This window comes from Equus quagga, chromosome 1, assembly GCF_021613505.1.
Source record: "Equus quagga isolate Etosha38 chromosome 1, UCLA_HA_Equagga_1.0, whole genome shotgun sequence".
Classification (NCBI taxonomy): domain Eukaryota; kingdom Metazoa; phylum Chordata; class Mammalia; order Perissodactyla; family Equidae; genus Equus; species Equus quagga.
In genome coordinates this window covers 136,205,034-136,269,143 of record NC_060267.1, presented here as the reverse complement: position 1 = coordinate 136,269,143, position 64,110 = coordinate 136,205,034, and the positions used below count along the sequence as shown (strand labels likewise).

At 51.4% G+C, this 64,110-nt stretch overlaps 4 protein-coding genes across 13 annotated transcripts in view; all 4 read right to left on the bottom strand.

The window, feature by feature from the left end:
* Positions 1–7,160: 7,160 nt before the first annotated feature.
* TRAIP (TRAF interacting protein) lies at positions 7,161–34,618 on the bottom strand. The gene is made up of 15 exons (XM_046676606.1): positions 33,044–34,618; positions 27,522–27,579; positions 26,910–26,993; positions 24,816–24,855; positions 24,082–24,209; positions 22,492–22,586; positions 21,889–22,002; positions 20,775–20,862; positions 20,097–20,186; positions 19,577–19,665; positions 10,547–10,702; positions 8,642–8,690; positions 8,217–8,366; positions 8,058–8,108; positions 7,161–7,855 (listed from the first exon to the last, which is right to left on the bottom strand). The coding sequence occupies exons 1-15, from the start codon at positions 33,139–33,141 to the stop codon at positions 7,736–7,738; spliced, it is 1,410 nt and encodes a 469-aa protein (XP_046532562.1). The 5' UTR covers positions 33,142–34,618; the 3' UTR covers positions 7,161–7,735.
* A 116-nt stretch (positions 34,619–34,734) lies between these two features.
* On the bottom strand, positions 34,735–46,931 carry CAMKV (CaM kinase like vesicle associated). 2 transcript variants are annotated; one of them, XM_046675179.1, is made up of 12 exons: positions 46,866–46,931; positions 39,054–39,162; positions 38,826–38,957; positions 38,578–38,652; positions 38,224–38,362; positions 37,960–38,080; positions 37,733–37,808; positions 37,499–37,635; positions 37,259–37,337; positions 36,940–37,027; positions 36,534–36,645; positions 34,735–36,431 (listed from the first exon to the last, which is right to left on the bottom strand). In XM_046675179.1, exons 2-12 carry the CDS (start codon positions 39,146–39,148, stop codon positions 36,064–36,066), a joined length of 1,422 nt encoding a protein of 473 aa, XP_046531135.1. In that variant the 5' UTR covers positions 39,149–39,162; positions 46,866–46,931; the 3' UTR covers positions 34,735–36,063. The 2 variants fall into 2 exon arrangements, with proteins under 2 accessions (XP_046531135.1, XP_046531125.1); XM_046675169.1 differs by having other exon boundaries at positions 34,735–36,645.
* A 3,464-nt stretch (positions 46,932–50,395) lies between these two features.
* On the bottom strand, positions 50,396–54,097 carry LOC124226544 (uncharacterized). The gene has a single exon (XM_046639921.1). The coding sequence runs from the start codon at positions 54,095–54,097 to the stop codon at positions 50,396–50,398; it is 3,702 nt and encodes a 1,233-aa protein (XP_046495877.1).
* An 8,705-nt stretch (positions 54,098–62,802) lies between these two features.
* MST1R (macrophage stimulating 1 receptor) overlaps positions 62,803–64,110 on the bottom strand; it is a 12,894-nt gene continuing 11,586 nt past the window's right edge. For 7 of the 9 annotated variants that reach the window (XM_046678023.1, XM_046678028.1, XM_046678033.1 and 4 more), the window contains one exon: positions 62,803–63,377. In XM_046678023.1, the coding sequence (XP_046533979.1) occupies positions 63,122–63,377 (256 nt within the window). In that variant the 3' untranslated portion in view covers positions 62,803–63,121. Of the gene's footprint in view, positions 63,378–63,422; positions 63,680–64,110 lie in introns of those variants that run through there. The other 2 variants (XR_006890951.1, XM_046678052.1) reach the window with 2 other exon arrangements.

Sequence of the window (64,110 nt, the reverse complement as noted above, 5' to 3'; positions counted from 1 at the left end):
CACAGTCCTGGTCTGTGCACACTTCTCAACCCCCTGGAGCATACCCCGATGCAGCACTGCAGAGGCCCCCACCTCTCCACCAATGACCCCCACAGTTCACCTGGTCCTCACACAGGCCCTGCCCCACAGAGGCAGACACCCTCACCTGCCAGTAGTGGATCAAGGCACCCAGTCAATGCAGGCTGAAAAGTAGCCTGAGGGCTTGCTATTAGGTGGGGCCAGTCCCTAGGGCAGGTTGCCTGCCCTGGGTGAACTGGATTAAATCTGTGCTCTAGTGGGCATGGCAGACCCCTGGGCTAACAGGCAAAGGGATGAACCTCAATGGCACCCACAGGTCTGTGTCAGTACGCCTGGACCAGTTCAGAACAATGGCCCCCACCAATGTCTCAGTCTCCGGAGAGGTCCCTCCTCTCACCAAGATGCCCCGAGAACCCACCAGGTGAGTCTCATTTCACCAAAGAACTGTCAGCCTTCTCTTTGGTGATTTTAGGTTGCTGCAATGAGTGAGTTTGTGTGTGGGCCCTTTAAGACCCGGGTCTTTTTGGCTTTCGGCCAATAGCTTTTCTCGGGGTATCCTCGCTGCAGTTAATAGCCAGCAAAGCCAGAGAGTAAGACCCCTGTCTCAGTTGGGCTGAGTCTGAAGGATACTTATAGTAGTATCGGCCCCCACTCTGGTCCTCACTCCTCCAGGGAGGGCTGCGTACCTTAGGGTGGCTCCCATCTGGCCAGCTGAGTAGCTCCACTGCTCCCAAAGGTGGCTTTTTTCCTCTCTAGCAGGAATTTCTGCCTCTTCCTCCTTAGTCAGGACTGTCCCTTGTTGTGGGGGTTCTTTTTATCCAGTTTTCAGTTTTCTCTCCCGGGTAATTTTTCCAAAAATAGTTGTAACCTGGTTGTGTTTGTGGGAGGAGATGAGTTCAGAGTCTGCTTACGCCGACATCTTGATGAGATCTCCCCCTTACTATTTATAGGTCTATTCAGGCTTTGTATTTCTTCTTGAGTCAGTCTTGTTTCTGTGTTTCTACAAATTTGTTGATTTCAATTAGGTTCTCCAATTTGTTGGTGTACAATTGTTCATAATATTCTCTTATAATCCTTTTTATTTCTGTAAAACTGGTAGAAATGTTCCCACTTTCATTTCTGATTTTGATAATTTGAGTCTTCTCTCTTTTTCTCTTAGTCAATTTATCTAAAAGTTTGTCAATTTTGTTGATCTTTTCCAAAAAATGGGCTTCTGCTTTTATTGATTTCCTCTATTTTTTTTTAGGATTCTGACACCAATTCTGATGTGCATATTTATTCTATACCACCAAGCAATTCTCCAACACCAGCAGGGTGTCCTGCAATTCAACTCAATTCTGAAACTATCTACCTGGAGATAGCATCAGATCCCACAGGTTAAGGGCTCAGTCCTACAAGACTGCCCTCTTCCCCAACTTCAGCTGCCAATCACAAGTCCAGGTTGTCACCTGTGCTTTTGACTGATCAGCTGTAGATTAGAGGTTCCCACAACCTTCTCTTTGGGTTTGATTCATTTGCTAGAGCGGCTCACAGAACTCAGGGAAACATTTTACTTACAAGATCACCAGTTTATTATAAAAGGATAGTACCTCAGGAACAGCCAGATGGAAGAGATGTGTAGGGCAAGGTATGTGGGAAGGGGCAGGGAGCTTCTGTGCCCTCTCTGGGCACACCATTCTCCCTGAATCTCCATAGGTTCACCAACCTGGAAGCTCTCTGAACCCCATCCTTTTGGGTTATTATGGAGGATTCATTACATGGGCATGATTGATTAAATCATTGGCCACTGGTAATTGAACTCAATCTTCAGCCCTTCTCTCCTCCCAGGAGGTGGGAGGGGTGGGACTGAAAGTTCCAAACTTCTAGTCACATGATTGGCTCCTACCGGCAACCAGCCCCCATCTTTAGGTACTTTTCAAGTCACCTCATTAACGTAATAAAAGACTATTATTACTCTCATCATGGAAATTCCAAGGGTTTTAGGAGCTCTGTGCCAGGAGAAATACCAAATATGTATTTCTTTTTTTTTTTTTAATATTTTATTTTTCCTTTTTCTCCCCAAAGTCCCTGGGTACATAGTTGTATATTTTTAGTTGTGGGTCCTTCTAGTTGTGGCATGTGGGATGCTGCCTCAGCATGGCTTGATGTCTGCACCCAGGATCCGAAACGGCAAAACCCTGGGCTGCCGAAGTGAAGTGCGCGAACTTAACCACTTGGCCATGGGGCTGGCCCTGTATTTCTTTCTTTTTTTTGAGGAAGATTAGCCCTGAGCTAACATCTGCTTCCAATCCTCCTCTTTTTTTTTGCTGAGGAAGACTAGCCCTGAGCTAACATCCATGCCCATCTTCCTCCACTGTATATGTGGGATGCCTACCACAGCACGGCTTGCCAAGTGGTGCCATGCCTGCAGCCAGGATCTGAACAAACCCCAGGCTGCCAAAGCAGAATGTGTGGACTCAACCACTGCACCACCGGGCTAGCCCCTGGCCCTATATTTCCTATTATAACTCACAATACCACATTTTTCTTTTTTTTTTTTTTTGAGGAAGATTAACCCTGAGCTAGCATCTGCCGCCAATCCTCCTCTTTCTTTGCTGAGGAAGACTGGCCCTGAGCTAACATCTGTGCCCATCTTCCTCTATTTTGTATGTGGGATGCCTGCCACAGCATAGCTTGACAAACTGTGTGTAGGTCTGCATCCAGGATCTGAACCAGCAAAGCCTGGGTTGCTGAAGCAGAACATGTGAACTTAACTGCTGCACCACCAGGCTGGCCTCTCTATTCTCTATTTGATTTATATCTATTCCAATCTTTATTGTATCTTTTCTTCTGCTAGCTTTGGGTTTAGTTTGCTCTTCTTTTTCTAATTCTTTAAGATGTACAGTGGGGTTATTGATTTTAGATCTTTCTTCTTTTTTAATGTAGGTGTTTATAACTATAAATTTCCCTCTCAGTACAGCTTTTGCTGCTTCCCATAAGTTTTGATATGTTGTGTTTTCATTTTCAATCATCTCAAGGTATTTTCTAATTTCCCTAGTGATTTCTTCTTTGACCCACTGATTGTTTAAGAGAGTGTTGTCTGAGAGTCATGTCAACAAAGATGGCAGAGTAGAGAGGTCCAGGAATCTGCCCATCTACTGAAATAACAATTGAGCTAACTGAAACTGTCTGAAGCAACTTTTTTGGAAATTTAGAGTCTGGCAGAACATGTTCAGCATCCAGGGGAGAACCTGATGAAGAAGCTGGTAAATTTAGGTGAATTTCTACTTTTCTCATAACCACTACCACTCATAGTCCCATGTCAGGGAGTGGAGGACACAGAGTTTCCACATACTCCCTCACACCTCACACACATAGTTCCTCTATTGAAGGACATCTTGGTTGCTCCTAATTTTTTGGCAATTATGAACAAAGCTGCTATAAACATTATGTGCAGAGTTTTGTGTGGACATAAGTTTTTAACTCATTTGGGTAAATACCTAGGAGTACAATTGCTTGGTTATGATAAACCTATGTTTAGCTTTGTAAGAAATGGCCAAAGTGTACCATTTTGCATTCCCACCAGCAATGAGACTTCCTGTTGCTCCCCATCCCTGTCAGCATTTGGTGGTGTCAGTGTTTTGGATTTTAACCATTCTAATAGGTGTGTAGTACTCATCTCATTTTTGTTTTAATTTGCAGTTCTCTGATGACATTCAACATTGTGATGCTGAAAGTCCTTTCATACACTTATTTGCCATCTGTAGATCTTTGCTGAGGTGTGTGTTCAAACATTTTCCCCATTTTTTTAATTGGATTGTTTCTTATTAAGTTTTAAGAGGTTTTTTGGGTATATTTTGGATACCACTCCTTTATCAGATATGTTTTTGCAAAGATTTTCTCCCAATCTATGGCTTGTCTTTTCATTCTCTTAACAGTATCTTTCACAGAGCAGAAGTTTTAAATTTTAATGAAGTCCAAATTACAAATTTTTATCTTTCATGGATCATGCTTTTAGTGTTGTGTCTAAAAAGTCATCACTGAATATAAGGTCATCTAGATTTTCTCCTATGTTATCTTCTAGGAGTTTTATAGTTTTGTGTTTCACATTTGGCTTTATCATCCATTTTGAGTTACTTTTTGTGAAGGTATAAGAACTGTGTCTAGATTTTTTTGTATGTGGATGCCCAATTGTTCCAGCACCATCTGCTGAAAAGACTTTCTTTCCCCATTGAATTGCCTTTGCTCTTTTATCGAAGATCAGTTGACTATACTTGAGTGAGCCTATTTCTGGGCACTTTGTTCTGTGCCACTGATCTATTAGTTTATTCTTTTGCCAATACCACACTGTTTCAATTTGTGTAGCTTTATAGTAAGCCTTAGGTGGGTAGTTCCAGTCCTCTGACTTCGTTCTTCTCCTTCAATATTGTGCTGGCTGTTGGTCTTTTGCTTTTCCACATAAATTTTTGAATCAGTTTGTTGATCTCAACAAAATAAAACTTGCTGGGATTTTTATTGGAATTTTGTTGAATCTGTAGATCAAGTTGGGAAGAACTAACATTTTGACAATATTGTGTCTTCTTATCCATGCACCTGTAATATCTCTCCATTTATTTAGATGTTCTTTTTCTTTCATCAGAGTTTTGTAGTTTTCCTTACATAGATCTTGTACATATTTTGTTAGACTTATACATAATTTATTTCTGGTGCTAATGTAAATGGTATTGTTTTTAATTTCAACTGTTCGTTGCTGATATATGAGAAAGCAATTGATTTTTGTGACTCTAGTGAATCTTTCATTTGTTACTGTGCTTTTCAGTTCCAAAATTGTGATAGTTTCTGTCAAATGCTTTTTTTTTTTTTAATTTTTATTACTATTCAGAGCCCAAATGATTACTGGCCCTGAGCTAACATCCGTGCCCATCTTCCTCCACTCTATATGTGGGATGCCTACCACAGCATGCTTGCCAAGTGGTGCCATGTCCACACCAGGGATCCAAACTGGTGAACCCTGGGCTGCCAAAGTGGAACGTGCACACCCAACTGCTGCGCCACCAGGCTGGCCCATCAAATGTTTTTTTCCTGTGAATGGGACATACTTTCCTGTTTATTTGTATGCTTTGTAAATTTTTGTTGAGAACTGGATATTCCAAGTATTATGTTATGATAATTCTGGAAAATGGATTCTCCCACTCTTCAGGGATTGCTCAATTTTGCTTCTTGAGGACTGAAGCTATGCATTTGTGACTTTTCCAAATTATTTTTGCAAAGCATGTGTTCCTTGTGTATGGTCACTGAAGTTTCTGCTCAGTTACAAAGACTTTCTGGTTAAAAAAAAAAAAAAATAGGCACTGGGCACTGCACTAGCCCTTTAAATCTTCTGATAGATGCTACCACCAGGCAAGCCATTGCAGCTGAGAGGGCTGAAACCAAGGCAAGAATCTCAGGGTACCACCAGACCCAAGCACAAAACCCAAATTTTTGGAGGGCAAGGTCCCCACTGCCTGCCCTGGCACCAATCAGATGTTATTGGAACTGGAGCTGCTATCCCCACAACCATGGTGGGGCTGAGGAATGGGAGGTGGTGGCTAGTTCAAGCACAGGCTTTCCCTTCACCCAGTATTTTCCTTGTCTGATCAGGTTCCAGAGTTCTGAAATAGTTGATTACAATTGTTCTTTCCAGCTCTATGTATTTAAGTCTGTCATAAGGTTTTCTTTGTTTGTTTTGTTTTTTGTAACTGTCACCACTATCTATATCCAAAACTTTAAAATCACTCCAAGGGGTCAGCCCTGGTGGCCTAGTGGTTGAGTTCAGTGCTCTCTGCTTTGGCAGCCTGGGTTCAGTTCCTGGGCACAGACCTACACCATTCGTCAGTGGCCATGCTGTGGCAGCAGCCCACATATAAAATAGAGGAAGACTGGCAACAGATGTTAGCTCAGGGCAAATCTTCCTCAGCAAAAAAATAAAAATAAAAAAATAAAATCACCCCAAACAGAAACTGTAGCCATTAAGCAATAAATCCTCATTTTCCCCTCACTCTAGCCCCTGGCAACCTCTATTCTACTTCTGCCTCTATGGATTTGCCCGTTCTAGATACCTCAGTTAAGTGGAATCACACAATATTTGTCTTTTGTGTCTGACTTATTTCATTTAGCTGTCATAAGTTCTTAACCTATGATGCTGACTCATTAGGCCCCCACAACTGGGAGGTTGGTGCTATATTGTCTCCACTTTAAAGAAGCTGAGGCAAAGAGGCTAGTTAATTTGCCTAGGATCACTCAGCTGGTAAGGAGGGTGCTAATATCCAGCCACTGCACAACTTAAATTGATGCTGCACTTCCCCTCACTAAACATCCTTGGCTCAAGGCAGCACCAGAGGGGTCCAACTACCTTAACCAACAGCCTCATTTCCTCCCCATGAAGCGCCGTGCTCTCCAGATCTCCTGAAGCACTCACTCACCCTCTCACTCCCTGTGGCAGGTCCATGCTGGGCCCTGCAGAAACAGGTGAACTTCCACGCAGTAGTGAGAGAGGGAAGTATAGGGGGCCTCACCTAGGCCAGGGGTCAAAGAGGGAAGTCTTCTAAGAGAAAGTGCCCTCAAGGCTAACGCCCAAAGGCTAGCAATTTGGCTGGCAGGGTGGAGTGGTAGGGAAGAGGGGAGGTGTCACTGGCTATTTGTTGTGCTTGCTGTGAGTTCCCTGTGTAGCTGGACCTCAGTTTACCCATTCGCTTTCCTGCTTATGGCCTTTGGGCTGTGTCCAGGTTCAAGACTGTAGACAAAGCTGCAGTGATGTCATTCTTGCTAGAGTCTCCCTGTGCCCGAGGAGAGGGCATATGTCTAAGGGTAGAACTGCTGGTCTGAGTCTAGGTGAAGATCTTGCTTTAGAAAGTCATGCCTTGGGGGCCAGCCCGGTGGTGCAGCAGTTAAGTGCACATGTTTCGCTTCAGTGGCCCGGGGTTCGCCGGTTCGGATCCCTGGTGCAGACATGGCACTGCTTGGCAAGCCATGCTGTGGCAGGCATCCCACATATAAAGTAGAGGAAGATGGGCACAGATGTTAGCTCAGGGCCAGTCTTCCTCAGTAAAAAGAGGAGGATTGGCGGCAGATGTTAGCTCAGGACTAATCTTCCTCAAAAAAAAAAAAAAGAAAAGAAAGTCATGCCAAACAGTTTTCCAAAGTGTTGATGCAAATTTATATGCCCAGAGCCAGGAAAAAGAGATTCTTTCTTTTTTATTTTACATAGAAATCTTTCCCCCATCCTCTCCCCACCACCATCCCCTATTCCCCATCCTGCTTGGCTCAGGCCATGCCCAGCAGCAAGAGGGAGGCTGGCAGAAGCTTGGGCAGGCTGATGATGCCTGAGAAGCCTCAAGCACTTTGGTCCATACAGTCAACAAAAGACCATGGTCTGGAGGACAAGAAACAGCCCAGCGACATCTGATCATGGCTATAAATGGGAGCCTGGAACAGGGAGCATGTGCTGCTAGCATGAACAGAGAGCTAGTCACATTAGCTCCCACAGGTAGGCCCAGTATGTTGGGGGTGGGGCAGAGTGAGTACAGGAAAAGCAGTCTCTGGACCTCACCCTCACCCCATCTTCTCGTCTTCCCTTGCCCTCAGGGCTGGTCCTGGAAGAGGGGCCTTGCCTCCAAAACTCCCTGCCGAGCCAGTCGCCAGTCCTCAGCTTATAAGTCGGAGGCATGTATCAGGCCATTGATCAGACTCACTGTTCTCACTACCACAGGAAGTTGTCCAGCTTTGCCTGGGAGGGAGGGAGCACTGTCCTTGCTGCTATTCTCTGCTTAGCCTTGGCCTTGGGCTTAACAGGCAGTGGGCGGATCATAGTCGTGTCAGTCTGAAGGAGATGTCAAGGAAGAGGCCTAAAGAGGGGCAGGAAAGGCTCAGACTTGGGGGTGGGCAGCCCTGCTACACTGAGCAAGGTCTGGCTCTACACACCTGAGGCTGCAGCCACTGGCAGGCTGGGGTAGGTGGGTACAGGGTACGGATGGTGTGGACTCTATAGCTCAGCTCAGCCCAATGCCACAGAACAAGGATACAGGCTGGATGAATTTTGTTCGGCCTCCAAGCCCATCGAAGCCTGTCCTTACCTAAAGCAGAAGGAAGAAGTGAGTGGACCATGCTAACAGGCTAGAGGGCTGGCCACCCAGCCCCACCCCTGAAATGGCTGGCACTTGCCACTGTGCTGTGACACTCACTGCATCTGTGTTGCGACAGGGCTCCACCCTGGCCCTCTTGAGCTGTTTCTGGCCCAGGACAGCATTCCGGATGAAGACAGGGAAGGCACCAGCCAGCTCCTCATCTGGCTCTCCCACACAGCGCTGGCCGCCCAGTGAGAGCTGGGACTCCTGCAGGGGAGACCCCAGTGGCAAGTTTGATGAGTAGGATGGCAGTGAAGAAGGGGGATGGGTAATGGTCAGGGAACAGGATTAGATCTCTGATGCCTCATCAGGAGGCTGGAAGGACAACGAGTAGGGTTCCCAGGTGGCTCTAAAGTACCTCCATCCTGGGCCAGGAGTGAGAGGGGTCTGGCAAGACCCTGCCCTTTTAGAAGTCCAGCTTCACACTCAGTCCTTGCAAAGGTTGGATGGCGACTGCCTGAGCTGCTTCTGGGAAGCCTTACCTGCTTGGGACCTTTGGGCATCTTCTTGGGAATGTCTTGAACGGGAGAGCTGCAAGAGTGTGACATGAAGGCAAGAGGCAAGTGAGCAAGACACAAGGGGCAGGCGAGCCAGGCTCAGCAAATGCCCCTTAGAGAGCCACTATGTAACACGGTTGCTGTTATGGCTGTGTGCTGGATAAGGCATCTCAGTGATCCCCACCCCAAGTGCAGGTTTGTGAACTGGACAGCCACAGCTGTCAGAGTGGCGGAGGCAGGGGAGGTTGGACCACATCCCAGTCTTGTGTCTTCCACTCAGGGTCAAGCTAATTCCAATGCTCCCCAAGCCCTCAGGCACCTCACCATGTCTCAGACTCTATGTGGGACTAGTGAGCCCAACTCATTCACCACCCATAGGAGAAAAGCCAGTTATGCCCTGAAGCAGGCAGAAGGCATCTAATGAGCTCAGGCCTAGCCCTACCTGTCCAGAGAGCAGCCCCCCTCCACAAGACCTTCAGTAAGTTAGATAGCCCATAAAGTGCTCTCACAACTCAGGGCTAGGCCATCTTCTTAGATAATCTGTGTAGGCAGGGCCTGGGGCAGAACAGATCATGGTCACAGGCCCTGGCCTCCCCCTCCCAGCTCCAGAGCTGGACACTGTTTCCATGCAATTCCTGGGGACCCTGGCAGCCGGATACCCTCTCCTGGTATTTTTTCAGGTGGGTGTGAGGATGGTCCGTGACCTACAGCTGACCCTGTGGCTTCTCAAAGCCAAGAGGACAGGGGCAGGATCAGGGCCTGCCCCCATAGCATATGGTGAGGTCACATGATGACCATGGGAAGATTCTCCCCTTGCTGCAAGTCTGGCTCTGGAGAGGCTGATCTGAGTTGGGGGCATCTGGGGTTCTCTCACACCCTCTGCAGGCCCTGAAAGTGGTAGAAACATCTCCACAAGGCCTGACAGCCTGCAGGCCCCAGATGCTTACTTTCAACCTTTACAGCTAAAGAAGGGGCAACATGAGGACGCCAGAGTGTGAAGCAGGCAGTGATAGGCCTCCTGACTGCAGCCCACATGCCCTAAGTTTGTTTCTCATTGCTACCAGGCCTGGCCCTGTACAGCATGGGTGCCTCCACCCCTGAGGTTGGGCAGTGGGGGATAGCCCAGCTGGCTTTCCCTTTTGCACTCTCCCTGGGCCTCCTCCACCACCACAGGCTAACATCTAAATTTCTTTCTCTCGTGTCCAAAGTCTTTGATTAAGAGGAAACCTGCTGAGCCCTTGACCTCCCTTATTTGAGCAGTGTATACCTACACGTATGTACGGGAGTAGGTCTTAGCTCCATGATGAACTACACTTGGCCTGCCTGGTCAAGGACAGCTTCCGCATTCCCAGTCCCGCTGTACCCCTAGTGCAGGTCCTACCCACCCTATTGCAGGTCCACACAGCTTCTCATGCTTGCCCCTGAGGGCTACTGTCTTAAGTGGTGGGGCCTTGGGCTCCACGATTTGAGATGGTTCTCAAACCATCTCTCAAGCATTAGCCTGAGAGGCACACAGTAGAAGAGGAAGTTCACAGTCCCTGGCTCAGGACTCTGGTAGGCAGGCATTCAAGGTATTGGGAGCATACACACCCTCAGCACCATCAGCCCAGACCTGCCCCTACTGGGACCCATATGTTCTTTCCAACTAACATCCCAACACCTTTGATTGAAGGGTGATGGTGAAGATTAACGAGACAAGCAAGAGAAGGGCTTTGCACAGAGTGAGTACTCAAGAGAGGGAAGAGGAGGTGGCTGGAATAAAAGCCATGGTCAAGCCCAGGTGGCCCTAACTGCCCTGTCAGCCACTCAGAGCTATTAGGGCAGGGCTTGCAGAGATCTCTTAGCCATTCTCCCTCCAGGCTGTGGACAGGGACAGGGACTATCACTTACTGTGCCTTCTCTGGACAGAGCTTCTTAGTGTGACCATGCTGGATGCTAGAAGGCCGGCCTGGGGGGGTGGCCACATCAAAGGTGGCATTGAGGTCAATATCATCACTGAAGGCTGGCCGGCGAAGCTTCAAATTCAGCACCTCCACAGGAGCTGGGCTGTAGGTAGAAATGGCCTGGTTACTCAGGATCACAGTGGCAGGCCAGAAGGACAACAGCCCCTCAAGCATCAGAGATAGCTTGGCTCCAGGAGCCTGGAGCCCATACCTGGCTCAGGGCCACCCTGCAAGGAAGCCCTAATTCTACAGAAAAAAACCCACTTGGCTCAGTCCTTCACACAGTCATAGGACAGTGAAAGTATAGAAGACATGGAAAGAAGCAAGCAGAAATCCACACAAAACCCAAACATACAAACAAAAGGCTACTGCCTTTTGACCAAGTAGCCTCCTTTCTCAGAATGCAGTGTAAGGAGCCAGTGAGAGACATGACCACAGACTGATGTAGAGGGATTTCCCCTCCAGTGCTACTTTTCATGGCAAATGGCACAGTATTAGACACGGTCAAAATGACTCCCCTAGGGGCAGGGGGTACTTTCATAGCTTGAATATGATACAGACATTAAAGTAGTGTTTCTGGAGAGTAAACTTAATAATATGTGAAAATGTTCATATGTTAAATTTAAAAAGCCATACAGGGCCGGCCCAGTGGTGTAGCCGTTAAGTTTGCACGTTCAACTTCAACAACCCGGGTTCCGCCGGTTCGGATCCCGGGTGCAGACATGGCACTGCTTGGCAAGCCATGCTGTGGCAGGCATCCTACATATAAAGTAGAGGAAGATGGGCACGGATGTTAGCTCAGGGCCAGTCTCCCTCAGCAAAAAGAGGAGGATTGGAAGCAGATGTTAGCTCAGGGCTAATCTTCCTCAAACAAAAAACAAAACAAAGAAGAAAAAGCCATACAAAATTCTTGTTTAATAGGCACAAGAGAAAAAACACACAAATTAGACTTCCTGAAAATTTAAAATTTTCTGCATCAAAAGATACTATCAACAGTATAAAAAGACAATCCATAGAATGGGAGAAAATATTTGCAAATCATATATCTGATAAGGGATTAAATCTAGAATACACAGAAAACTAAAACTCAACAACAAAAAAACAACCCATTTCCAAAATGGGCAAAGGACTTGAATAGACATTTCTCCAAAGAAGATATATGAATGGCCAATAAGCACATGAAAAGATGCTTAATATCTCTAATCATTAGGGAAATGCAAATCAAAACCACAATGAGATACGTATTAGGATGGCTACTATCAAAACAGAAAACAAGTGTTGGTGAGAATTCAGAGAAAATGGAACATTTGTGCACTGTTGGTGAGCATGTAAAATGGGACAACAGCTGTGGAAAACAGTAAGGCAGTTCCTCAAAAAATTAAAAATAGAATTACCATATGATCTAACCATTCTACTTCTAGGTATACACCCAAAAGAACTGGAAGCAGGATCTAGAAGAGATATTTGTACACCTATATTCATAGTAACATTATTCACAATAGCCAAAACGTGGAAGCAACCAAGTGTCCATGAAGATGAATGGATAAGCAAAATGTGTATATACATACTATGGAATATTATTCAGCTTTAAAAAAGAAGAAAATTCTGCAATACACTACAACATGGATGGACTTTGAGGACATGCTAAGTGAAGTAAACCAGTCACAAAAAGACAAATACTATATGATTCTAGTTTTATGAAGTACTTAGTAGGCAAACTCAGAGACAGAAAGTAGAACGGTGGTTGCCAGGCTCTGGGGGGAGGGAGGAGTGGGGAGTTGCTGTTTAATGGGTACAGTTTCAGTTTTACAAGATGAAAAGAGTTCTAGAGATGGAGAGTGGAGATGGCAGCACAACATTGTGAATGTATTTAATACCACTGAACTGGACACTTAAAAATGTTGGTAGGCGCTGGCCCGGTGGCGCAGCGGTTAAGTGTGCACGTTCTGCTTTGGCAGCCCAGGGTTCACCGGTTCGGATCCCGAGTGCGGACATGGCACCAATTGGCAAGCCATGCTGTGGTAGGCATCCCACATATAAAGTAGAGGAAGATGGGCACAGATGTGAGCTCGGGGCAGTCTTCCTCAGCAAAGAGGATTGGCAGCAGATGTTAGCTCAGGGCTAATCTTCCTCAAAAAGAAAAAAAAGAGTTGGTAAATTTTATGTTATGCATATTTTACCACAATAATTTTGGGAAAAAACTCTATGTATAGCACAATCACATGATTTGGTGCACACATCTCCCATGCCAACAGCCACCCTCCTCATATAGAAAAAAGACTGAAAGGAAATACACTGCATGTCACTGGTGACTACCTAGGCAATAAGTCCGTCTGTTCCAAATTCTCAATAATGAATGTGTTTTTACTTTATAATGGGAGAGGTATTCTATCAGAAAATTGCAGCCAATAGGATTTTTCTAGCTCATCCAGGCCTAGTGGGGCTCCCCAGTTCCTGTGGTCAGAAGAGATCTCTGGGGAGTATTAGGGACAACACCAAGAACACCCTCTCTCTTTCCTTCCCTCAGGAACCTTTCAGGGCTGCCTACAGCTCTACCACTCTCACTGGTCAGGGACAGAGGGCTGAACTGTGAGGGTATTAGTCTCTGGCTAGGAGCCCACTGGGGTGTGCAGCTCAGAGGAAAGGGAACTACTTGTACTGATTTGGGTAGGTAAACAATGTGGAAAGCTTGGACTATCTCTTCCTTTCCCTGGCCAGGGCCCTGGAAGGTCTACCTCTTCCTTGCCTGCAAGGAGAAAGAAAGACTGCACAAACCCACCTCAAACCAACCCCATGCTGGTTGCTTTGCTTCCCACTCTATGAAACACAGCATAAAGCAGCAGCCAGGACCACCCATGCCAACCTTTTTGTAGTATCTGTTATTCTGCCACTATTTACCAACCCCAGCAAGTCCAGGCCCAGGTTAGGAGAGGTGCACTCATGAGGCAGGCAGGGTCTGGCTGAGGGGAGCCATTTTGCCTCCATGTGGCTCACGGCACAGCTTCCTGCTGCCATCTCCTCAGACTTTGCCCAGCGGTGCCTATGGCACGTGCCCAGCCTTGGCTCAAGTCAAGCCAGTCTTCTTTACTTTCACCTTCCCACCATCCACAACACTAAACTCAAGACTCAGGAGGCTCTCACTGTGACTCCCTCGCTCCCCTATACCCACATCTGGCTCATATGAACAGATTTCCTGTTTCCTCAGACTGTTCCCAGTATATCCTTTTATGAGTTCGAACAGTTTCCCTTCCTGCCAAGGGTCTTGCTTTCCTTCCCACCATCTGTCTGTCTGACGAAGAGGAAGAGTGGGAGGCCCAGTAACCCTCCCTCACTGGTTGAGGTCCTGGCTTAAGGCCCTCCTGGGTGATACCATCGCCTTGGGGACACTCATCCAGGGCCAATGTACAGGGCTTCATGCCAGAGGCCTCAGGAGGTGAGGCAAGACACTCAAAGGCCCCATTTCCAAAACAGAGCCAAGGCCCTGGGCAGATTCATCGTCTGTGTGGCCTGGAGTCAGACAATGTCTCCTCTAAGAACTCACAGCACTTAGCAGGCCTACCCTAAGCAAAGGCCTTCCCAACTCCCTTCAGCCTGGAGGTCAGGGGCCCTTAGCGTCCATGAGAAATGTCTTCTGAGCACCCCATCTGTAGTTGGTGATAGCTACCTCCTGAGGCCACCCCAAAATTACAAGACTGAAGGATAATCCTACTGCAACAAATGGAATGGACAACCACCATCAGTACCCATAGATTTCCAGAAAATTCTGGGAGAGAGAGCATGGCCAGGGAACAGGAGACCTACACAACAGCCAGCACCCACAAAGACAGGGCTATGAATGCAAGGGAGAACCAGGGGAAGATCTGGATTTTCAGAAGCATTAAATAGGCCTGAAAACTGAAGTGTTGATGGAAGATGTGAGCTTGGCTCCACCCCTTCCTATGTCTGCACTGGCAGAACACCAGGAAGCCAGGCTGCTACTCTGTGCTAAGAACTGGAAGGGCCTTTCACCTGTAACACCAAGCAAACCATCTACAGTGACTTAGGGCAGCCAGTATCAGAGAGTAAAGCTCTCTGCTTCCTGGGTTCGGGTAAGACTCAGCATGAGGCCAGCTCACTGCACACTCCCCTCAAACCCTGCCCACATAGGTTGGGTTCTCAGGCAGCCTTTCATCACTCCTCCTTAGAGGGCCACAGGCAGCCAAGGAACCCCAGACATGGGAGGAAGTCCAAGAGAAAGGTCACGATGATCCTGAGAAACAAAATGTTAGACCATAAAACAAGGAATAGCATATTTTTCAAAGGATGCACTCAGAGAGCAAGAAAGAATGCTTGCAAATTTAAAATCTGATTCAGCCTTAAAAAGGAAGGAAATTCAGACACAGGCCACAACATGGATGGACTTTGAAGACAGTATGCTAAGTGAAATAAGCCAGTCACAAAAGGATAAATATTATATGATTCCACTGATATGAGGTTCCTAGAGTAGTCAAACTGATAGAGACAGAAAGCAGAATGGTGGCTTCCAGGAGTAGGAGGAGGGGGAAATGAGGAGTTAGTGTTTAACGGGTAGAGAGTTTCAGTTGCGGAAATGGAAAAGTTCTCTAGATGAATGGTGGGGATGGTTGCACAACAATGTAAATGTACTTAATGCTACAGAACTATACACTTAAAAGTGGTTAAAATGGTGAATTTCATGTTATACATATTTTACCACAATAAAAGATATGATTAAGTAAAAAGTTATAAAAATTAAGAAATTCTAATTAAAATTTAAGAAAATCTCTCAGAATGAAAGACAAAAACACAAAGGACCAATCCAGGAAGTCAGACATTAGACCTGCAGGTGTTCCAGAAAGAAAGGCCGGAGACATTGGAGTGCAGCAGATTCTCAAAAGAAAATCACAAGAAAGTTCCCGCAGCTGAAGGGAGATTCGAGTGTTCACATTTTAAGGACCCACCAAGAGCCCAGCAGGATGAATGGAAAAGACTCATCTGGGAAGTCGCAGAAGCCCAAGGGTAGAGGAAGCAGCCTAAAACTGTGCCATGAGGAAAAATAGATTCACTTACAAAAGGGCCAAGAATAGGATGGGCATCAATTTCTCAGTGGCAATACTGGATTTTAGACAACTAGAAAGCAGGGTCTTCAGAGTTCTGAGGGAGACTAACTTTCATCTAGAAGCCAAACTGGCAATCTAACCTAAGAGCAGCATAAAAGTATTCTGACATGCACTCCAGCTCCCTTCCTTAGGAATTATTTCAAGATGACCTTTAACAAAGCAAGGAAGTAAATAAAGAAAGAATAAGACATCAGATACAAAAATCAGTGGCTCCAACCAGGAGAGAGCTGGGAAAAGTCTCAGGATGACTGCCTTGCTTGCTCACCTCTCCACTGCAACCTTGGGTGCTCCCTCGAGTGCTTTCTGTCAGCTTGGAAAACTGGAACCACCCTGAATATCCACTGAGAGGAGAAGGCCTGAGTGAACATGGCTTGTGCACTCCATGCACAGTGGGTGAAGGAGGAACAACATGGATCTCTGTGGACTAATCTGAATATATCTCCAAGGCATTCCAGAGAGTCATATTTGAAAAGCTACAGGGGCCGGCCCCGTGGCAGAGTGGTTAAGTTTGCGCGATCTGCTTCAGCGGCCCAGGGTTTTGCTGGTTTGAATCCTGGGCACAGACATGGCACCGCTCATCAAGCCATACTAAGGCAGCCTCCCACATGCCACAACTAGAAGAACCCACAACTAAAAATACACAATTATGTACTGGGGGGCTTTGAGAGAAAAAGGAAAAAAATATAAAATAAAATCTTTAAAAGCTACAATATGACACAAAAGTATCAAGAAACACCTAAAATCAAACGCCCAAATGACCCCCTCCCCCCATGGCTGTGTATGGCTCATGGGATTTTCATCTGTAATGAAGCAGAGGTCTAGGAGGGTTCCCATCAAGCTGGTGACCTGGTATCCCTTGGGCTGGAGTGCAGGTTCAAGGAACCATCAATGGGTGATAGGTTGAAAATCAGAGGCATACACCAGTTCCACCAGAGTGATCTTCCTCAAGTATCCCCAACAGCTTCCATTGTGTTTAGGATAAAATCCAGGCTCCAAGGCTGCCCACGAAGCCCTGTAGATTTGGCTCATCTGCCACTGGCCCCTCTCCCTGAAGCATACCCAACTTAGTCACACCTCAGGGTCCTTGCTTTCACCATTCTCTCTGCCTGGACTGTTTTTCCTTCAGATCTGAATATTGGTTGAAGGAATGTGCCTGTACATTGTGATACATCAAGAAAGCTTAAGTCTTCTTCCAGACCCACATAGCAATCTGTCAGCTATCATGGGGCAAAGGTGGATGGCAGGGTCTTTTAGGGGACCTGTAGTTTCGAGGGTCTTGCCATTAGAGCAGAAAGAAGACAGGGCAAAGCTGCTACTGAGAATTCAACAACTATTTTGAGAGCCTGGGGCCCTAGGAAAGGACCCTGAATTTAGAACAGACTGTGCCTAGTTAAAAGAAGAGCTAATACTAAAAGCGACAGACTTGCCACCCTAATTTTTATGCCCAGAAAAATACTGGATTAAAAAGGGAATGAGGTCATCCTGCATGCAGCTTGATGGGAAGTCCACCCCAGCTTTGTACAGACGCAGACTTCTCAGATGTGGGATCCTGCTGGATTGAAAGATGGGGGAGACCAGAGCAGTCCTCTATATACCAAGGTGGGCTGCAGGCCCTGGCACGAGGCTTACTCAGAATGAAGTGGACTCATCCCCAACTGGGAGCTGCAGACCAAATCCCCAACTGGGAGCTCATGGCTTGGCCATCCAATCCCTCAGCTTGTCTAGCTCCAAGAGATCAAGTAAGACCTGGCAAGCAGCAGGCACTCAGTAAGGACCTGCTGTAGGAGTCCAGGCCTCAGAGCAGCCTGAAGTGGTAAAGAAAGTAAGCAAACACAGCTATGCAAAGTCCCTGGGTGCCTCAAGGCAGCCTGTGTGCTTGTGCTTCCCTCACTGCGGACGCCAGACACAGAGGACAAGTGCGTGGAAACAGCCTGAGGCCCATGGAATGGGAAGTAGAGGGAGTGCCATGGAGCCTGCAGAAAGCAGACTTGAGTGATATCCTAGGAAAAGGAGTTTTACTTCCTGCCTTGAGGCAGCCTGGGTTCTAAAGCTTTGTCCACATGGAATGGTCTCTGAGATTATCACCTCCCTGAGGGTGGGTACTATACCCACCAAGCTCCTGACAGAGCCCTTGTGTTACCTAGGGCTTCCAAGGTGGCATGGCCAATGGGCATTGAGGGTGGAGTGTAGAAGAAGGACTAGAAACAAAGCCTAGTTTGTCAAAATCAACCACACACTGGACCTCATAGAGAATCATGTGCCCATCACACACTCACAGCTCTTTTTCAGTCCAACCCAAAGTGGGGCAGGCAGGCAGCTGTGGTTCCATGAAGAGACACTGGAAGATGCTAAGGTAAGAAAGGAAAGAGTAAGATTGAGGAATTAAAGGTACAAACAAGAATGAGAGGAAACTAGCTTGTATGCCTTCACTCCCTCGTGCAGATGCTGACAGGTACTATGGCGTGGGGAAAGGAGCGTGCGTGTAAGGAAGCTGGTGGTGAGGGACACAGATTAAGATGTGGCTCCAGGGCCCGGCCCCATGGCTGAGTGGTTGGGTTCATGCACCCTGCTTCGGCAGCCTGGGGTTTTGCCAGTTAGGATCCTGGGCGCAGACATGACACCGCTCATCAAGCTATGCTGAGGTGGTGTCCCACATGTCACAATTAGAAGGACCCACAACTAAAAATATACAACTATGTACTGGGGGGTTTTGGGGAGAAAAAGGAAAAATTTTTTAAAATCTTAAAAAAAAAAAAACGATGTGGCTCCAGGTCTACTCACAGCTAAGTGTGTACAGATTGAGTGGACCAGGCTCCAACAAGACTTTAGAGCACCTCTGTGGCCTGTGGCACCTGACACAGCATCTGACTAAGAAGTGCTACCTGTGCAGAGGAGGGTGAGCTTATGCCTGCTGAGGAGACTAGAAAAGGCTCTACAGGACAGCTGACCCTTCAGCATGGAAAAGAGCTAAAGCACAGAAAGGCACAGAAGCAGGAAGGCAAGGAGTGTTCCACTGTGTTTGACAGTATCATATGGCTGAAGCCTAAAGATCCACCACAGCCCACAAGGCTGGCTCCCTGAGTGCCTTGGACACAGTGCTGAGCGGTCAGGGAGCCGTTTGGCAAAGGAGGAGTGTCATGATGCTGAGGAGCAGAGGGATGGGTCACAAGCCTCATGTGGAGGTGGTAGCAAGGGAAGGGTCAGGAGGTACCACAGATGGGGCAGGCTCCAGCAACTGATTGCATGTTGGGAAGAGGGAGCATAATGACTTTCCAAAGTACATTGAAAAGTGGCTCAAATAAAACGCTGGGTCACTAGGTTATGTGTTTTCTGTCTGGGCCATCAGCTGGGCAGCTAGGCAGGAGACAGCCCTGAGGATACTCTCTGCCAGCCGGCTTCTGTGAAACACTTAGGAGGACAAATGGGTGGCCACTCCAGGCAGGGACCCCATCCCTCTGCCTCTTGGCTCCCTCTGCTGGCAGCTTTAATGCACACATTCCTGCGACCAGAAGGGAATTATCCCAGTGAGTGGTTTCATGCTTGTTTCAGGATCTGGGGCAGACAGATGCATTTGGTGAGGCATTCCATAAACAGGATGTGCTGAGACAGTCAATGTTCCTGCCCCTTCTCTGACCATCCCTAGGTCCTCTCTGGCCTACCTTGGCCTCTCCTTGTCAGAGCCTAGAACTTGTCTCAAAGCTGCTTTCCAGCTAAATCTTGGCTATCTCCCAGCACAAGAGGTCCACAGCCTTCAGACCCACATGGGCCACCCACCCCAGCAAAGCCAGGAGGAGCAAAGATCCTTCCCAGACAGCTCTTCCAGCTTGGGGCCCCTGCACCACCCCAGAGGGTCAACAAACCTCTCTAAAACCAGGCGGTTGACAGTCTCACTGTCCACTGGCGGTAGGTTTAGGGTTTCCTGCAGCATCGTTAGCTTTTTTTTCAGGCTCTTGGGGAAGGAAAGAGAAGAGTGTAAAAGAAAGGCTGAGGCATCAAGTCCAGAGAGAGTGCTAAGGACATGAGCAACATGCATGAAGGGCAAGCCCACTGGGAACAGAGTAAGGTCTGAAACCCCAACATCAGGCTCAGGAGGCCAGGACCACCTGGCTTCAGAACCCCTCTCTGGTGGAGTCTCTCCTCTGGTGACCTCAGGGATGTAGGTCAGGACAGACTGTGAAGGAAGACCCATGGTGCTGTCTGCCCTCTTCTGAGGAGGCCCAGGCTCCAGACCAGGGCCAAGGTGAACATCTGACCCAGGAGGATGTAGGGAGCCCAGAACCACAAACTGGTGCACAGGTTCCTGGGCAGAGCTAGCCCAGCGCTGCTCTTGGAGGGCGCACAACCATTCCTCATTCCAATCTGGCCAGGGATGTTCCTCACCACGATTTCTTTGTCAGCACTCTGTAAGTCCTTCTGGGCCGACCTCAGCTCCAACTTGGTCTGGTCTAGCTCAGAGTAGACTTTCTGCAACTACAAGAAAGTATAGGGAGTAAGGGACCAGCCAATGGGTGGCCATGTGCCCTGCCCCCGCCTGCAACTACCCAGTGCATGCTCATGGTAAGCCAGGGTCCAGAAGAGTCTGGGGATACGGGAGGAAACCCTAACTCTGTGGGCAACGTTCACTGGAGCTGCCCAGGAGTGGGAGCTGCTTCCTATACTCTGCATACCATGGGTACACCATGCCCAGAAATAAAAGCAGCTGTGCTAATTGAACCAGGTTTCAAGAGCCCTCTCCTCTGGGCCTGGCACAAAAACAGGCCTCTGAAGCTGTCAATTTGGGACCTGTGCTCTCTGGTCAGCTGAGAGGTACCCAGAAGCCAGGAAGAGCAGAGGGGAACATAGTGTGCACATGTTGAGGGGATCTGTCACTCTAAGTGGACAAGCAACATAGCCAGAGCCAAAGCCCAGTAAGGACCAATAACCAGTCCCTGTGTGTCATCCAACAGCCCCATTGAGTCAGCTGCACCATCAGGCCCCACAGCCTTGCTCAGGAGACATGAATGAGCATGACAAAAGGACAGCCACCTGTCCCCTGACCTTCTGCTCCCGCTAAGTTACCTTGCTTCTGGAAGAAAACAAGTCCTTCTTCAGCTTGTCAGCTAGCTCCCCTGAGGCCTTCCGAGCCTCTTTTAGATTCTCATACTCTCTACAAAGGGGTCATGGAAAGAGATGTCAGAACAGGACACCCTGCTGGTTAGACCATAGCCATAGCACCAACCAAACACAAAGTCTAGCCCAACCCCTCAGCCCATTCTCATTCCTACTCTAACGCCTGAGCTCAACAGGGACCAGGTGGCACTGAGGAGGGTCTGTACTCAATGCAAGGAGAGCTGGTGATTCTCTGTTCCCTGCTTGTCCTGCAGGCACCGGTGATTTGAGAGGATTTGCAGGAAGCCCTGGCCTCACTAGGAGGACCCCTACACCACCTGGCCCCCACAGGAGTCAACTGGGATCCTCCATGCCTGTCAGCCAAATGGACCCTTTTTCCCAGTTTCACACCCACAGTAGTAGAGAATCTGAGCAGTTTCTGATGCAAGCCAGGCAGGGTCAGTAACAGTGCTGATGGGAAACAAGCTTCAGATATCATGACAAGGCTTATAGCTCAGAGAGCTGTGCCAACCTTCTTAGGAATAACACTTATAATTCACACTCAATTCTCTCAAGAACCCTATGAGGCAAGTTATTACTATCTCCATTCAGGAAGCTGAGAGTCAGAGAGGCTAAGAAACTGGCTCCTGGCCACACAGCGAGAGGTGGGTTCAGGGTTAGAACTGAGGCAGCATGGCTCCAGAGCTTGCCTCTTAACTCCACCTGCTCTGCTTTACAAGAGATAGGCATGGGCCGACCCAGTGGCGCAGTGGTTAAGTTCACACGTTCCACTTTGGCGGCCCGGGGTTTGCCGGTTCAGATCCTGGGTGTGGACATGGCACTGCTTGGCAAGCCATGCTGTGGTAGGCATCCCACATATAACGTAGGGGAAGATGGGCATGGATGTTAGCTCAGGGTCAGTCTTCCTCAGCAAAAAAGAGGAGGATTGGCAGCAGATGTTAGCTCAGGGCAAATCTTCCTCAAAAAAAAAAAAAAGAGAGAGAGAGAGGCAGTAGATGGAGAGGCACGGCTGGGGTGCCATGGCTTAGCTCCTAGGCTTGGACAAGGGGGCCAGAGTACACACTTCTTAAGGGATACGCAGTACACAGCCAGTTGCTCCACTGCTGACTGTCCCACACCCATGTCTCGGATCATCTCCTCCACCTCCGGCCGCTGGCTCTGAAGTAGGAGCTCAATCCTGAAAAACACCCATCCCACGGCATTTAAAATCTGGAGGCTGATGGGTAGATACCCAGTACAGCTCTGCCTCCCTTTGCTGCTGTTGCTATGGTGACAGCCTGGGCTGCTAGGATGCTTTAGCAGGCAGGTCTGCACAAAGAAAGGCCCCACAGCAGAGCTAAGCGCAGCTGCAGGGATGCTGCTGGGGAAAAAGGGATGCTGACAAAGGGCCTCAAGGTCAAGGATTCCCCAGAGAAACGTTCTTGGAACAAAATACCTGCCAGGTTGTCTGGCCACAGGAAGGAGTGTGGCAAGGGTCCCCATGGAAAGTAGCAGAGCCCACAGAGGCTGAGCAAAGAGATCTGTGGGTTCCCCTCTCCCAGAACCCTTGTGGCCTATGGAGATTTGAGCCACAGAAGCGACCCAGCCCCTGCTGCAGTCCTGGGAGCTGTGCCACTTGGTGGCCCTGGATGCAAGGGCATAGGGCAGGCCCCAGCTCCAAGCTCACCGCTCCATGGTCTTCATCTTGCTCCTGAGTCGGCAGGCTTCCTCTCGTGCTTGTTTGGTCTCATCCTGCTGCTGCTCCAAGTACTTCATCTGCTTCTGAAGAGCAAACACACCCATACATATCTGTTGCTTGGAGGTTCTGAGGGGCCACAGGTAAAGTCACTGGGAGAACTCTACCCAAGAGCTGTCTGCTTTTGAAAATACTAATAATTATGTGCCTCTAACCCCCAGGAGGTAAGGCTCCTGGGTCCCACTCTGGTTTGTGCTTTTTCTTTTTTTTAAAGATTTTATTTTTCCTTTTGCTCCCCAAAGCCCCCTGGTACATAGTTGTGTATTTTTAGTTGTGGGTCTTTCTAGTTGTGGCATGTGGGATGCTGCCTCAGCATGGCTTGATGAGTAGTGCCATGTCTGTGCCCAGGATTTGAACCAGCGAAACCCTGGGCCACCGAAGCAGAGCACGTGAACTTAAGCACTTGGCCAAGGGGCCAGCCCCTGGTTTGTGCTTTTTCTGCTAAGAGGCCCTAGGCCTTTTGGAAACTTAGCTTCCTCACCTCCCTGCTTGCTTTCTCCTGAGATACGTCTTACTATAGGCACAGCCCCCTGCCAGCATCTATGGGGCCATTGTGGGCTGCTAAGGTCCTGTGGCCTGGGCCTCATGGTGCATGTTGTGCAGGAAGAAGACGAAGCCTGGAGCACAAATTCAGGCCTCATTATCGACCATCTAGACCCATGGACAGTTGCCAGGATAGGAGAGCTGAGCCAGAGGCAGCTGGCCAGGCTGCCCTCAGCACAAGACCACTCCATCTCTGACCTGGGAATGCCATCAGAGACTCTTGCTCTGCAGCCAGGTGCTGGTTTGCTCCTTCCCTCCCACTGGCAAGGCCACATGATCCAGCCCAGCCACCAAGGAAGAACAGAGACAATGAACACCCTGGGGCCCTGTCTCTTCACGAGGATGGCTCCCTTTGCCTTTCAAATGGCATCCAGCAAGGATTGCTCCTTCCTACGAGACCAGAATATCAATTGTGGGTTCAGATCAATCACCTCATGCCCCTTGGAGAGCAAGAGGCTCAGCAACCCAGCTGATACAAAATTCATCTGGGTCTAGAGCCGCTTGCTCTGCAGGCTTTGATCTGCCTGGTCAGCTCAGCACAGCTGACTTCAAAGGCCCCCTGATCCTGTCTGGGATGCTGTTTGATCTGGCTCCAGAGAGCAGCCTAGCCAAAGACTAGAGTGTTAATGGAAGGTTCTTCAGGCTGGCTTTGCCAGTGGAATAAAAACTACTTTTGGAAACATAGCCCAGCCTCACCAAGGTCTTGGCTGAGTAGCCCCTCCATGAAGCACTGGGAAGGCCTCACCTCTCCAAGCTACCTAGTACAAAATCCATAAGTGCAGCCAATATGGCCCTTTTCTTATGGGCTAGATAGATATAGTATGGGAAGCCTGGGAAGAAAGGATTTGTCTCCATTTTACAAGTGTGCAACCCAAGTTATTGACCAAGGCAAAACCAGAAGATAAGCTGAGAGTGGTGAGCCCAGGACTGGGGCTCTATCTCCCCACCAACTTATGCCCACAGGACCTGGGGACCCACCTTGAGGGTGGAGCACAGCATCTCGGCCTTGTCCAAGGCCCTCTGCAGAGATTCCACGGTGGCATTGCGCTCTTCCAGCGTGTCCCGCAGAGTGTCAATGATGACCTGGCTGTCCCGTTTCTCCTTCTCTGGAACAGGGGAGGAGGGTAGATGGAGGAGAGGCCTGTTCACCCATCAGCATGAGAATCTAGGCCCTTGGGCTCCAGCACCCCACCCCAGAGCCAGGTGAGGAATAAGTCTCAGGCTAGAAAGTTGGGTGGCCCCCTTCTCTCTCCAGCATGCATCAAACCAGGGAAGCTGAGCCAGAGTCTCTTCATGCAGGGAATGAGACCGTATTTCCGCTGCTTGGAACTACTTGAGTAAAGAATTCACTGCTCCCCACTCCTGTGGGTCTATTTAATTCATCATCCCAGAACTCAAGTAGGTTCCTACCAAACTTGGTGGCCGAATCCTCTCCTATAAATACTCTCTTCCATCAGGCAGCCCCCTCCCAGCCTGGGTCCTGGGCAAGAAGCCTCAGAAAAAGAAAAGAGGCTCACCTGGTCTAGGTGGACAGTCTCAGTCACCTCCCTTTCCTCTCTTCCTGCCAATCACAAGAGCTGGCAATACTCTTGGACATACAAACAGGGAGAGCTCCTGGCTCTACCAGAAGGTTGGAGGCCTTTCTCCCAGGGCCTTTCCCTCTAGTGCCCAAGTCAGAAGCTTTCCAGGGCCCTTGTCTCTTGCCAACTCACCTTTCTGGGAAAGCTGGGCTCTGGTATTATCCAGTTCATTCTACAAGACAATATGCACAATAAGTAGCAGGAAGGCATCATAGCTGGCCTCTACTCAGTCTCCCATAAGGCTTGAGGGGAGCCCCAAGAGGGGACAATGAGGCCTGTAGGTCCAGGTAGACATGGCCTCTGCTGTATCTCAAGGCCAAGCTAAGTCAACAATGGAGAAATAAACCTTGTGTTATGTCTGTGCGCCTTTTTAAAAAGTAGGTAAGATGGAGGAAAATAATCTCAAGTATAAGACCCTAGGACAGGGAAAGAGGCAGAACAGGGGCAAGAGAAGTGAGGTTGGGCCTGTGTGATCAGTCAGTCTTACAGCAGAGGCTTCCATTGCTTCCTTGGCCCTGTGCTGCCCCTTATCCTCTCTGGACATCAGTTGCACTCACTGGGGACACAGAGTTGGGATGGCCAAGGACCTTGGGCCACCACTCCTTCCCTCCACCCTGGGTCCTGCCTGCTTCACAGTCTACCTCTCTCCAAGCTCTAAGCTAGCTCTGTGTACCACAAATCTTCCACCCCAAGAATCCAATAGGGTAGATGAGCCAGAACAACTTTGTGCCTCTGGATGAAACCTCACATGTGCTAGGCTCTAACCAGACTGTTGTGAGGGCCAAATGAGCCTTTCAAAGCCCATGCATAAGTTCCAGAGCCACTACCGCAGAACCACGAGAGGCTGGGGCAGAAATGAGCCCACCTCCCATTCAGGTGTCTGGAGCACTCAACATTCTGTGAGCAAGAGAGGTGCTTACTCCATAAGCAGGAAAACAAGGCTCTGCAGAACTGAAAGGCTTGGTCAAGGGTCCATGGTGGTAGCTGGATAGAATCCAGGCAAATTCTCCTCCAGATCACCCTTCCCAGGTTGATACAAGACTCAGAATCTCACATGTGACCGATACTAAGGACTAGCCACAGTGGGTGGATAAGCCCCCTACTGCCAAACTCTCCACCCAGGACTCTGGAGGCAGGAGATTTTGGTGGCTAGACTGGTCAGGTAGGCTGAACACCTGGAGGTGGAAGAGGTGGGTGGAGAAGGGTAGACATGGACTGCCTGAGAACAGACACCATCCCAAAGCTAGTCCCCTGGCTCCTTCTACACCCAAGCAAGGTGCCTTCCAAGACTTTGCTCCAAACCACACAAGATGTTGCCTCCCTGCCTCCTAGATTTGGCTTTGAAAGCCAGAAAGAAATGAAGCTGCCTTTGTTCCCTTTATCACAGAGAGGACAAGGCTTAAAACTGGGAGCAGTTACCATGACGATGAACACGTTGGCTTTAAGCATGAAAGCTCCACGTTCTTGAAGCAGTGAGGTTCCAAGGACATCATGGCACCCCAGGGCCAGGGCCAAATGAACCCTGATTTGACAGATGCCCAGAAAATTAACTGAGTTCAGCTTTACTTGCGAACCCCATCCCACTTCCTTGAGAGGTTTCTGCCAATCCAGCCCCCTTGTACACAAAGAAAGCTATATCTTAGACTTGGAGGGGAAGCAGTAGAAGTGTAGGAAGGAATCTACCCATCCTCCCCTGCAGTGTGGGTTTCTACTCTGGCTGCACATCCTGATTCCAGGGGCTATGCACTCTATTCCTACCTGAGAAAGACTCAGGCATCTGGATATATACCTAGCTCCCCAGGAAGTTGTGAGGCACAGACAGGTTTGTGAAAATTGGGCCCACACATCTTCCTCAGCTGAGAACTAGAAAAGTTTCCTAACTTATCTCTAACTGCCCAAGCAGCAAAGTGGCTGGGAAGGATGGTTGTAGATCCTTTGCAAGGTGAAGGGACCTCAGGAGAGACACTCTGACCTTTGGTCAGAATTGCCCTGAAATCCCAAGGGGAAGGCTCACAGTCAAGTGTCTCCCTTCTTCCCTAACAGTGTATTTCTCCGACAACTGTGTCTCATCACGTTCTCTGCTCTCCTTGCCTCTACCTTGAAATCTCTACCAAGTCTCCCCTCCAGAACTCCATCTCCATACTCTAGGTAGTTTCCCTGGGTGGGAGCAGAAAGTGAATGCTCAGAGGGCTTGGAATTCAGTAGAATGAGATAAATTCTGGGTACCTTTAAGAATTCTGCATCTAAGACACTCTCCTCCTCCTGGGCAAGGTCAAAGAAGAGCTTGTTGATAATGGTTCTTCTGCCAACCTGGATGGGAGAACAAGATAGAGTATGACTGCATAGCTGAGTCATGGGCGAGGGGGATAGGGGTATACATGCAGCCTAACATTGCAGCCAGGCCTATTCTCAGGTCTAACATTTCACGGCACGTCCTCTGGAGTCAGATGACCTCTGCAACCCTGTAGGCACCCCAAGCTGGTGCCACTGGTTTGGTAGTTACTAAAGTCATGGCACTGCAGACTCATGTGGTGATTGCTCAAAAGACACCCCAATTCTAGGTGCCGTGCATTGAGGAAATGGAGAAAGGCAGAAAAGGAGGTCAAATCTACCTAGGTGAAGATTGACCTACACAACAAGTCCATCCATCAGCTACCCTTGGGCATAAGCAGGCCTCTCAAGCCACTCAAAAGCACAAGTGAGGCTCAACCAGCCTCAAACCATGAGGGTCCAAAAAGGTTAAAGATATTGCTCAGTTTCAGAGGTGTTTCTTTGTTCCTCCTCCCTGGCAAGGAGAAGATGTCTTCAGCTGAGGTGTTTTCACCCTACCACCCTCACCTGGATTCGGCACTGCGGACAGGTCCGACTTGGTGCTGTCTCGAACCACTGAATTAGGCTGGAATGAGAAGCAGAAAAACAGACTGATGAACCCTGGCTGGGTGGAGATATACAGGCCAGGTAGCCACCTTGACCACAACAGGGTCTGTCCCGATCCTCCTCAACCCAATGCCTGCTCCTCAACCCAATGCCAACAGGAGGGCAGCACCACAGGCAGTGCCAGCACATCCCACACGGCCTGACTGACACAAGCACTCTGAGCATCTGGCCCTTTTTTTGGCCCCATTGGCTTGGCTCTCCCTATACCTGAGCTGCTCTTTTGTCAGCCTTCTAGGCTTTGACTGGTGGGAAACAGTCAAAGCCCAGGGTCCCTCAGAGAGGGGGATCCTAATAACACCCCCACTTTAAACTTTCACTTTCAAATTAAAGGGCTACACTTTCAAAGCTAGGGTGAACAAGAAGTAAAAGCAAGTAGCAGTGCAAGCAAATCACCTTTGCATCATTTCTCTGGGTGATCTGTCAACATCTCAAGCCTTAAACTTGAATTCAAGTAGTCTCCTACTAGTGGATTCTCCCATGCCCAGGGACCAGGGAGAAACAGAGTCCTTTCTAGAAGATAATACCATCATCCCAGGCCTCAAATTTTTGTCTATAAAGAATTTTTCAAATACTATATACAATATATAATCACAGCTAACTATGCACAGTGGAATACTACACAGCAATGAGAATAAATGAATCTACAACTAAGAACAATATTATAGATGAATCACGTAAACATAACATTGAGGAAGAGAAGCCAGATACAAAAAAAAGGTATATTGTGTATCACTCCATTTATATGAAGTAAAAAAGTAGCCAAAACTCATCTATGCTGCTGGAAGTCAAGATAGCAGTTATTCTTACGTGCGGGGGAGAGGCTGGTTGGTGGGAGTAATTGGAAGAGTACACAGGGAGGTTTCTGGAGTGCTGATGTCTTGTTTCTTGATCTAAATTCTGGTTGCATGGGTGTGTTCAGTGGGAAATTCTGCAAGCCACACACTTATTATATGTGTACTTCTATGTAATACACCATATTTCAATAAAGTGTTTTGGTTCTTTTTTAAACAGTCACATGTTTAAAAACCAGAATATACCCACACAAAGACTTTAGATATTGGAATTGTCAGACACAGATCATAACACATTATACTAAATAAATAAAAACCAACATTGGAAATATCAGTAGAAAATTAGAAAATAAAAGACGATCTAGCAGAATTTAATAAGAACCAAACAGAAATTCTAAAACTGAAAAAATGGCCAAAATTAAGAATTCAATGGATGAATTTAATAGCAGTTTAGACACAGCTGAAGAAGTGGTAAGCTGAAAGAGTTCAGAGGAAACACTGAGGATTAAAAAGATGTAAAAATATACAAAAGATGCTAAGAGATACAGAAGATACTGTGAGAAGGTCCAGCATACATATAATTAGGAATTCCAGAAAGAAAGTGTTAGTTAGAATAATACCTTCTCCACAAGAAGTCTATGTCCTAATGTCTTTCTTTTTTTTTTTTTAGGAAGCTTAGCCCTGAGATAACTGCTGCCAATCCTCCTCTTTTTGCTGAGGAAGACTGCCCCTGAGCTAACATCCGTGACCATCTTCCTCTACTTTATATGTGGACACCTACCACAGCATGGCTTGCCAAGCGGTGCCATGTCCACACCTGGGATCCGAACCGGCGAACCCCAGGCCACTAAAGCGGAATATGCGCACTTAACCGCTGTGCCACCAGGCCGGCCCTATGTCCTAATTTCTAAAACCTGTGACTACATTACCTTATATGACCAGAGTAATTTTGCAGATGTGATTAAGTTAAGGATCTCCATGGGGCCGGCCCAGTGGCGCAGCAGTCAAGTTCACACGTTCCGCTTCTCCGCGGCCTGGGGTTCGCCGTTTCGGATCCTGGGTGCAGACATGGCACTGCTTGGCACGCCATGCTGTGGTAGGCATCCCACGTATAAAGTAGAGGAAGATGGGCACGATGTTAGCTCAGGGCCAGGCTTCCTCAGCAAAAAAGAGGAGGACTGGCAGTAGTTAGCTCAAGGCTAATCTTCCTCAAAAAAAACGGATCTCGAGATGGGGAGATTGTCCAGCTGTGCCCTACATAATTACAAGTGTCCTTATTAATGATTCGGGAGTGTCAGAGTCATAGAGAGATTTGAAGATGTTAACACTGCTGGCTTTGAAGATAGAGAAAGGGGCCATGATCCAAGGAAAGCACAGTCCCACTTACACCTTGATTTTTACCCAGTAAGATGCATTTTAGACTTCTGACCTCCAGAACTGTAAAGTAATAAATTTGCATTGTTTTAAGCCACTAAGTTAGTGGCAATTTGTTATAGTAGAAATGAGAAACTAATATAGAAAGAAAAGAGGTCCCAAAAGAATGGCCCCTAAATTAAAATATCAAATTGAAGCTGGGTCCCTAAATAAGGGCCTTCTTACTTTTCTGCCTTTCTTCCAGTGAATTAAGACAAACTATTTTTAGAATAGTAACATTTCTTTGGTGGTGTTTTAATAAAAGTTCTTCCTGTTGCAAGTCATAAAAGTAAAAACAGCAAAAAGAAAAAAAGAAAGAAAATAGATAATGGAATAGAGGCAATACATGAAGAGACAATGGCTGATAATTTTCCAGAACTGATTAAAGAAATCATTCCACAAGTTAAAGAAACCTAATAAATCCCAAGCAGGATAAGTAAAAACAGTAACAAAAAGAGAGCTGAGGTGGCTATATTATTGTCAGATAAAATAGCCTTTAAGTCAAAAAAAGCTATCAGAGACAAAGAAGGATTTTATATATTGCTATAAGGTTTAATCCAACAAGAAATAACAATTATAAACATATATGCACCTAACAACAGGGCCCAAAAATGTATGAAAGAAAATGGTACAGAGTTGAAGGGAGAGGGGCCGGCCCCATGGCCGAGTGGTTAGGTTCGCACACTTTGCCTCGGCAGCACAGGGTTTTGCCGGTTCGAATACTGGGTGAAGACATGGCACTGCTCGTCAAACCATGCTGAGGCGGCGTCCCACATGCTACAACTAGAAGGACCCACAACTAAAAATACACACAACTATGTACTGGGGGCTTTGAGAGGAAAAGGAAAAATAAAACTTAAAAAAAAAAAAAAGAATTGAAGAGAGAAATAGATAGTCCTACAATAAAAGTTGGAGATGTCAATATCCCACAATTTCAATAGTGGATACAACAATCAGACTGATGATCATTAAGGAAATAGAGGACTTGAACAACACTATAAACCAACTAGACCTAACAGACATATACTCCACCCAACAATAGCAGAATACACATTTTTATCAAGTGCACATGGAACAGTCTCCAGGATAGGCCATATATTGGGCCACAAAGCAAGTCTTAAGAAATTTTAAAAGATTTAAATTATGCAAAATATCCTTTCTGATCACAATGGAATGAAACTAAAAATAAATAACAGAAGAAAAATGGAAAATTCACAAATACGTGGAAACTAAACAACATACTCTTAAACAACCAATGGGTCAAAGAAGAAACCACAAGGAAAACTAGAAAATATCTTGAGATGAATGAAAATGAAAATGAAAACAACACACCGAAACTTACGGAATGCAGCAAAAGCAGTGCTAAGAGGGAAATTGGTAGCTTTAAACACACACATTACAAAAGAAGACACACATTAGAATAGCCATTATAAAAAACAAAATAAAACAGAAAATAAGTGATGACAAGGAAGTGGAGAAATTGTAACCCTTGTGCATTTTTGTGGGAATGTAAAATGGTGCAGTCGATGTAGAAAGCAGTAAGGCAGTTTTTCAAAAAATTAAACAGAATTACCATATGATCCAGCTATTCCATCTCTGGGTATAACCCAAAAGAGATGAAAGCAGGAACTTGAACAGACACTTGTACAATAGTGTGCATAGTAGCATTACTCACAGTAGCCAAAACACGGAACCAACCCAAGGTCCATTGATAGATGAAGGGGTAAACAAAATGTGGTATTTCCATACAATTTTATTGTTTAGTCATAAAAAGGAATGAAATTCTGATACATACTACAACATGGATGAACCTTGAAAATATTATGCTTAATGAAATAAGCAGACACAAAAGAACAAGCATTGCATGATTGCACTTACATGAGGTACCTAGAACAGGAAAATCCAAGAAGACAGAAGGTAAAATAGAGGTTTCCAGGGGCTGTGTGTGTGTGGGGGGGAATGGAGAGTTATTGTTTAATGGGTACAGTGTTTCTGTCTGTAATGATGAAAAATTTCTCGCGATAGTGGTGATGGTTACACAACATTGTGAATGTACTTAATGCCACTGAATTGTACATTTAAAAATGGTTAAAATGAAAGGCATCTTTCAGTTCAGTGAGCAAAACACCATGAGCAAAGCTCACCCTCTTGAGTTAAAAAAAATTTATGAACAAGAAATTATCATTGAAATTAAGTGGTGGCAGACACGTCCAAGGAATATTACAGGGATTTGATATCTTTATGAATCTTGTGATAGATGAAGGTGTGGAGAAGGCAACTAGTCGGCAACAGAACAATACTGGAATGGGGGTATTACAAAAAAATAGTATCATGTTAGAAGCCTTGGAAAGAGTATAAACAATGGCTGTGTTCACCAGAGAAATCAATTGCTTTCACATGTTCCCTCTCCAAAAGGCCTGTTTTACTACTATATAAAAATGGGGTTGTATACATTTTCATATTGAACTTTTTGTTAAATAAACTTTTGTAATAGGAAAAAAAGGGTTAAAATAGTAAATTTTGTTATATTTTTACTACAATTAAAAAGTACATAGTGAAAAAAAAGGAAAAGAATGGTTAAAATTGTAAATTTTGTTATGTACATTTTACCACAATTAAAAAAGGAGCTCTGATCAGCTTGTCCACAGCTGCTAGGGGAATCTTTCTCCATCAGCTGTACGTTCAACAGAAGAGTCCTATAGGGTCAACAGGACGGCTTTATCAGGGAGCACCTCCCTGCCCTTGGATATTAACTTGGGTTTGCTGGCGTCAGTGAATATGTTAGAGTGTCTGACCAGAGATGACTCTGGATAGAATCAGTACAGACCATCAAGCAAACGACAACAAACTGGGTAGCCAGAGTGTCTACAAGGTTTCTATCTCAAAGAAATGAAAGGGCTCATTAGTGTAGTGAAAGCTCACCTCTGCCAGGGCTAAATAGTTTTGAAGTCACATCGTTTTGCAAACCGATCAAGGAAGCCCCTACTCTATCTTCACTGAACCAATCCTATCCCCCCGGACTCAGCTCAAGTATCATCTCCTTTGGGAAGCCTGCCCTGACCTGCCTGACCCAGGTCGGGAACCTCCAGTGGGGCTCCGTCTAGTGTCATTCTCATAACCCATCTGGGTTCCGAGGACGGGTCGTCCGGAGGCCCAACACCCCACCGCCCTGTAGCCGAACCCGGGCGAGCGCCCAGCCTCGACACAGGGGTCACTCACCACTGCAGGTGAAAGGTGTGGCCGCAGTGGATGGCGGCCACGTCGCGGGAGTGGTCGAAGAAGTCGGAGCAGATGGTGCACAGCGCACGGATAGGCATGATGACTGTTCTCAGAGGGCCCAGATAGCCAAGAAAACCGCGACTGGTCCAGCTTCGTGAGGACGCCCCCGCCTCAGCTCGCTTCAAATTTGGCTCCACTGAGTGACTTCCGGGAGCAGACCGGAAGTGGCGAGGAAAGTGGCGGCGGAGCCTGAAGGTTGGGCCTGGATTGGACGAACCCTCACGGGGCGGGGCTTAACACCCCAGGGGCCTTAGAGAATCCTGGGGCGGAGTTAGGACTTGAACCCGCTAGCGGTAACTTTCAGGCGGCTCCCGGGTAGATTCAGCCGGTACCGTGAGAGCGTAGGGCTGGACTGGGACGGGGAGCAGCTACGCCGCCAGACAGGCCCCTTTCTGGAGCAATACAGGGCGATATGGTCCCAAGCCAGAGCTGGTGCGAGGCGCGCCGGGAACGGGCTCCTCAGTCCTGTTTTCTCAGAGCAGCCTTCTCTGCACTTCTCGAGTCGAGAAGACTGCGGCCAGAGGGGAATGGGACGATGGTCCCGATGGACAGCGGGTACCCTGGGTTCTGGGCAGTGCTGGACCATACCCTGGAAGGCCATAGTTCCCACAGATCAAAAGACTGCTCCACCCTCCCAAACCCTCGGCTTTGAGTGGTCCTAGAAAGATGGACACAGGTTTTTTGGGACACCCCTCAAGACACCCCAAGGTCACCCTGGCTTTATCCAAGCAAAGCATGATGATCCCTAAGTTTGGAGGCAGCAGAGCCAGTAGCCTGACTTTAGCTCTTAGCTCCCAGGAGGATCAGCTATGCCTCCAGACTACAGCGGAGTTGGAATTTTGAAGGCCCAGATGCTTCATAGGCCAGTGACTAACAACCCCTTTTTATTATTCCCACATCAGAGAAGTTGTCTTTGGGATGCTCCCTGAGAAAGAGCAGCATCTCTGGTGAGTTCACTGGGGCCATTGGGGCTGGGGTAACTCTTCCTAGGAGTTCTCAAACTTAGTTATTTTTAGCAGTGTTACTCCCCTTTCCCCAGAAGAAACCTTATTCAGAGTCCTATAATATAAAGCTGATTGGTTCCACCTGAAGTAGACCAGCATGAAGTCCTTTGGACCTACGTGGAGAGCACAGGTGTTGTTCACAGAAAGGAGGAATCAACACAAAGGGGGCAGCATAGAACCTTGGTGCAATGCCCACCCTGCACCCTCTCCCCAGCCCAGGGAAGCCCACTTTGGCCATTGGCCAGGTCTCTCCCTAAGGTGGCTGGTCCTTGGTGGGTTCCAATTCTATGCCTAAGTCAAGACAAGAGCTCCTTATTCAACAGGACTTGTCGGAACAGCAGCCCAGAGGTTATTCCTTGGCATAAGCCCAGCAGAGGACCAACCACCCATGTGGATTTATAGGGTCCAGAAGACACCCCCACCCCCACCCCTGCATCAAGTAACACATGGTGGTGAGGATGATCTGCACTCTCAGCCTAAGCAATCCACATGGCAGTGTGTACAGGCCACTACCTATAAACCTAATCCCAGCCTCTCCCCTCCCCACTGCCTTTCAGGGGCCCCTCCCCAGTAAGATAGAGGAAGCAAAGGAGAGAGGGTGGCCAGAGGCTTTGGCAGGGTGACATTTATTTGCCAGGTTCAGCAGGCACACAGTTAGCCCACTGACCTTCATACACCAGAGCAGACCCACAGGCATGCAGGGAGAAGGGCAGGACTGCCACCAGAGTGCCAAGCGAGGGCCAGGACCAGTGTGGCTGCCAGCCCAGGCTGTGGTGGGGTCTGACAAAGGGCACCTGCCAGGAGCCTCCATCAGGAAACTAGGGAGCCTTATTCCACTTCCTCATCCCAGCAAAAGCAAGTCAGCATGGCTCAGAGGTACCTGGGCCTCTAAGCCCTGATAGAAAGGGAAGTGGGTCATAGACATAGAGGGGGTTCCTCTCTATTTTGTCATTGAATTAGGAGACCCGAAAATCTGCCCCTATGAAGGGCACACCCCAAATCAGACTATGGGACACTGCCGTGTGGCAGGCGCCCTGGGATAGAGAGGACTGTGGACTGAGCCTGAGTGGGCCTATCTGGGAAGAGTCAGGGGATATCAGCCCTTCCTGTTTGGCCCAGGGTAAGGAGCCAGCTAGGCTGGTACACTAGGTGCTGGGTCTGCACTCTGCCCTCCCAGTTCTCATTGCTACATCCTAATTGCTTCTCCTTCCCCTTACTGTTTCATGAAACTCAGGACACAGGCCAACCTACTTGCAGGACCCAGGAGGCTAGGAAACAGCACAAGGGTCTTGGGAGGGACTTCCTTGGGACAAAGATGGAAGCTTCTACCCTCCTACTCATTCTTTCACTTCTGAGGACCCCCATGTCTACCAAGCAGTGCCCCTAGCCATACGACCAGTCTTGTCTTAAAGCATACTGCCCTAGACTTTTGCATTCTCTATACCAGCCTGTGTCCACTCCTAGAGCAGCCCACATACCACAGGCACATACCTTCATGTGCAGGAGCCTAAGACCGCTGACAGGGCCTCGCTGGAGGACCAGCTCTTAGGGCAAGGCCACCCAAGTTTAGGGCCTGGGAGAGGATGGGACCTGCAGGGCCTGCCTAGGGGAATTGTGAGGCAAAAAAGGAAAGGGGAAAGGGAGCAGGGACCTCCTGAGTATCCCTAGAGCAGCATCCCACAAGGAACAGAAATTGGTGAAGCTAGCAAAAGACAGAAAAGCCACAAGGAATCCATGCAGGGGCTGGGGCCAGTCCTGCCTCTGGCCGGCCCACCACTCACGCACACACACAGGAGATGAGACTGCTCTCCCGTGGCCCCCAGACATGCCCCACGCTGGGAGGGAGGGGCTGGGAGGAGCGAGGGCATCATGCCAGTGACTCTATGTACAGTGAGAAGCCCCTCAGCCACTCTCCCACCCTCCTGCCCATTCCCTGCCCCCCATCAGCCTGCCTGCTCAGCTGGTCTCCACCCTCTGAGACTCCTGGGCATAGCCCGCAGCCTCTTCCCCTTTACTAGAGGGTGGAGCCTGGCCTGTTGTGCCCCCTGGGGCTGTGCTGTCCGGCTGGGCCAAAGCCGGCTCAGGGGTGGCAGCTGCCTTGGTGGCCAGTGTGACACTGCTTTGAGTAGTGGGCACGGTGCTCTCTTCTGTGGCTGGTGTGGCTCTCCCATCAGTGGCTGGAGTAACACTCCTGTCGGTGGCTGGGGTGACACTCCCATCGGTGGCTGGGGTGATGCTCCCATCGGTGGCTGGGGTGATGCTCCCATCAGTGGCTGGGGTGGTACTGCCATCTGTGGCTGGGGTAGCACTACGGTCTGCAGGGGCTACATTATCACTCTTTGCAGCAAGAGCAGCATCACCCACTGTGGCTGAGGTGGCACTGCCCCCAGGGGCTGGGGCAGCTCCACTTGCAGCTATGGCCCCACCTGTAGCCCCCGGGGTGGCAGTGTCTGTGGCTGGGGCAGACGGGGCTGCGGCCGTGCTGGACTGCTCTGGTGCCCGGAGCCGTTTCATGAGGGTAGTCACTCGGACAGCCTTCTGAAAGGACAGTGGAGAAAGGCTCAGAACGAGGCTGACAGAAACTGGATCTATTCCTTGGCAAAGGCCAAACCCAGACCATTCCATGGTGCCCCTGGCTGCCTCTGACCACCCCAGGGCCAGGGACCCAGCTGCTCAGCACATCCATTTACAGTAATGACAGTGGCTACAGCCATACCTGATGGCTAAAGAAAAGACTGTGTGTGGCTGTAGGGGTGTGAACAGGCAAGAAACTGTAGGTGCCAGAAGGAACACTTGGGATCAGTCCAGGAAAGGGAGCCATCCAAGCCTTACCTTCCACTTAGCCCTGGCAAAGTTCTTTTCAATCTGGGCACAGACACCATCCTTGATGTTCTTATCAGAAGCAGCATTGCCAGAAATCCTGGAAAGGGTGTAAGTACATCTAGATCTGAGGGGGTATGGGCCTTCACAGAGACGGCCCAGCCCTTTCCTTGTAAGATCCAGGGATTACCAGGCAGACTCTCTGGGCTGCCTGAGCTCTGGGTGCCTTGTAACCCGCACTCAGGGCCTCAAAAATGGGGACTGCTAAGTGTGAGGACAGAGGCCAAGGGAACCCTAGCCTCTTCTCCCATCCTCCCTGGGCTCTGCTCACCACTCATGGGAGATGGCCTCTTCCGCAGTGATCCGCTGGTCTTGTTCCACCTCCATCAGCCTTGTGACCAGGTCTTTGGCTGGGGACAAAACCAAGGAGAAGCTAGTCATGGGCACACCATCTCGCTGTCTAAAAGTGATGAATGGGCTGAGGGGTAGGAACAGAGTCCAGCAGAGGAGGCTGAAGACAAGTCCCCCACACCAACCCTTCACTCTACTCACATGCTGGGCACCTCCTCACCTGCTTGCGAAATGTCATCCCAGTATGGAGAGTCAAACTCATAGTCGCCAGCCAGGATCTTGCGGAAGAGATTCTTGTCATGGTTCTCATAGTCATCTTCCTCTACCTCCTCATAGAAAGGCGGGTTCCCTGAAAGCCTGCATGGGAGCCAAAGGGCAGGGTCACCAAGCAAGGCCATGGCACAGGCCCCCACCCTGCCTGGCTGCAAGCCTGTTTCCCCACCCATCCACTCACAGGATGTACATGATGACGCCAATGGCCCAGCAGTCCACAGGGCGTCCATACCGCTGCCGGCCTACCACCTCCGGGGCTGCAAACATAGTGTCCATCTGCTGGTCAATATCAGGCCCAGCCAGGCCTGGTACACTCACATCCACTTCCTGGGACTTCCTTCCCTCCCTACGCAGAGCCACTCCTTGAACGCTCTCTCCCACCCTGCCCCAGCCCCGCCCCCTGCTTGCCCAGGTACTCGGGGGTCCCACAGGGCTCCTTGATGAGGCCATTCTCTAGCTTAGCGAGGTGGAAGTCACTGATGACAATCTTTGAGTTCTTCAGCCGATTATAATAAACCAGGTTCTCCAGCTGCTCCAGACAGGAATAGCATGTGGGTGGGCAGAGGAAGATTCCATGAAGACCTCAGAGGCTAGACCAAGACCCCAAGATGCTGCCCACCCCAGCCCCAGAGCAGTTGCCAACTGACCCTTTGACCTGATTCTTGGCCTTACCTTGAGGTTCCTGTGCACAATCTTGAGTGAGTGCAGGTAGGCCACAGCCTCCAGGACCTGCCGTACCACGTTGCTTGTGTCTCGCTCTGAGTAGTAGCCCTGGTCCAGGATCCAGTCAAACACCTCCCTCCCCGTGGCCCTGAGGGACACCAGCCCCTGAGCCTGGTGTGGGCAGGATCGGGGGTGGGGGGAGGATCACTTGGGCAGGCTCCCTATACCAGGCAGCTGGCTGGGCAAGGCACAGGGACCTGGGACCCCAAGTGTCCAGAAAGTGGGCTTTCCCTGGCTGTAGAGGGCAGAGCAGGTAAAGGCCTTGGGGACTGAGGAATCCCGGGACCCCAGACCCACACTCACAGCTCTAGGAAGATGAAGTACTCTTTGCGGGTCACAAACACATCCACCAGTTGCAGGATGTTGGGATGCTTCACCCTGGCAGCAAAGAGGAACCAATAGTTAGGGCTGAGTGAACCCCTAAGAGAAGCTCTGGTTGCCACCATGGGTCACAGCAGACTAACTGGCCAGAGGCTAGTACTGCTTAAGGCCACCTGCCCTTGAAGCCCTTCCCTGCTACCTCCCACCCCACCCCCAGGCCTCACACTCACATTTTGAGGATGCCTATCTCGTTCTTGGCTGCCTTCCGCACCTTGCGGCCGTCCCGCTTCTGGAACTTCTTGCAGGTATGCAGCTTGCCCGTCGTCTTGTCCTTGGCCCGGAAGATCTCACAGAATTCCTCACTGCAGCCAGCAGGCACCCCACTCAGCCCTGGCCTCAGCATGGGCTGCACCCTGTTCCCCTTTCCCCTGCCCTTGCCCACCAGACCCAGCACTCACGTCTTGATGACCTGTCCCAAATCATATCTGTCAGTCACCTCTGATGGCTGGTTATAGTTCTTCTTGTCGCCCAGAGTCACACACCCAAACGGCATTGCCGGGCTCTGAGCTGCGGGTAGGATGGGGTTTGGCTCAGCCATACAACTCCCTCTTCTCCCCACAACATAGAGCCTGCCTCTGGGACACACCAGCCTGGCTCAGGCCAAGCCAGGGGCAGAGACTGCACCAGAAAGGTGGCCAGGCGCTCCTACCCCTGTTTTTCTGGCCATACCTCCAGCCACTCAGCTTGGCTGCCTAAACTACAACAGCCCCAGATTATGAAAAAGGTTTTAGACTGACATCCAGGGAATTATTTTGCATTATATATGCTCAAAAAAAGATTATCAAACAATTTCCTTAAATTTCAGCTAGTACACAGATGAAGGGGGCTGTCACCACCCACCCATCAGATAATTGTCTCTGAAAGTCTGAAGATACCAAGTGTTGGCAAAGATGTGGAGAACGTGAGCACTGCTGGTAGAGAGCAAGTCTCCCCTTTGAAAAACAGTTTGGTAAAACTACTGAAGTCGAACATACCCTATGAACCAGCGACTGCACTGCTAAATATATGCTCTATAGAAATGCATACACTTGTGCAGCAGGACACTCATACAAGAATGCTCATAGAGACAATATTCATAATTGCTAAAACTGGAAACAGCCCAAATATCCATCAACAACAGGATGTATTGTGGTATAGTCACACAATGGAGTATTACACAGCAATGGAAATGAAGGAGCTACAGCTACAACCAACCACATGATGAATCTCACCAACACAATGTTGAGTGAAAAAGACCCAAAAGAATATATATAGTGTGATTCTATTGATATAGAGTTCAAAATTGGCAGGACTAACCTACACTGTTTAAGGATGCAAACATACTGGTAAAACTGTAAAGAAAAGCTAGGAAATAAGCACCATGAGTCCTTCCAAGAGAAAGAGAGGGGTTGTGATTGAGACAGGACACATGGGAGGATTCTGGAGGGCCTATTTCTGAACCTGAGTGGTGGTTTCATAGTTGTTGGCTTTATAATAATTTGTAAAAATGTACATAGAATTTTTGGGCACACTCCTGGATTTTTGTTATATTTCACAATTTTAAAATGTTAATAGGGGCTGGCCCCGTGGCCGAGTGGTTAAGTTTGCGCGCTCTGCTGCAGGCGGCCCAGTGTTTCGTTGGTTCGAATCCTGGGTGTGGACATGTCACTGCTCATCAAACCACGCTGAGGCAGCGTCCCACATGCCACAACTAGAAGGACACACAACGAAGAATATACAACTATGTACCGGGGGGCTTTGGGGAGCAAAAGGAAAAAACATTTAAAAATCTTTAAAAAAAAACGTTAATAAAAATTATGGCCATTCATACTTAAGAATACTTGGTAACTATTAAAAAGAATAAAGTAGATAAAAATGTAGCCAGCCCTGGTGCTCTAGTCAATTTGACACTCTCACCGCAGCTGATTCGTTTCCCAGTCAGGGAACCATACCACCCATCGGTCGGTTGTCATACTGTGGTGGCTGTGTGTTGCTGTGATGCTGAAAGCTATGCTGTTATTTCAAACACCGGCAGGGTCACCCACGGTGGACAGGTTTCAGCGGGGCTTACAGGCTAAGACAGACTAGAAGAAGGACCTGGCCACCCACTTCCGAAAAAACTGCCATGAAAACCCTAGGAATAGCAGCAGAGTATTGTCTGACACAGCACGAGAGAGTGAGAGGATGATGCAAAAAGACCCAGCAGGGTTCCACTCTGCTGTACACAGGGTCACTAGGAGTCGGAATCCACTCCATGACACTAACAACAAGATCGAAATGTGCTGCTGTAGGACAGTCTCTGACATACATTGTCAGGTGAAAAAGCAAGGGACAGAAAGGCAGATGAAGGGTGCCGCTGTTTGGGTACATTTTTTAAAGTTTATATACTGGTGTACACTCAATACACTCAACTTCTTTTCTGGAAGGACATCTAAGAAAATAAGAGTGCTCTTTGGGGCAAAGAATTGGGTGTTGGAGGGACAGATTTACACCGTTTATTATTTTTCTGTTAGAATTTTTACTATGATTACTTTTATTGATTTAATAAATATTGCATTTAGGCACAGGGCTTGGGGGATTCCTCAGAGAGAGAACCCCAACCTGGCTGAAGAGGCAAGGAAAGGCTTTGAGGAAGAAACAGCATTAGGGCTAGGCCTTAGAGGGGAAGGATTTGCTAGGAGGCATGCAGGGGTAATGGCCTGGAAAAACAAGACAAGCCTGCCTAGTGCCTCACTGCCAGGGCCCATGGGAGACCTAGGCAGTCAGGTCCAGGGGAGGGGCCCCTGACGAGGAGTGGGGGGGGGGGGCGGGAAGAGGGGACGGGGGTGTGTGTGTTCCAGGCACAAGGGTGACAACACGCAGCTGACTGCAGTGAGTTCCAGGCACTCTGGTACCTGGAGCATGGCGCCTCACGGGTCTGCAACCCTGCCCTGCCAGCCTAAGCCATACCTGCTGTGCTGGGTGGACTGGCTCCAACACCAAAAGGAAAAGGTACTCACAGCCCTTGTTCAGAGGTAAACTTCAGGAGAGGAGTTGGTAACAGTGTCTGGACCTTTGCAAACCTGACCCAGAGTTTGCCTCCATAACACATCATCAATGTGACACTGGGGCTATAGAAAGCTCTGCACAGAGGCTGCATTCAAACTGCTCTGCCTCTGCTGACTGTGCATATTCTCCCTCCACACCGATCAGTGCTTGTTGTGCACAGGCCTGGGCTGTGGCCTTGACTACCTAGATGCTTCCCTAACTGGAGTCACTCACAGCCACAGGCTAGCAGAGAAGGAAGGAAGCCACCCCGAGAGAAAGCAGCTTGGGTCAGAGGGACTCTGTCAGCCAGGGTGAGAGGCCAGGACCCACACAAGCCTTATGGCCAGCTCTGGCTGCTCCTTGCTTCCTCCCAGGCAGAGGCCACCCACTTCCCAGGGATCACAGCTCTGGAAGCGCTCCCTCAAATCCGCCCTCAGCATTAGGGAACAAATTCCATCATTCCCTCATCTGGGTTGTTTGGGCTCAGGGAACACAAATGCATTTCATTGGCGTGATTTAAGCCAGGGCTTAAGCCATCTTGTGAGGCACTGCAGAGGCAAACAAGAGAAGCTTTGAAGATCATCCCCGACTGCGTGTCTTTGCCACCACGGTCACAGCCCTGTTCCTGCATCTGCCAGGGAGGAGCATGTGGCTGGAATCCCACTCTCACAGCTAAGAGTAGAGGCACAGCCACCCACCACTGCCGGCCACCCATCTCTAATGCCCTAACAATCTGGGGGAGGGGGCCTGCATCAGTCCCCTCAATGACTCTAACATGCAGTGATTCCCTTTCCGGCTGGAATCTAAGGGCCATGTACCGGGTGGGAGGGTGGTATCTCAGTCTGCAGGTGCCCCAGGAGGGCTGGGAGGGACCTATGTCCCAGCTCTCTTGCTTTGCTTACACCATTCCCCCTGGCAGGAATGCCCTTCCCCCAAAGCCTCTCATCAGTATCTTATTTGTCACGGCAGTTATTTATAACATAAAAAAAAAAATCAGCAACTACCTAAACATCCAACAACAGGTGACTCGCCAGCTCAACTGTGTCTGCGCAATGGCAGGAAGTGTGGGCACTGGCAAGGGCACTGCCCATCTTGGCCTCCCGTGGAGCCACCTCCATATGAGCTAGGTGCTGAGACCAGGGCTGAATCTTCTTTCATTGTGGTTTCTGACATTATACGGTTATTTGTGCCACAAATTGTCTAAAACAATCCTGATGCTCAAGATAATGGCCCTTCTCTGAGATACCTTCCACAACCTCCACCTCCCTCCACCCCATATCAACAGCTCCCTGCTCTGCCGCATGGCATAGGAAGTTTTGTATATGCCTGTCCCTGATCTTGGCCCAGCTTTTGCCATGTATATGCACTCGTGCCCACAGGGACCCAGGGCTGGTCTCGGGATCTGTCTCCACTAAGGAAATCCAGGCCTCTGCTCATAGTCACCTCAGCCAGGAGCCATGTCCTGCAGCTTCGTAGTTGGCACAGGGACAGATCTGCCTCCCTTCTACCATGGCTACCCTGATCTCAGCCAGTCACTGCTTCTCCTCACCAGTCTAAGTGAACTCACTTGCCGCCACCCCTAACTTGGCCCCAGGATGAAGAGGAGAAAGGGGCATCCTGCTTCCAACTAGTGCCCTAGTCCCCTCCACGCTCACCCTCTCTACCATCTGCTACCCACTGCTGCTGCCTGGGAGGCTGCTGCTGTGTGCACCAAGCCCCTGGCACCTGCTTGCAAGGAAGGCTTTGGCCCCAAAGCTGGGAGGAGCAGCCAAGGGACAGCTTCAAGAACAGTGGAAGGCCAGGCAGAAAAGGGTTTGCATTTCTCACCCCCATGGCCCAGACAGCTCAGACACAACACCCAATAGTGGAGAGCTCTCCTCCCAGAGACACAGGACCTAGGCTCTGCCTCAGGTCCACACTGGGACAAGGGAGGGCACAGGAGACCCATAGCAGCCATTTCCCTAGAGACGTGGCTCCTTCCATTCTCTGCAGAGAAACTGAATGGGGTGCACAGGGGGTTGTCCAAAGGGAGCTTGGGGGTGTGCAGAGCCTGGCATTGCCACTGCCCCTCCAGCAGGTGTTAAGGGAGCTTAGGGGCCAAGCACTCTCCAGTTAATGCCTGCTCAAGTCTGACCCCTGGGCTCAGGCAACTGAGCCTCAGGCAACCTCTGCCTATTGGTGCCCTGCTTATTGAAGCCTAAGGCATGCCTGGCCCAGGGGAAGACTGAGTGGGACAGAGGCCAGCTCCAGAGGCCCAGATGTCCTACACTGGAGCCCTTGTTCGGACCCCACCTTCCATAGCCATAAACAGGAGATTCCTGCTACCTTGGTCCTCTGCCACGTGGGGCTCCAGAGCTTGCAGTAAATCTAGGGAGGCCATGAGGGGCCCAGGAGGCCTCCAGCTATCTCCCAAGAGCTGTGGGCAACATCTCCCAATTTAATGCAGCTGTGAACACCAGCCTGCAGGCAACCCCCCTCCTCTTCTATGCTCTCCTCTCTCAGAGACTGGGGCTGGGTTTCCTGCTGCAATGGACATGCATAGGCCCACGCCCTGCCTGGCCCACGGTTGAGGCCTCACTCACAGGACAGGGAGAAATAAAGACCTCACTCTCAGGGTCTGGTGTCAGGAACCAGAGCCAAGCTTCTAGCTCAGTGTCCAATTGCTTCAGGGAACTGGGCAGGGGGTTCCCCTGGCTGGGCCTCAGGCTCTAGTTACATCATAGTCCATTGTTCCTGCTGCTGACTCTCTCCCATCTAATGAGGGAGCATGGAAAGGAAGATTTCTCCAGTCTTGGGGGTGGGCACACAGTCCAGTGCTGCCTCCAGAAAAGTTCAGCCCTCAACGTTCGGGCAGAGCCAAGAGCCAACTGGCCCCTCCCAGGCACCTGAGGTCCCAATCTTTGAACCCCTGAAGGAAAATCCACTGGAAGCCCCACTTCCCTGTGGGTAAAGGAGAGGAAACGCTGGGGAAGGCCACAGAGTAAAGGGTTGCTATGGTGATGGAAGTTTTAAAACAAGGGGGGTAGGGATGTCAGCCAAACCCCTTCTCCAAGAATTCCCTCAGACTTTGGCCTGGTTCCTTCCCAATGGGTTCTGTGACCCTGGTCCCCATAAGGAAGAGGATGTGGGGGAACCAAGAGATTTTAGAAAAGGCGGGGGGGGGGGGGGGGGGGCAGGGACACAGGAAGACAAAGACAGAAGCTACAATGGAAGAGGAGCAAAAAGGCAACAGAGGAAAAGGCACACAGGCACAAAGACACAGGAGGGGAGGGTGGGCAGGGGGTTCTGAAGGGGCCTATGGGTATGCAGCAGAGCCCTAAGCTCTCCATGGCCATGTGCTCTGAACACCTGGGCCAGGAGCTGCCCCTGGTGCCTGGACCTCTGAGACTGAACCCTCTTGTATCCCCTAGACATGCACTGGACTTGGTGTGGGAGGCACAGTTGTAGCCGTGGGGAAGAGGCCAGCTGTTACGGTCCCCTCAGTCAGAACAGTTCCTCAGCCCCTCTCCCTGTCATCACAGCAGCTTAGGTAAGGCAGGTCCAACATGTCGCAGGCACAAGCTTGGGGGGATGGAAATGAAGCTTGGAGACCCGGCTTCCTTTTCCAGCCCCTCCTCTCAGCTGGCACAGCTCTGCCTAGACTCCCCAGCCGTGTGCCACCCCCCGCCCCAATCTGCTGTCCTTGTCAGGCCTCCGGTCCCCAGGGCCCCTCTTGCAATTCAGCCTAATTCCCAACCACTGCCGTTCTCCTCCCCAACAGTGGATCCTGTTAGGAGGGCCAGAAACAGCATCCCAAGCAACCCAGAAACAGGATAACAACTGCACAGCACCTCGCCCCCATGCCTCAATTTCCCTAGACAGAGATCATGGACTCTGTAGCTTTCTCCCAGGGTCAAGGACTGCTCGTGAGTGGTGGCCAGGGCATGGGCTGGAGAGGAGGCCAGCAGCAGATATGGGAAAGGCAGCCTATGGCACCTGGGGGTCCACATCAAATGCTGTAAAAGAAAGGGAGACCCCTGCCCCATCCCAGGGCCCAGGCTGACACTGAGGGGAGTGGAAACACTCATTTCCCAGTTGAGAAAACTGGGGCCCAGCTGATGGCTAAAGCTGACAGGAATCAACTGGGAGTGAGGGAGGGGGCTCTCTGCACTTGGTCCTGGGGGCTCAAAGCCTGGGCTTTGGAGGAGGGTGGCAGGACAAGGGCTGGACTGCTGCAGACTGAGCTCTCGGTAAGAGACGAGGGCCCTGATCCCTAGGAGAGAATGTGGTGGAGCAGGCTCTGCCTAGAGGGTGTGGACAAAAGCAGTTTGGCAGAGCTACGAGGGGCTGGGAGAGCCCAGGGTCTCTGGCAGACGCTACAAGCTGGGGAAGGCAGAAACTCACTTGCTCATTGTCCACCACCCCCAGCCAGGAGCCCTGCTCCCCACCGTGATGCCACCCTGACCCCCTTCTCCAGCGCTGCTGACTCGCCCCCGCTGGCACAGCAACACACATGCGGGAGGCACACGTGTGAGCACCAAGCCCCGCACCTCCCAGCAGAAACATGTGCGTCCCCCACCCCCACCGCGCAGCGCTGGGTCGGAGCCTCGCACCCCCGGCTGGCCCCCACATTAAGGCTTGGAAGCTGGATCTTGGCTAGCGGGGCTGCTGGTCCCCAGGGGCTTGGAGCCTCCTCCCCCACCCCGCGGCAGCCCCGCCCAGCCCCCTTCAGGTTGTCGCCCATAAAGAACTCTCCGTTGTCATGGAAATTAGTGACTGCCTTGCGGGAGGGAGGAGGCCCGGGGGCAGTTGGGAGGCGCTGGAGGCGGCTCTGGGAGTCAGGAGAGATGGCTCAGCTCTTGGCCCCTACCCCCATGGGGTACCACGAATGTTCGAGGGTTAATGTTTTCACAATCAGGAGCCCAGCGAGAAAGCGGGGTAGTAGGGGGGACGGGCAGGGAGGGGAGATTCGCCTGGACCTGAGTCTCAGAGGCTTTCCCTGGGACCCCCGATAGGTTCGAGGTGACGAGGAACTTTAGCCCAACCCTTCATGCCGACCCTCGGATCTACAGAGCACGCGTGCCCGGCCCCCGCCAGGACCCCATGCCCACGCGGCGCCTCCGCGCACTCGGCGACCCGAACCTTGAGCCAGAGACCCAATCCCCCCAAGATCCCCAAAACGCGCCTTCGAGGGGCACCCCGCCCCCGCCCAGCCCGCCCCGCACCTGCAGCGCCGGTCGGTCACAGGGAGGAAGCGATCGCGGGTTCAGTGGGGCGCCGAGGGCTCCGGGGGCGGCGGGCAGAATCCGCTCCGGGCACGCGGGGCAGACGCGGCGCCAGCTGCAGCCGCTTCGGCTCGCGAACCTCCAGCATCTCCCGCCGCTCGTCCGCACCGGATTCGCACCCCGGGCCGGGGGCGGGCTGGGGGCGGGGCCTCCCTCAGCCAGCCCCGCCCCGACCCTGGCGGAGCCTGAGGCTGGAATCCCACTCAAAGGTGGGCTGAGGAGGGGTGGCGGACCAGTCGGTAAGCTCTGGCCTGCCTGGCCCTGGCAAGGTTCTCAAAGGCCCCTTTAGGCCCTCGGACTGACCGGGCAACAGGGACCGGAGGCGCCTTCCCAGGCCCATTGTAGGTGGTAGGGAGTAGGAGGTGTCGGGAATGCCTAAGTCCTGGAGCTGCACAGGAGTCTCTTGGCAAGTGGTAGTCCCCAGGGGACCGGCGCTCTGCCCAGCTCCCCAAATCTAAACCAAAGGGTGGAACCTACTTAAAAGAACCAAGTGGCTAGTCACTAGGGCAAGCTGCTCTACAGACTGGCATCTCCTAGCTAGGAGTAGTAAACACATGGGTGTGTGTGTACAAGTGGTCAGTGAGGGCCCCAGACCACGGTGGCAGAGTCTCCTACCAGCTCCACCCTCCTCTCCTGCAGTTCAAAGCCTTTCCCATCACCAAGTCCCAGCCAGGAGCCTGGCCCAGTCTACCTCCTCCTGTGTGGCACTGAATTTCCCAAGCTGTAAAAGTCACCTGTGACATGGTGTGGACTCTGCTTTCCTCCCTGTTTAATCACCCTCAAACGCTTCATGAGCAGCATCACCATCAGTGGCCTGGGCTGGGATATGGGGATACAGGAGAGCTGTAGCACCAAGGTGCCCTACTAGGCCTGGCCCCTGACTAGAGGAGGCTGAGAACTGCTAGGAAGAAGCTCTGAAGGAAGTCCTTGGCCATTTCTCTGTCCCTTGTCAGGGAGGCATGTGGACTCTATGCTTGCACCACCCCTGTCACAAGCCCCTAGGCCAGTACTGGAGGGCCAGATTTAAGCTTCTTGGTGGCCAGAACTGGGCTCTACCCCACCGAACCCTCCCAGTGAGCCTCCTGATCCCATCCTGGGTGGAGTCATCTCCAGACCCTTGGCCATGTTGACAGAGTCTCTCCTGCCTGGCTCCCCACGGCTGCTGACAGGGCAAGTGAGAAGTTGGGTCTGAAGCTGGAAGGCTAGCCTGGGAAATGACTGCTCAAAGAAGGCCCCTCAATATCTTCCTCCAGAGGGGTCATCGTGGAGTCCTTCACAACCTTCCCTGGCTTTGGGTCACTTCTTCCAGGCCAGGCTGATGCCAACTCTAGTCTCCCTGGACTCTGGGTGGTCGCGGGCATGGCACCAACTCTACCACTGGGTAGCAATCTCCTAGCGGGCTGGGCATCTACAGGGCAGAGACTGTGTCTCATCTCAGTATGCTCAGTTCATGTCCACAGAATGAATGAATGGTCTGGCACTCAGTCCTTTCTGCTGTCTGCCCCCTGTCCTTGAAACAACGGTTCTCTGAGTTGTATGGTACAGCTGAACCATGGTTTGCTGACCCCACACATGTCACACATGTTTTCTCTCTTTTCTAAAGGTTGTGGCTATCCAGGCATGGAGCAGCTGGGCCAAGGAGAAGCTCGAATAGGAGATTTAGAGGCAGAGGAAGAGGCAGCTCACTAGAGCCCTGCCTGCTGCTGGCAGTGCTCCACCTCTTCTTGGTCCTGCGCACACTCCATGTGCCTGTGGGTGAGAGCACGTGGCAGGGTGTGTGTGCACACGTGTGAGTGTGTCTGTGTGTGTGCGCGCTCTTATGCTGAAGGAGATGACAGCAGCACAGCGTGTGCTGTGGTGCCCAGGGGCACGTGTATCTGCATTCTGTGTGTACTCAAGCATGCTTGCTTGCACGTGCATGTGGACCTGTAGCTAGTCCCTAGAGCTACGGGTCCCTGGAGCTACTGGTGCCCTTCTCGCCTGACACAGGCCTCAGGATTATGGAAGCTGAATCAAAGTGTGAGAGCAGGACATGGGAAGAGGTTGGACCATGCCCAGGGATGAGGAGGGGCTGTGATGACCCTACATCGTTGGCTGTTTCTAGTCTCTCCTCCTAGAGAAGCCCCTCACTTTCAGGTGTGTGTGGAGGTAGCCAGGTCTTTGCCCTTTGTGGAGAGGGTAACCTAAAGACAAGAATCCAGGGTCAAGACTGGGTCATGGTTTGTCCCTCAGCCCCCAGCCAGAGAGGCACAGGCAGGATAGGGCTTCAGTGTCTTGGCTTCGATCTCCAGCTGCCCTCTGGGCAGGAAGTAGCAACACCAGCTGAATGCCATCCTTTCAGTTCTTCCAGGCCGTGGACTGGGCTGACATGGAGTTTTATTCCTACCCCCACTATTCAGAGCCAGACAAGGTCAGGGGCCATGACTTCTAGCCATCCTCCTGGCCAGAGGGCCAGCAGGAGGTGCTTTAGCACATGGCAGCGTTTGAAAGAAGATGGGGCAGTTGGCATTAACATTGCCTGGTAGCCTCTGCGAGGATCTTCTGAGGAGGACTGTACTCCGGCCACCCTGAGTCAGGAGGCTGAGCAGGAGAAGGAAGCCCAAAGTTGACAGTTCTGACTCCCGCCAGAACTAGACAGTCAGAAAGGCAGGATAAGGTGTGAGCCTCTGTATCCACAGAGCCTACAAAGCAGGCCCGAGCCTCATCCCCCAGCTCAGGTTATACCTCCCATCCAAGATCCAGGACTTATTTGCCCCCCACTCCAACTTCCTGCCCCAGGACACCAAAGGCCAGCACTCCCATACCTTCATATTCTGACTGGCCAACAGAAGCCCCTGCCAACGCAGCATAGAGCTCCAGCCAAAATTCAGACTTTAGGAGGTACCTACATTACCAGGCCAGCTCCCCCAAGAAGCCCTGACTGATAGGGACCCTCCCCTGGGGGAAAGAAATGCTCCAGGCTCCAGCCATATTTGGAACTTTTTGGCTGTTTTCCATGTTGCTGGCCTCAGCCCCCCATATAGGGCCCAAGATGGAGGAAGGCAAGTAGTCTTCTCCTCTGGAGCTAGGGGAGGGGGCTGTCCCCCCACTTCATGACTCACTCCAGGCTGTGTGGGTTATTACATTATGTTTGAAATTTCCATGGCAACCAACTGGCAATCAAGGGTAATTGCGCTTGTCGCCAGGGCAACGGGGCAAAACCCACAGCAGCCACTCTGTGTTTGCCCTTGAGGTGCAGTAAAGGTCAGGCTAGACCAGAGCCAATGCCAGCTGAGGGGCTTGGGGATCTCTGGAAAGGATAGGATTGCCAAGGCTGTTGGAGTTGTAGTGTACAGAGGCAGGGTGTGCCTTGGGAATGCCAAGGGCCCCATCCCTGACCCCATGCCTGGACCTCTGCCCTTCACCACACTACCCTGTGCCTAAAACATGCCACAGTGTTCAAAGAAAGCAGAACCAGAACTTTTATGTGTTCACAGATGGTATTTGTAGATAGCCCATGGACCCTCCTCCTCGTACTCATGGCGGCTGATCCATAGGCTCTGGAAGGAGTCCCGGGATGCCATGATGGAGCCTCCAAGCCAAGCAGCAACCGCACGATGGGGAGAGCCCAGCACAGTGGCACGGGGGCCCAGCTCCTGTCTCAAGCGCTCAGGAAAGCCACTCACTAGGGTGCTTCCACCGTCCAGCACCACATTGGCCAGCAGCTGCTCCTGCTGCTTGGCCTCCAGCCGACTGATGCTTTGAAGGGCAAGTTGTGGGAGGCCTGGCTGGTTGAGGCCTAGCAGATTGGGCTGGAAGAGGGCCTCAGGGCAGCAGAAGCACTCAGAGCCAAGGGAGATGACCTGCTTGTCTGGAAGCATGAATTCCACCCGGGCTTGGGCCTGGGTGCGGGCCAGCTCAGCTGTCATATCCATGGCCATGTAGCAGCAGTGCTCTTTAATCTGGTTGACCAGTCCTGCCTTGGGTGGTGAGTGGCTACGTGCCAACAATAGCTGAGCCAGGTATTCAGTGAGGTCAGCACCGGCCACATCCAGCCGGTAGGTGTCAACTGGGGCGAGATCCCCAGTAAGGATGGGCGCCACGTAGGAGGTGCCATGGCCACTGCCCAGCACCAGTCCAGTGGTGCGCCCGTAAGCATAGAGTGCCAGCAGGGCCTGATGCACTGTCTGCATGGCTGGCACATGGAAATGCTCAAAGAGTATTTCAGCCACCTTTTCTCGGTTGGTGCGTGGTGAGATGGGTGAGTCGGCCACAAGCACAGCCAGCTCCTCAGGCTGCACACCCAGCCTGCAGTGGAACAGGTGCTGCCACAGCACCTCTAGTGCATCCCAATCAGAGACCACTCCTCGATTCAGCACCGAGTAGGAGCCCTCTTGGTTCTCAGGCACTGCATACCTGGGCTGGCCCTGGACTGGGTGCTGCAGCAGCTGGACACGTGAGGGCACCACACTGAGGATGTGGTCCTCTCCAGCCAGTCCACATTTGGTGAAGCCTGTGCCTGTGTCGATCACCACAGCCGCCCTGTCCTGGTAGGGGCCCAATGAGTGGCAGCAGAGCACTGGGGACAGTACTGGCAGAGCATCTGTGGTGGACACCAGCTCATAGCAGGCTCCACGGAGCAGGCCAAGGTGGGCGACCACTGATGAGTGTGTAACATCCTCAGCTGTCAGCCTGAAGTGGGGACCCTGAGACTCATTGCCCACCAGGGCCATGGGCAAGACTTTGCAGCCAGTGCCAGGTGTGGTGAAAGTGATCAGGGAAAGCTGCTCTTCCTGGGCCCTGGGGGAGCCCTCAGGTTGCCGGGATGAGAGCCGATGCATACTGGAGCTTTGAGTGGCACCGATGCTAACCTTTTCTCTGCTCACACAGACACAGGTCTCCTCAGGGGCCAGGGGCACCCGAAGTACCCCTACATGGGGAGGCAGGCCCAAGGTCTCACCTTCTTGGCACAAGGTGGAAGCCTGGCCAGGCACCCTGGTGGTGGAGGGCCCTCTTGAGAGGATGGGCTCTTTGGAGATAGGGGCTTCCTGGGAAAATGGAGGTTGCCCAGTGAGAGAAAGCTGCCCGGTAAGAGGGGTCCCAGTGAGAGGGAGCCCACCAGGAAGGGGGGTCTGCCTGGTGAGGAAGCACTGCTCAACCGACAGAGGCTGACCAATTGGAGGGGGCTGTTCAGCGAGGGGATGCTGCTCAGCTAGTGGGGGCCGACCTCTGAGGGGAGCCTGCCCATAACCTCCAGCCCAAGAGAAGTCAGGTTGAGCAGTAATGAACTGTTTCTGGTTATGGCTGCCTATATCCTCCTGGAGCAGAGATCTGGGCACCTCCTGGGTTTTGGCTGGTGGAGCAGGCTCTGGGATCTGCTCTGAGTTCATCCACTGCAGTTTCTTGGCCTGGACCATGGAGGTATCCTGCATCCTGGAGGCATCTAGCATCCAGATGGTGTGACTCGCTTCATTTTTTTCAGCATCTGGTTTGGACCAGCCAGGATCATGGACATTGCTCAGTATCTTCTCACCAAATTGGAGGGGCATCCCCAGTGGAATGGGCTCAGTAAGCATCCCCACCCTGATGGGTGTCTCAGTACCAGGAGAGTCCCATGACTCCAGGTTGAGCCTGGCCTCCTTGGGAACCAGGGCTACCTCTCGGTAGCTGCCAGAGGAGAGGCTGGAGGGCACGGGGCTGGACAGCACAGGTGAGGTGGACCAGAAGCTGGAGTGATTGTTGTCAGGGGAGAGGATGGGCATGGCCAACAGCTGGGTAGACAGCATATTTTCAGGGGCATAGATGGGTGGGTGGCTGGGCACAAGGCCCACTAGCACTGCCCGTGAGCCCATGGGGTCATGGCACAGCAGCCCCATCCTGCTATTGCCTGTGGCCATATCAAATACCAGCACACGGTCTTCCACAGTGTCCTGGAGCTGGCAAGTAGGGGCACTGGAGGTGGGGATCTGCATGGCTTCCTTGAGAGACTGGACTGGGGTCTGCTTGTGGCAGGTTACTTGGTAGGCAGACAGTGGCACATTGGAGCAGGTGTTGTTGCAAACATTGAGGGGCTGCTGGTTTGGCTGAGAGCTGCAGATCTCCTGGCTACTCCTCTGGGACTTGGGGGTGTCCGGGGGTCCTGAGCCCGGTGTTGGGCTACCTGGCCTGGAGATAGAGACCAGGGGCTTCTCCACTGTGTTCTTGGACTGCTTGGGTAACACCTGCCTTCTGGCAACCTCGTGCTCCTGGGCATGGTCTGGGGACTCTTTTGGAGTGGGTGCTGGGGTGGGAGGCTCCTTCTGAGAACGGAAATTCACTTTGCCCTGGCAGGATGTGACCACTTTGGAAGACTCCAAGAGGATTGACCGTCGGTTGCCACACTTCCTGAGCAGGAGGTCTTGAGACAGGCCCTTGGTAATGGCAATAGTATTAGTCAGGTGGTTAAGGTTGCAGGTATAATGTTCAACTGCTGCTGGCATTGGGGTTGTATCCAGAGCTGGAGTATTGGCTTGAGCTGGAGTTGTTGGAGGAGCCTGAGCCAGACACGGGCACTTGCCCTGGCCCTGATCTTGGGCTGTAGCCAGAAGAGGACCTTGGGCTGCAGCTAAGCCATCCTCCCCTGAAAGGAAGTAGGGTAGCCACCGACTCTTCCTGATGCCTGAGGGGGCTATCTGATCGGGGCTGCAAGGGCCTTTGCCCCAGCCTACCAGGACTTTAGCTGGAGCCTTGCCTTCCCCCTCAACCTGCACCTGAATCCGGGAGCGGCAGGGTCCATGCTGGGCCATGTCACTGGTGCTGTCACTGCGAGTGCACACAGGTAGGGCCAGGGTCCCATTCTCCATGACGAGATGCATTTGGGCTCCCACGATGGGGCTTGGAAACGAGCTAGTGGAGGAGAGTCTCAGGGCATCCTGGGAGGCCCGCTCACAGCCACACTGTGAGCTAACCTCAGTAGGGTCCCGGAGTAGCTGGTGAATGGGCTCGGGGGCATGAGCTTGGGGGGCTGGGCCACAGGCCTCATCAGTGATGGCCTCAGTGGACAATGACAACCCCTGCCTGAAGCATACAGATCCTGAGTTTATCCATGGTCCCTGGGACCCTCTGAGGCCACCCCCCAGCTCCTGGCTGCCAGCCGAGGGGTGGCTCTGGGGGCCCGATGGATCAGGGCCCCCCACCTTCTTGGTGACTTCCATAGTCCTGCTCCATGCCCTAGCTGCCCTGCCCCCACTTCATTGCCATGGCAACCCCACACATCACAGCCCCCAGTGACCTGGGGGGGTAACAGTGTGGGAAACCAGGGGCCCCACCCCCATGAAGAATGGGGGCCTGCCCAGGGAACCTTGGGAGACAGAAAGGCCCAGGGACCCCGGTTAACTCTGCCAACCCTGGGCCTCCTCTCCCCTTACTCACCAGGTGACCACTCTGCTCAAGCTAGCCCTAGAGCCAGGGCAGAGTCGTGAGATGGGGACAATGTAAGGCCAAGGGAGAAAGGTAAGCAGGAGAGATGCTAAGGAAGCCCCTGGTTTCCCAGTCTACCACACATGCCAGACTTGGCTTTTTCTCCTCATTTCCCATATGGTGACCCGAGACTTAAGCGCTGACCCAGGGATGCAGTTCCAAGTATGTGACATGAGGCCCTTCAGGGTCCAAAGCCCCTTCACTACTCAGTCATGGGAGGCAGAAAAGGGCGAGGGGCCCAGGCTCAGGCCCAAGCTCCCTTTCCCCATGTTCCCCAGCTCCCATTCCAGGGACAGCAGCTCCTTGGCAGTCTTTCTGCTCCAGATGGTTCTCCTCTGCCTGTGTCTCATAGAGCCCCCTCCCCAGAGCCACATGTCCTTGAAGCCCAGGACCAGTATCCCACAGAGGTGGGGGTGGGGACAGCAAGGGTGGGGCCTCTGCTCAGAATCCTCAAGTCAGAATGGAATGTTCTAGCTCTTGTCACATTGTGTCGTTTACCTTGGCCAGAAGTGGGGCAGAGCACTGGGCATAGGGTTAGGTCACAGGGGACACAGGACCAGCCAAGTGGCAATTACAGGATGGGGCATAGTAGGGACATAGTGGTTACAGGGCTGTCTACACAATGGCCACAGGGCTGGCTACACACTGGGGGTACGGTGGGTACAAGACTGGGCACAAAATGGGCATAGCTGCATATATAGTGAGGACAAATCAGACAAAGGACTGGACATAGGGTGGGCACATAGGAAATGTAAGCTTTTAGAGGGTGGGCAGTTCCATCCTCCATTTCTTAGATGGGCAAACAGAGGGGCAGGGAGGATCATGACCTGCCTAGACCACAAGCCCAGGCCCAAACATGCCCTGCAACCACAGAGGACAGGCCTAGGTAGCAGTTTGGGGAACCGCCCACTGCCACAGGCTGGGTCTGCAGGTTCTGACCTGGGGTGGGATCACATGCTGACGCCCCCTCCTCCCCTCCACCCCCCCCCCCGCCCCTGCCCCCAGCTACGAGCTCTGGGCCTCCATCTTCTGTCCTCCAGGACTGTGTACTTTCAGGCCTCAGTCTTTCCACCCAGGAAACAGGTTTGTGAAGAACGCAGCTGCAGTCTTGTCCTCTGAGGCAGTATGTTTTCACAGAGGTTAAAAATAGTGCTTACAGTTGGCCGTGGTGTGTGAAGCGATGTGACCCAGGACCAAGGCAAGCACTGTGCTATATCTGCACCTTCCTGACTAGGCACTGGGCAAAGCCTGACTCAGCCATATCTCAGGTCTCCTGGACCCCCTCCCTGTTCCCCAGATGTTGCCTTCAGTTAAGAATGGGGACAGACGTTTTCAGAACTCTGCTGTTTACCACATACTATGGCCCAGGAAGGTGGCAGAGCCCCAGGGTCTGTGGCCTGCATATGTGTGCGTGCACACACACATACTTGCTGAACACTAACTTCATTAATCTCTGGTCCTGAGCAAACTGAATTTGTTGTTTCGTTTTCCCCACAACAGATGCTAGTAGCAGCTTCTAGTGTCTGTGTAGCCCTTGGGCTGGGCTGCACCTGGGAGGGTTAGGGAGGCATGGAGAGAGGCCCTGAGAGGCCCCTGCCTGTCTGACCACTGAGCCATCCCCACCTCCTGCAGAAGTGAGGCATAATCCGCCTTTCCAGGGCTGGGGTCTTGGTGAACAACTGCCCTGAGGTATGCTGAGGGAAGGGAACAGAGTCAGCTGAAGGGTGTGGCCCATGAAAGAAGGCCCAAAGAAGGCAGTCTGGAGAGAGAAGAAGCCCTTTCCACCTGGGAAGCAAGCACCCCTTATAGCGATAAGAACAATGACTGACATTGATTGGGTCTTTCATCTGTGCCAGGCAGTGCTGAGCACATGTAAGCCAGCCTCGCAGCAATTCATTGAGCAGGGCACTATCATCCTCATTTTACAAATGAGAAAATCAAGGCACAGAGAGGAGAAAGAATTCATAGAAGTCTCAGCTAGTGAATAGTAGAGCCAGAATCTGAAGCCAGGCCCCCAGGCTCTGGACCCACACTTCAGAAACCTATTGTGCCACTACTGGGTACCATGCCCAGGGCCACACAGGCATGGACCCTGCTGGAGGAGAGCCAACATGCCTCCCTTCTGAGCGCTGCAGCCCCAAGCCCCCACCCAAGCTGTGTCCCACATGGACCTGATCCTCCTCCCAATAGATTAGCAGGTGGTCCAGGCCTAGAGTGGACATTTTCCTTGTTGGTGCCATTAAGCCAGTGCCCTGCCAGGAACCTGGTGGTGCTGAGTAGGGGCCAGTGACACACCCTGTGGGACCGGGCTGACTCCTTTGTATTCAGAATTCTTGGCTGCCCAAAGCCCACTCTATTCCATCCAGCTGAGGGGAAGGGCAGCAGGGCAGGTAGAGGCTCCCAGGCTGGGCCCCTTCTGCCCAACCCCCAGGGATCAGGCAGGGATATTGCCCCTGTACCCCTCCCCTCAACATGTTTTTAAATAGTCTCTCACCAGGAAGAAGGGCATCCAATTCTATTTCTGATTCTGGAAAGTGAGGAGGGCCAACATGTTGCCATGGCAACCTGGAAAACCCCTCCCCCAGGCTGAGCCCATTCCCCAGGCTGAGGGCTTTCTGGGATGAAGGGACCAAGAAGGGACTAGAAGGAGCTCAGTCTGAAGGCAAGGCCACACAAAGTCTCCTCTGTGAGGACAAGTCCCAACATTACCTTTCCTCACAATTCACCGCTCCCCCTACCCATGTGGAGAGGGTCAGACTTCAGGAGATCGGGAGAATTATATCACTCTGAGAAACTCTTCTTCCCTGTGGGTCAGGCTGGGACCCTCCCATCCAGGGGTGCTAGAGGATGGTGTGCAGGAAGGGCATCAAGGGGAGAGGAGCAGAGGCTGCATTCTACTGGGAGCTCCGTGACCAACCAAGTCGCCCAGAACTGTTTCTCCAATGCAGACATGTTTTTGGCTCCATTGTATTCTCAGGAGGCAGCTCTGTCAAGTCCCTGGCCCTGCAGTCTTCTAGTCTACTGCCTTCCCCTGCCGGTACCCTGGGAAGACTCTGGACGTCTCCAAAAATCTAGGATCAGAAGGAGCCTTAAAGGACTCCCACTGTAGCCAACCACTTAATAATGGAGTGAAAAGCAAGGTCTGTTTCCCTAGAGGGTCATCCTTGCTTACTTTTCAGGGGCCTGTTCACCAGCCGTTCTGGCCCACGGGCTACAGGTGAGTAACATTTAGAGCTGTGGAGGGAGGGCGTTCCAGGAAGGAGCACAGCCCAGGAAAGGCAGGTTTCTGAAAAGACCCAAAAGGATCTTGTGATCAACCCTTTCTGGGTACTGATGGGAAACCACAGCCCTCAAAGAGGAAGGGTGCACTCATGGTCTCCCAGCTCTTCACCCAGGGCTCTGTGTGTGTTTTCTTCTCCTGATCTTCCTCCCTGGAAGTGATTCAAGTGACCTGTGAGCCCTAACTTCCTACTTCTCTGAAATCTCTCCTGGTACCCATTCCATGGAGGTAGCACCATGTTTGAAGGAGCTGGTGCCTCCTCCCCTCTGGTCCCTCTGCCTGACTCCAAAGGAAGACAGCCAGGGTACAGAGAACCCCAGTCCAAGGGGAACCTATGGCAGGGTGGGGGGGGGGGGGTGATAATCCACTCCTAATCTAGGATGTGGAAGGCAAAACCCAAGAGTGCAGAAAGATGTGGCTTTTGAGCTCTAAAGCACAGGGAAATTTAAATAACAGATGTTTAAACAACCTTCCCTGCAAGCCATGGTGCAGTGACCCCTCTGCTGTGATGTGTTACAGCTTAAAAATAGCCCACAATGAACTGCTCTGAGCTCCAATTGACTCAAGCTTACGTAACTCTGCGTGAAAGATGGCCAGCCGCACCATCCTGGAGGGAGGGCAACAGCACAGCCACCCTGACTGCTGCCCACAGCTGGCTTAGGGGCTGAGGTGGGCTTCTCACCCTCCCTGGGAGCAGCCTCCCATCCAGGAGCCAGCAGAGGTGGGGGCAAAGGAAGTGTGCCAGAAGTACACATGACTTCATGACTGCAGAGAAGAGACCTCCAACTGTGCCTGCAGAGGGGGTGTGAGGAGAGCTGCCCTCCCTCAGGGTCCCTGAGGAACCCTGGCCCAAGGAGGGTGGGGTGACTTTAAGAACAGATGACTGGGTCAGAGAGACCAGGGCAGGAGCCCATGTGGGCAGGCTGACTGGGGTTGCCCAAATAATTCCTTTCCCCCTTTGAAGAGGGGGCTCCCCAGCTTGGAGGAACATGTCAGCAAAGCTGATGCCTGGCTGAAGCTGTCACTGCCATGGAGCCCAGGGGTAGAGCTAACTCCTTTGGGGCCTCTAAGTCTCCATGGTCCAGGCTGCACAGGTGGGATTTGCGGCGTGAGGGAGGGAGGGCTGGCTTCAAAGCTGATTGAATCTTGTGATCTTGGTCACCAGCTGCTTTGAGTCCCCTGCCTTCCCTGATGCATTCCCAGATCCCAAGTACCCAGTCCAAGACTGACTACAAGTGTGCAGGTGGCTAAACCAACGTGACAGGGAGCAGAGAGGAGAGAAAGCAAGGATGCCCTTGGCATTGGGAACCTCTCGTACTCCCTCTGCCTCTGCCTGTGCTGGGCCCCAGGGATTCAGCAACTCCCCTCAGCTCCCACCATCTCAGCTCAAAATAGGAACCACCACGTGCCCGGCCCCTGAGATCCCACGGAGCAACAGTGAAACTGGCGAGGGCCAAATATAAGCCCTCCTGCCATCTGCCCAGCAAAGGACAGGCTGTCAGGACCATTAGTGCCTCTGCTTCCCTTCCAAGGTCAGGGCTGTCAGATAGGTGGAGCAGAAGTTCCTGGGGAACGAGTAGCTGTGGAGGGGCAGAAGCTTGTCCTGGACTCCTCAACCTACCAAGCAAGGGAAGGGCTTGCTCTTGTTGCCCTCTGTCCAGGGCAGCTCCACAGTGCCTGCTAGGCCTGGCACGAACATCCTGAGACCAGAGACAGAGGATGCTCAGGGCTTTGAAGGAATAGACAGCAAGACACAGAGGATATGGGGAGGCTCAGGAGCAGAGCCACCCTTCCTTATAGAGAGTGTGAGTTCCTGTCTGGGATGGACTCATGGGAATGGGAGTTCAGGAGAAAGTCATTTCTGGGGGCATTTGAAGGTGTCAGTGCAAGATGGCTGGGATCCAGGTACCACACATCTGGACTGAGCTGGATCAGAAAGGCTCTGCCACCCTCTGGGCACCTGCTGCCTAGCTTTGGTCCAAGGACCAAGTGTGAAGGCCATGCTGCAGCTCACTGTCCTGCGATCTGAAGAACCCAGCCCACCCAGGAGGCTGTGATAGCTGGAGATGAATGTGGCAGCAGGCGAGGCTCTCTAGGCATCTATGCTCGTTGGGTTAAAAAGCCCAAGTACAACAAACCCCAAAAGAGAGGAGGGAGAGTTTCCGGCTCAGCTGGCCCCACTGTGCCAGATAGGAAATACTGGGGGTGCTTCACTGAATCATCACCACTCCTTCAGGCCATGTGGCTCCACCCCTGGGCTGGTTGAACTCTCACATGGGCAAAGCAGAGGCTCCGGGTGAAGAGATGCCCAGTTCCTGGGGTCTTCATGGAGGGGAGTTCTCCAGCCCAGCATAGAGTAAAAGGTGTTTTTTTTTTTTTTTATCAGGGCTTGGCAGATGGAGGCTCAGTACTCAACTACTGATTTCCAGGGCTCCTTCTCCCCAGGCAGAGGCAATAAGTTTGAGAAATGCAACCTAGGCTTCCCTGAGCCTCAGAATCTTGCAGCAGTGCCCACATGCCCCTATCCCACCCCAGTACCGGAGGGTCCTGCTCTCTCCTACAGGTGAAGGGAATTAGTTCATGAAATGGAACAAGAGGTGGACCTAGGACCTCATGGGCTGCACTGAGGGAGTGGACTGATGAAGCCACTGTCTAGGAAGGCCCTCGTGTTTGAAATGGGGCAGTATCTGGAGCCCTCAGGTGTGATCCCAGAGAGCCTTTGGATCCCGGGGAAAATTCTCTGAAAGGTTGGGGCTAAGGATAAGGGAAATCTCATACCAGACTCATGGTCCCCCAGCAAAGCAGGTCGATCTACCACGCTGGCCCTCCAGGTGCCAGACAACAGTGACACAGTGGGCAGTCAGGAGAGTGTGAATCATCTGCTGCTTCCTCAGCCCAGCTCCCATCCTGACTTCCCTCCAGCCTTTACTGACACCTGTTTGCCCCAGCCCCACTAGACTGCAATGTATGAAGATGAGGCAGAGGAGCTGGTACTTGCTCCCAACAGCTCATGGTAGGAAGGCTGGACTCTCAAATCCTTGGGAGAAACCTCTGCCCACTCTATCCTACCCTAGTGGCAGGCCTGGGCCTACCATGGCCACCAGCAATTTTCCCTTGCTCTGGCCACACACCATACCTAAGATCTTACTGAGGCCTCCCTCAAGGGAAAGGCAGCCCAGGCTTCAGTAGCCCTGGAAGCCACTTAGAAACCTCCTGGTCCCCCCAGCCCATCTAGGGGCCTAGAATCCACCCTTCCTCTCTTTCCTGGTGGCCCAGTCAAGAATTTGAAACCCTGATGTAGTTCCAGCTCCTGACACTCTAGATGGACTTGAGACTATCAGGTGGCTCTGAGAACAGAGCTCAGAGCTTGGGGGCTGCAGCACTGGGGGGATGGAGTGCAGCTGTGCCATGATCCAGGAGCCCAAGCATCTGCTTAACTGGGGCCCCTTTTTGAAGAATCCTGGCCCTGAGGGCCCTTGGCCCAGAAACAGGCCCAAAGCCTCACAATCTGGCTGCACAGGAAATCTGACACCCCTTGAGCTCTCTTCCATCTCCCTTCTCTGGCACCCCTCTCCTCACTAAGCTTCCCTCCCATCCAGAGACCCCCTTCCTCTGTAAGCCCCTCTCTTATGAAGAGATGAGCCAGTGGTCCACGAGCTGCAGAGGCTCACTGGGAAAGGAGCCTCAGTCTATCTTCAGAGAAGCCCCTGGGCCTTCTCCTCACTCCCCACCCAGGGCTTAGAGTGCTGCATGACCCTTAGATTGCCAGGATGAGATTAGGGAATGAGGACTGCAAGTTGGAGAGATAGAGACACTCCTTTCCAACTGGTATGGGGGCCACAGCTATGGGGGTACTCCAGGACATTGCACCCACCTCTCTCCCAGCCTCAGGGGTGATATAACTCTTTCCCTCCCACACAGAGACAAGGGTTCTCCAGCCAAGCATGCAAGGCTACAACCTCATCTGTGGCTGCACTGATGGGCATCAGAGGTGCAGTAGCAAGCAGGCAGACAAAGTCTGTCTCTACCCCTCTCCAGCTCATAGGCCCCTGATCTTCAGATCCCTGCTCTTATGCAGAATAGTCCCCTTCTAAGCGTTACCCACCTGTCCTCAGAGTCCTTAGGGTCCTCATGGCTGGGTGTCCCCCTGGCCTTAGGTGACAGAGTGGGCAGCAGTACAGATAGAGAACAGCTGAGCAGCTCCAGTCCCAAGGAGACGTCCACTCTGCTTACCAGGGAGTTCTTGCCTCAAACCCAGAGTTCCACTTGTGACAGGGCAAAATGCTGGGGACTCACAGGGGAGGCAGCCTACTCCCCTTAGGGCGAGTTGGGGTCTCCCAACTGGGAGGATAGAGGCCATGGGGGTCTTGAGCAAGAAAGAGGATCCACCATGATGTATGTCCTGGGCGCAGCCACCCTGGTACCCTGGCCATCCACACCAGAAGGGCCCAGCTACCTCCTTAGCATCAAGGGTGTAGGAGAGGGGTAGTATGAGGAGGGAGCTGTTGTTCTCTAGTGGAGCCTGCCCCTCTAGTGGCTATTGTACAGTAGCCTTGATGAGTATAAATAGCCTGGGCTGTCGGCACCTGGAAGCTGGTGCCTTGAAAGTGTGGAGCTGAGGCCTTGCTGCTGGCTCATCCCTCTCAAGGCTGCAAGAGCAATGCTGGCAGGGTTGAGGCAGAAGGGAACAGGCCTCCATACCTCTTCAGTGTGTTTGTTTGGGGTGGGAGGGAGTACAGGAGGCTTCACGTAGAGCCCTGGAGAGGGAATCGGGTCCAGGGAACAGGACAGGCAGACTGGGCAGTGGGAGAAGCCATTCTGGCTGCTGCATGCCTGGGTACACAACCCACCCCTCTTGGTTCCCATCTAAAAGTCCCCAGGGCCCTGTAACCTGGATCTGGGCCTTCCCTACCCTTCCTATTCTCTGGAGCCTTCTTGTTGACCCAAGCCCTTTCCAGTCTCAGGGTCTTTGCATGTGCTACTCACTCTGCCAGAAACTCTCTTCCCCCAGCTGCTTCTGGCACAGCTCCCACCTGACAAGTTCTCAGCAAAAATGTCACCTCTTGCTGTGGCTTTCCTCACCTCTCTATCTAAAGCTGTCCTTCATTCCCTCAAAGCAGCCTTTTTGTTTCATAGCATTCACCACAATTTGCACTTGAATATTCATTTGTTCATTTACTGGTTCAAGGGCCAGTGTCTGTGTGGTCACCATTGAGTCCCCTGTGCATGGTGGCCAGGCACATAGCAGGTGCTCCATAAATACTCATTGCATCAAGGATCGCCCTCACTGGCTCCCTCTGTGGAGTGAGAGGCTAATGAGGCCTGCTCCCCTCCTATCATCCCTCAAGGTTAAGGGGCAGAGACAGGGCAGAGGCCAGCTTGAGCTTCCTCCTGACCCGGCATGGCCCAGAAGGAGCTTAGGGTTAACTCCTGGGTTGCTATGCTGATCCGGCCCCCCAGGGCCTGCCTAGGGCTGAGGTCATGTGGGTCTTGGTGGTTCTAGGAGGGGCCGGGACTGCCCCATGCTCCTCCGCATGGGTGGGGATGGTGACTGCTCCAGGGGCATGTTCACCTCATTCAAGGCACCAGGGCCCAGGTTCACATAGGCCGTGGGCAGCTGCACATAGTGGTCGCCATACAGTGCGGCCACCACGCGCTCCACTTCCCCTGTTAGCATCCTGAAGGTGGGTCGTGCTGCAGGGTCCTCTGCCCAGCAGCGCTCCATCACTGCATACCTGCAAGAGGAAGGAAACTTCAGGGGCAGGGTGTGTATCCCGACCCAGAGATTCTGGGCTGCCCACCGTTAACCCCCTGGCAGGCCACATAGGGGTGAGGACAGGTGACAGGGCCTTGTGCCTAGCATTGCCCAATCAGGGGCAGCTCTTCTCATCATTGTGATTGCCTTCCCACTCTGGCAGAGGTCAAATTACCTCAGGGATTAAGATCTTGGGTTCCTGTGCCCTGTGACCTGGGTGGTGTGATCTTGGGCAAGTTCCTTAACTTTTCTGTGCCTCTGGATCCTCCTCTGATCACAGAGCTATTGGGGCATAAGGTGAGAGGATGCCTGTAAAGTTCTTAGCTTAGGACCCAGCTCACAAGCTATCAGGGTTATCATCACATGTCTTTAGGAAGAAAGCCCAGATCCAGTGAAATGGGGATTAAAAGGCCTGAGACAAGGACAGGTGGGGCAGTACCAGTGGCACCATGGTTCCCAAGCAGAGTTTCTCTGGGTTTTCCTAGTGGGTCCTAGTACATTCCCCTTTATCTTGGGAATGTCATCCCTGCCTTAAATGATGCTCTAAGTGCCCTATACACAATAATCTCATATGATTCTCAGACTCTCTTAGGGTGGTACTATTATCACCTCAGCTTTACAGATGAGGAAAGTGAGGCCCAGAGAGGAGAAGGGACTTGTCCTGGAATAGTGGATGCTGTGTATGCTATCTGGATTACCTCCCTCATTCTTCC

Coding starts and splice junctions, on each gene's coding strand:
- LOC124226544 (XM_046639921.1), bottom strand. CDS start 54,097: ATGGAAGTCACCAAGAAGGTGGGGGGCCCTGATCCATCGGGCCCCCAG.
- CAMKV (XM_046675169.1), bottom strand. CDS start 39,148: ATGCCGTTTGGGTGTGTGACTCTGGGCGACAAGAAGAACTATAACCAG. Junction 38,958..39,053: donor TTGGGACAGGTCATCAAGAC/GTGAGTGCTGGG, acceptor TGCTGGCTGCAG/TGAGGAATTCTGTGAGATCT. Junction 38,363..38,577: donor TACTTCATCTTCCTAGAGCT/GTGAGTGTGGGT, acceptor GGTGTCCCTCAG/GGCCACGGGGAGGGAGGTGT.
- TRAIP (XM_046676606.1), bottom strand. CDS start 33,141: ATGCCTATCCGTGCGCTGTGCACCATCTGCTCCGACTTCTTCGACCAC. Junction 10,703..19,576: donor AACCGCCTGGTTTTAGAGAG/GTTTGTTGACCC, acceptor TTCTACCTACAG/CCCAGCTCCTGTGGAGGTGC. Junction 8,691..10,546: donor CTCTGTCCAGAGAAGGCACA/GTAAGTGATAGT, acceptor ACACTCTTGCAG/CTCTCCCGTTCAAGACATTC.